Below are 71776 nucleotides of genomic sequence, written 5' to 3' on the forward strand. Positions count from 1 at the left end.
GGCTCGAGGAAACCCGACAGGGCACGCTGGAGCCCGACAGAGCCCGAGCAAACCCGACAGGGTCCGACAAGGTCCGACAGGGCCCGAGCAAACCTGACAGGACCTGACAAAGCCTGACAGGGCCCGACGGAGCCCGACAGGGCATGAGCAAACCCGAAAGAGACCGACGGAGCCTGACAGGGCTCGATAGAGTCCGACAGGGCCCGAGGAAACCCGACAGGGCCCGACGGAACCCGAGAGGGCCCGAGGGAATCCGACAGGGCCCGACGGAGCCTTATAGGGCTCGAGCAAACCCGACAGGGCCCGGCAGAGCCCGACAGGACCCGAGCAAACCCGACAGGGCTCGAGCAAACCCGACAGGGTTCGACAAAGCCTGACAGGGCTCGATGGAGCCCGACAGGGCCCGAGGAAACCCGACAGAGCCCGACGGAGCCTGACAGGGCCCGAGCAAACCCGACAGGGCCCGAGCAAACCTGACAGGGCACGCTGGAGCCCGACAGAGCCCCAGCAAACCCGAAAGGGCCCGACAAGGCCCGACAGGGCCCGAGCAAACCTGACAGGACCTGACAAAGCCTGACAGGGCCCGACGGAGCCCGACAGGGCCTGAGCAAACCCGAAAGAGCCCGACGGAGCCTGACAGGGCTCGATAGAGTCCGACAGGGCCCGAGGAAACCTGACAGGGCCGGACGGAACCCGAGAGGGCCCGAGGAAATCCGACAGGGCCCGACGGAGCCTGACAGGGCCCGAGCAAACCCGACAGGGCCCGACAGAGCCCGACAGGACCCGAGCAAACCCGACAGGGCCCGAGCAAACCCGACAGGGTTCGACAAAGCCTGGCAGGGCTCGATGGAGCCCGACAGGGCCCGAGGAAACCCAACAGGGCCGGACGGAACCCGAGAGGGCCCGACGGAACCCGAGAGGGCCCGAGGAAATCCGACAGGGCCCGACGGAGCCTGACAGGGCCCGAGCAAACCCGACAGGGCCCGAGCAAACCCGACAAGGCCCAACGGATCCCGACAGGGCCTGAGCAAACCTGACAGCGTCCGACGGAGCCCGACAGGGCACGAGCAAACCCGACAGGGCCTGACGGAGCCTGACAGGGCCCGAGCAAACCCGACAGGGCCCGAGCGAATCTGACAGGGCCCGACGGAGCCCGACAGGACGCGGGCAAACCCGACAGGTCCCGAGCAAACCCGACAGGGCCTGACAAGGCCCGACAGGGCCCGAGCAAACCTGACAGGGCCTGACGGAGCCCGACAGGGGTCGAGCAAACCCGATAGGGCCTGACGGAGCCTGACAGGGCCCGAGCAAACCTGACAGGGCCCGAGAGAACCTGACACGGCCCGACGGAGCCCGACAGGGCGCGAGCAAACCTGACAGGGGCTGACAAGGCCCGACAGGGCCTGAGCAAACCCGACAGGACCCGCCAAAGCCTGATAGGGTCCGATGGAGCCCGACAGGGCCCGAGCAAACCCGACAGGGCCCGAGCAAACCTGACAGGGCTCGATGGAGCCCGACAGGGCCCGAGCAAACCCGACAGGGACCGACGGAGCCTGACTGGGCCCGAGCAAACCCGACAGGGTTCGACGGAGCCCGACAGGGCCCGAGCAAACCCGACAGGGTCCGACGAAGCCTGACAGGGCTTCAGCAAACCCGACACGGCCCGAGTAAACCCGACAGGGCCCGACGGAGCCCGACAGGGCCCGAGGAAACCAGACAGGGCCCGACGGAGCCCGACAGGGCCCAAGCAAACCCGACAGGGCCCGAGCAAACCCGACAGGGTTCGACAAAGCCTGACAGGGCCCGACGGAGCCCGACAGGGCCCTAGCAAACCCGACAGGGCTTGACAAAGCCTGACAGGGCCCGAGCAAACCCGACAGGGCCCGAGCAAACCCGAGAGGGCCCGACGGAGCCCGACAGGGCCCGAGCAAACCCGAAAGGGCCCGACGGAGCCTGGCAGGGCTCGATGGAGCCCGATAGGGCCCGAGCAAACCCGACAGGGCCTGATGGAGCCCGACAGGGCCCGAGCAAACCCGAAAGGGCCCGACGAAGCCTGAAAGGGCTCGATGGAGCCCGACAGGGCCCGAGGAAACCCGACAGGGCCCGACGGAGCCCGATAGGGCCCGAGCAAACCCGACAGGACCCGATGGAGCCCGACAGGGCTCGAGCAAACCCGACAGCGCACGCTGGAGACCGATAGAGCCCCAGCAAACGCGACAGGGCCCGACAAGGCCCGACAGGGCCCGAGCAAACCTGACAGGACCTGACAAAGCCTGACAGGGCCCAACGGAGCCCGACAGGGCCTGAGCAAACCCGAAAGAGCCCGACGGAGCCTGACAGGGCTCGATAGAGTCCGACAGGGCCCGAGGAAACCCGACAGGGCCGGACGGAACCCGAGAGGGCCCGAGGAAATCCGACAGGGCCCGACGGAACCCGAGAGGGCCCGAGGAAATCCGACAGGGCCCGACGGAGCCCGAGAGGGCCTGAGCAAACCCGACAGGGCCCGAGTAAACCTACACAGGGCTTGTCAAAGCCTGACAGGGCCCGACGGAGCCCGACAGGGCCCGAGCAAACCCGACAGGGCCCGACGGAGCCCCACAGGGCCCGAGCAAACCTGACAGGGGTCGACGGAGCCTGACAGGGCCTGAGCAAACCCGACAGGACCCGACGAAGCCTGACAGGGTTCGATGGAGCCCGACAGGGCCCAAGAAAATCCGACAGGGCCCGAGCAAACCGGACAGGTCTCGACGGAGCCCGACAGGGCCCTAGGAAACCCGACAGGGCCCGACGGATCCTGACAGGGCCCGAGCAAACCCGACAGGGCCTGACGGAGCCCGACAGGGCCCGAGGAAACCCGACAGGGCCCGACGGAGCCCGAGAGGGCCTGAGCAAACCCGACAGGGCCCGAGTAAACCTACACAGGGCTTGTCAAAGCCTGACAGGGCCCGAGTAAAAACGACAGGGCCCGAGCAAACCCAACAAAGCTCGACAGAGCCCGACGGAGCCCGACAGGGCTCGATGGAGTCCGACAGGGCCCGAGGAAACCCGACAGGGCCCGACGGAACCCGACAGGGCCCGAGCAAACCCGACGGGGCCCGAGGAAATCCGACAGGGCCCGACGGAGCCTGACAGGGCCCGAACAAACCCGACAGGGCTCGACGGAGCCCGACAGGGCCCGAGCACACTCGACAGGGTCCGACGAAGCCTGACAGGGCTTCAGCAAACCCGACAGGGCCCGAGCAAATCCGACAGGGCCCGACGGAGCCCGACAGGGCCCGAGGAAACCAGACAGGGCCCGACAGAGCCCGACAGGGCCCGAGCAAACCCGACAGGGCCCGAGCAAACGCGACAGGGTTCGACAAAGCCTGACAGGGCTTGATGGAGCCTGACAGGGCCTGAGCAAACCCGACAGGGCCCGACGGATCCTGACAGGGCCCGAGCAAATCTGACAGGGCCCGACAGAGCCCGACAGGGCACGACGGAGCCCGACAGGGCCTGACGGAGCCTGAACAGGGCCCGAGCGAACCTGACAGGGCTTGACGGAGCCCGACAGGACGCGGGCAAACCCGACAGGGCCCGAGCAAACCCGACAGGGCCCGAGCAAACCTGACAGGGCTCGATGGAGCCCGACAGGGCCCGAGGAAACCCGAAAGAGCCCGACGGAGCCTGACAGGGCTCGATGGAGCCCGACAGGGCCCGAGGAAACCCGACAGGGCTCGACGGAGCCCGACAGGGCCCGAGCAAACCTGACAGGACCTGAGAAAGCCTGACAGGGCCCGACGGAGCCCGACAGGGCCCGAGCAAACCCGAAAGAGCCCGACAAAGCCTGACAGGGCCCGACGGAGCCCGACAGGGCCTGAGCAAACCCGAAAGAGCCCGACGGAGCCTGACAGGGCTCGATGGAGCCCGACAGGGCCCGAGGAAACCCGACAGGGCTCGACGGAGCCCGACAGGGCCCGAGCAAACCTGACAGGACCTGACAAAGCCTGACAGGGCCCGACGGAGCCCGACAGGGCCCGAGCAAACCCGAAAGAGCCCGACGGAGCCTGACAGGGCTCGATGGAGCCCGACAGGGCCCGAGGAAACCCGACAGGGCCTGACGGAGCCCGACAGGGCCCGAGCAAACCCGAAAGGGCCCGACGAAGCCTGACAGGGCTCGATGGAGCCCGACAGGGCCCGAGGAAACCCGACAGGGCCCCACGGAGCCCGACAGGGCTCGAGCAAACCCGACAGGGTCCGACGAAGCCTGACAGGGCTTCAGCAAACCCGACAGGGCCCGAGCAAACCCGACAGGGTTCGACGGAGCCCGACAGAGCCCGAGGAAACCAGACAGGGCCCGACGGAGCCCGACAGGGCCCGAGCAAACCCGAAAGGGCCCGACGAAGCCTGAAAGGGCTCGATGGAGCCCGACAGGGCCCGAGGAAACCCGACAGGGCCCGACGGAGCCCGATAAGGCCCGAGCAAACCCGACAGGAACCGATGGAGCCCGACAGGGCTCGAGCAAACCCGACAGGGCCTGAGCAAATCCGACAGGGCCCGACGGAGCCTGACAGGGCTCGATGGAGCCCGACAGGGCCCGAGGAAACCCGACAAGGCCCCACGGAGCCCGATAGGGCCCGAGCAAACCCGACAGGGCCTGATGGAGCCTGACAGGGCTCGAGGAAACCCGACAGGGCACGCTGGAGCCCGACAGAGCCCGAGCAAACCCGACAGGGTCCGACAAGGTCCGACAGGGCCCGAGCAAACCTGACAGGACCTGACAAAGCCTGACAGGGCCCGACGGAGCCCGACAGGGCATGAGCAAACCCGAAAGAGACCGACGGAGCCTGACAGGGCTCGATAGAGTCCGACAGGGCCCGAGGAAACCCGACAGGGCCCGACGGAACCCGAGAGGGCCCGAGGGAATCCGACAGGGCCCGACGGAGCCTTATAGGGCTCGAGCAAACCCGACAGGGCCCGGCAGAGCCCGACAGGACCCGAGCAAACCCGACAGGGCTCGAGCAAACCCGAAAGGGTTCGACAAAGCCTGACAGGGCTCGATGGAGCCCGACAGGGCCCGAGGAAACCCGACAGAGCCCGACGGAGCCTGACAGGGCCCGAGCAAACCCGACAGGGCCCGAGCAAACCTGACAGGGCACGCTGGAGCCCGACAGAGCCCCAGCAAACCCGAAAGGGCCCGACAAGGCCCGACAGGGCCCGAGCAAACCTGACAGGACCTGACAAAGCCTGACAGGGCCCGACGGAGCCCGACAGGGCCTGAGCAAACCCGAAAGAGCCCGACGGAGCCTGACAGGGCTCGATAGAGTCCGACAGGGCCCGAGCAAACCTGACAGGGCCGGACGGAACCCGAGAGGGCCCGAGGAAATCCGACAGGGCCCGACGGAGCCTGACAGGGCCCGAGCAAACCCGACAGGGCCCGACAGAGCCCGACAGGACCCGAGCAAACCCGACAGGGCCCGAGCAAACCCGACAGGGTTCGACAAAGCCTGGCAGGGCTCGATGGAGCCCGACAGGGCCCGAGGAAACCCAACAGGGCCGGACGGAACCCGAGAGGGCCCGACGGAACCCGAGAGGGCCCGAGGAAATCCGACAGGGCCCGACGGAGCCTGACAGGGCCCGAGCAAACCCGACAGGGCCCGAGCAAACCCGACAAGGCCCAACGGATCCCGACAGGGCCTGAGCAAACCTGACAGCGTCCGACGGAGCCCGACAGGGCACGAGCAAACCCGACAGGGCCTGACGGAGCCTGACAGGGCCCGAGCAAACCCGACAGGGCCCGAGCGAATCTGACAGGGCCCGACGGAGCCCGACAGGACGCGGGCAAACCCGACAGGTCCCGAGCAAACCCGACAGGGCCTGACAAGGCCCGACAGGGCCCGAGCAAACCTGACAGGGCCTGACGGAGCCCGACAGGGGTCGAGCAAACCCGATAGGGCCTGACGGAGCCTGACAGGGCCCGAGCAAACCTGACAGGGCCCGAGAGAACCTGACACGGCCCGACGGAGCCCGACAGGGCGCGAGCAAACCTGACAGGGGCTGACAAGGCCCGACAGGGCCTGAGCAAACCCGACAGGACCCGCCAAAGCCTGATAGGGTCCGATGGAGCCCGACAGGGCCCGAGCAAACCCGACAGGGCCCGAGCAAACCTGACAGGGCTCGATGGAGCCCGACAGGGCCCGAGCAAACCCGACAGGGACCGACGGAGCCTGACTGGGCCCGAGCAAACCCGACACGGCCCGAGTAAACCCGACAGGGCCCGACGGAGCCCGACAGGGCCCGAGGAAACCAGACAGGGCCCGACGGAGCCCGACAGGGCCCAAGCAAACCCGACAGGGCCCGAGCAAACCCGACAGGGTTCGACAAAGCCTGACAGGGCCCGACGGAGCCCGACAGGGCCCTAGCAAACCCGACAGGGCTTGACAAAGCCTGACAGGGCCCGAGCAAACCCGACAGGGCCCGAGCAAACCCGAGAGGGCCCGACGGAGCCCGACAGGGCCCGAGCAAACCCGAAAGGGCCCGACGGAGCCTGGCAGGGCTCGATGGAGCCCGATAGGGCCCGAGCAAACCCGACAGGGCCTGATGGAGCCCGACAGGGCCCGAGCAAACCCGAAAGGGCCCGACGAAGCCTGAAAGGGCTCGATGGAGCCCGACAGGGCCCGAGGAAACCCGACAGGGCCCGACGGAGCCCGATAGGGCCCGAGCAAACCCGACAGGACCCGATGGAGCCCGACAGGGCTCGAGCAAACCCGACAGCGCACGCTGGAGACCGATAGAGCCCCAGCAAACGCGACAGGGCCCGACAAGGCCCGACAGGGCCCGAGCAAACCTGACAGGACCTGACAAAGCCTGACAGGGCCCAACGGAGCCCGACAGGGCCTGAGCAAACCCGAAAGAGCCCGACGGAGCCTGACAGGGCTCGATAGAGTCCGACAGGGCCCGAGGAAACCCGACAGGGCCGGACGGAACCCGAGAGGGCCCGAGGAAATCCGACAGGGCCCGACGGAACCCGAGAGGGCCCGAGGAAATCCGACAGGGCCCGACGGAGCCCGAGAGGGCCTGAGCAAACCCGACAGGGCCCGAGTAAACCTACACAGGGCTTGTCAAAGCCTGACAGGGCCCGAGTAAAAACGACAGGGCCCGAGCAAACCCAACAAAGCTCGACAGAGCCCGACGGAGCCCGACAGGGCTCGATGGAGTCCGACAGGGCCCGAGGAAACCCGACAGGGCCCGACGGAACCCGACAGGGCCCGAGCAAACCCGACGGGGCCCGAGGAAATCCGACAGGGCCCGACGGAGCCTGACAGGGCCCGAACAAACCCGACAGGGCTCGACGGAGCCCGACAGGGCCCGAGCACACTCGACAGGGTCCGACGAAGCCTGACAGGGCTTCAGCAAACCCGACAGGGCCCGAGCAAATCCGACAGGGCCCGACGGAGCCCGACAGGGCCCGAGGAAACCAGACAGGGCCCGACAGAGCCCGACAGGGCCCGAGCAAACCCGACAGGGCCCGAGCAAACGCGACAGGGTTCGACAAAGCCTGACAGGGCTTGATGGAGCCTGACAGGGCCTGAGCAAACCCGACAGGGCCCGACGGATCCTGACAGGGCCCGAGCAAATCTGACAGGGCCCGACAGAGCCCGACAGGGCACGACGGAGCCCGACAGGGCCTGACGGAGCCTGAACAGGGCCCGAGCGAACCTGACAGGGCTTGACGGAGCCCGACAGGACGCGGGCAAACCCGACAGGGCCCGAGCAAACCCGACAGGGCCCGAGCAAACCTGACAGGGCTCGATGGAGCCCGACAGGGCCCGAGGAAACCCGAAAGAGCCCGACGGAGCCTGACAGGGCTCGATGGAGCCCGACAGGGCCCGAGGAAACCCGACAGGGCTCGACGGAGCCCGACAGGGCCCGAGCAAACCTGACAGGACCTGAGAAAGCCTGACAGGGCCCGACGGAGCCCGACAGGGCCCGAGCAAACCCGAAAGAGCCCGACAAAGCCTGACAGGGCCCGACGGAGCCCGACAGGGCCTGAGCAAACCCGAAAGAGCCCGACGGAGCCTGACAGGGCTCGATGGAGCCCGACAGGGCCCGAGGAAACCCGACAGGGCTCGACGGAGCCCGACAGGGCCCGAGCAAACCTGACAGGACCTGACAAAGCCTGACAGGGCCCGACGGAGCCCGACAGGGCCCGAGCAAACCCGAAAGAGCCCGACGGAGCCTGACAGGGCTCGATGGAGCCCGACAGGGCCCGAGGAAACCCGACAGGGCCTGACGGAGCCCGACAGGGCCCGAGCAAACCCGAAAGGGCCCGACGAAGCCTGACAGGGCTCGATGGAGCCCGACAGGGCCCGAGGAAACCCGACAGGGCCCCACGGAGCCCGACAGGGCTCGAGCAAACCCGACAGGGTCCGACGAAGCCTGACAGGGCTTCAGCAAACCCGACAGGGCCCGAGCAAACCCGACAGGGTTCGACGGAGCCCGACAGAGCCCGAGGAAACCAGACAGGGCCCGACGGAGCCCGACAGGGCCCGAGCAAACCCGAAAGGGCCCGACGAAGCCTGAAAGGGCTCGATGGAGCCCGACAGGGCCCGAGGAAACCCGACAGGGCCCGACGGAGCCCGATAAGGCCCGAGCAAACCCGACAGGAACCGATGGAGCCCGACAGGGCTCGAGCAAACCCGACAGGGCCTGAGCAAATCCGACAGGGCCCGACGGAGCCTGACAGGGCTCGATGGAGCCCGACAGGGCCCGAGGAAACCCGACAGGGCCCCACGGAGCCCGATAGGGCCCGAGCAAACCCGACAGGGCCTGATGGAGCCTGACAGGGCTCGAGGAAACCCGACAGGGCACGCTGGAGCCCGACAGAGCCCGAGCAAACCCGACAGGGTCCGACAAGGTCCGACAGGGCCCGAGCAAACCTGACAGGACCTGACAAAGCCTGACAGGGCCCGACGGAGCCCGACAGGGCATGAGCAAACCCGAAAGAGACCGACGGAGCCTGACAGGGCTCGATAGAGTCCGACAGGGCCCGAGGAAACCCGACAGGGCCCGACGGAACCCGAGAGGGCCCGAGGGAATCCGACAGGGCCCGACGGAGCCTTATAGGGCTCGAGCAAACCCGACAGGGCCCGGCAGAGCCCGACAGGACCCGAGCAAACCCGACAGGGCTCGAGCAAACCCGACAGGGTTCGACAAAGCCTGACAGGGCTCGATGGAGCCCGACAGGGCCCGAGGAAACCCGACAGAGCCCGACGGAGCCTGACAGGGCCCGAGCAAACCCGACAGGGCCCGAGCAAACCTGACAGGGCACGCTGGAGCCCGACAGAGCCCCAGCAAACCCGAAAGGGCCCGACAAGGCCCGACAGGGCCCGAGCAAACCTGACAGGACCTGACAAAGCCTGACAGGGCCCGACGGAGCCCGACAGGGCCTGAGCAAACCCGAAAGAGCCCGACGGAGCCTGACAGGGCTCGATAGAGTCCGACAGGGCCCGAGGAAACCTGACAGGGCCGGACGGAACCCGAGAGGGCCCGAGGAAATCCGACAGGGCCCGACGGAGCCTGACAGGGCCCGAGCAAACCCGACAGGGCCCGACAGAGCCCGACAGGACCCGAGCAAACCCGACAGGGCCCGAGCAAACCCGACAGGGTTCGACAAAGCCTGGCAGGGCTCGATGGAGCCCGACAGGGCCCGAGGAAACCCAACAGGGCCGGACGGAACCCGAGAGGGCCCGACGGAACCCGAGAGGGCCCGAGGAAATCCGACAGGGCCCGACGGAGCCTGACAGGGCCCGAGCAAACCCGACAGGGCCCGAGCAAACCCGACAAGGCCCAACGGATCCCGACAGGGCCTGAGCAAACCTGACAGCGTCCGACGGAGCCCGACAGGGCACGAGCAAACCCGACAGGGCCTGACGGAGCCTGACAGGGCCCGAGCAAACCCGACAGGGCCCGAGCGAATCTGACAGGGCCCGACGGAGCCCGACAGGACGCGGGCAAACCCGACAGGTCCCGAGCAAACCCGACAGGGCCTGACAAGGCCCGACAGGGCCCGAGCAAACCTGACAGGGCCTGACGGAGCCCGACAGGGGTCGAGCAAACCCGATAGGGCCTGACGGAGCCTGACAGGGCCCGAGCAAACCTGACAGGGCCCGAGAGAACCTGACACGGCCCGACGGAGCCCGACAGGGCGCGAGCAAACCTGACAGGGGCTGACAAGGCCCGACAGGGCCTGAGCAAACCCGACAGGACCCGCCAAAGCCTGATAGGGTCCGATGGAGCCCGACAGGGCCCGAGCAAACCCGACAGGGCCCGAGCAAACCTGACAGGGCTCGATGGAGCCCGACAGGGCCCGAGCAAACCCGACAGGGACCGACGGAGCCTGACTGGGCCCGAGCAAACCCGACAGGGTTCGACGGAGCCCGACAGGGCCCGAGCAAACCCGACAGGGTCCGACGAAGCCTGACAGGGCTTCAGCAAACCCGACACGGCCCGAGTAAACCCGACAGGGCCCGACGGAGCCCGACAGGGCCCGAGGAAACCAGACAGGGCCCGACGGAGCCCGACAGGGCCCAAGCAAACCCGACAGGGCCCGAGCAAACCCGACAGGGTTCGACAAAGCCTGACAGGGCCCGACGGAGCCCGACAGGGCCCTAGCAAACCCGACAGGGCTTGACAAAGCCTGACAGGGCCCGAGCAAACCCGACAGGGCCCGAGCAAACCCGAGAGGGCCCGACGGAGCCCGACAGGGCCCGAGCAAACCCGAAAGGGCCCGACGGAGCCTGGCAGGGCTCGATGGAGCCCGATAGGGCCCGAGCAAACCCGACAGGGCCTGATGGAGCCCGACAGGGCCCGAGCAAACCCGAAAGGGCCCGACGAAGCCTGAAAGGGCTCGATGGAGCCCGACAGGGCCCGAGGAAACCCGACAGGGCCCGACGGAGCCCGATAGGGCCCGAGCAAACCCGACAGGACCCGATGGAGCCCGACAGGGCTCGAGCAAACCCGACAGCGCACGCTGGAGACCGATAGAGCCCCAGCAAACGCGACAGGGCCCGACAAGGCCCGACAGGGCCCGAGCAAACCTGACAGGACCTGACAAAGCCTGACAGGGCCCAACGGAGCCCGACAGGGCCTGAGCAAACCCGAAAGAGCCCGACGGAGCCTGACAGGGCTCGATAGAGTCCGACAGGGCCCGAGGAAACCCGACAGGGCCGGACGGAACCCGAGAGGGCCCGAGGAAATCCGACAGGGCCCGACGGAACCCGAGAGGGCCCGAGGAAATCCGACAGGGCCCGACGGAGCCCGAGAGGGCCTGAGCAAACCCGACAGGGCCCGAGTAAACCTACACAGGGCTTGTCAAAGCCTGACAGGGCCCGACGGAGCCCGACAGGGCCCGAGCAAACCCGACAGGGCCCGACGGAGCCCCACAGGGCCCGAGCAAACCTGACAGGGGTCGACGGAGCCTGACAGGGCCTGAGCAAACCCGACAGGACCCGACGAAGCCTGACAGGGTTCGATGGAGCCCGACAGGGCCCAAGAAAATCCGACAGGGCCCGAGCAAACCGGACAGGTCTCGACGGAGCCCGACAGGGCCCTAGGAAACCCGACAGGGCCCGACGGATCCTGACAGGGCCCGAGCAAACCCGACAGGGCCTGACGGAGCCCGACAGGGCCCGAGGAAACCCGACAGGGCCCGACGGAGCCCGAGAGGGCCTGAGCAAACCCGACAGGGCCCGAGTAAACCTACACAGGGCTTGTCAAAGCCTGACAGGGCCCGAGTAAAAACGACAGGGCCCGAGCAAACCCAACAAAGCTCGACAGAGCCCGACGGAGCCCGACAGGGCTCGATGGAGTCCGACAGGGCCCGAGGAAACCCGACAGGGCCCGACGGAACCCGACAGGGCCCGAGCAAACCCGACGGGGCCCGAGGAAATCCGACAGGGCCCGACGGAGCCTGACAGGGCCCGAACAAACCCGACAGGGCTCGACGGAGCCCGACAGGGCCCGAGCACACTCGACAGGGTCCGACGAAGCCTGACAGGCCTTCAGCAAACCCGACAGGGCCCGAGCAAATCCGACAGGGCCCGACGGAGCCCGACAGGGCCCGAGGAAACCAGACAGGGCCCGACAGAGCCCGACAGGGCCCGAGCAAACCCGACAGGGCCCGAGCAAACGCGACAGGGTTCGACAAAGCCTGACAGGGCTTGATGGAGCCTGACAGGGCCTGAGCAAACCCGACAGGGCCCGACGGATCCTGACAGGGCCCGAGCAAATCTGACAGGGCCCGACAGAGCCCGACAGGGCACGACGGAGCCCGACAGGGCCTGACGGAGCCTGAACAGGGCCCGAGCGAACCTGACAGGGCTTGACGGAGCCCGACAGGACGCGGGCAAACCCGACAGGGCCCGAGCAAACCCGACAGGGCCCGAGCAAACCTGACAGGGCTCGATGGAGCCCGACAGGGCCCGAGGAAACCCGAAAGAGCCCGACGGAGCCGGACAGGGCTCGATGGAGCCCGACAGGGCCCGAGGAAACCCGACAGGGCTCGACGGAGCCCGACAGGGCCCGAGCAAACCTGACAGGACCTGAGAAAGCCTGACAGGGCCCGACGGAGCCCGACAGGGCCCGAGCAAACCCGAAAGAGCCCGACAAAGCCTGACAGGGCCCGACGGAGCCCGACAGGGCCTGAGCAAACCCGAAAGAGCCCGACGGAGCCTGACAGGGCTCGATGGAGCCCGACAGGGCCCGAGGAAACCCGACAGGGCTCGACGGAGCCCGACAGGGCCCGAGCAAACCTGACAGGACCTGACAAAGCCTGACAGGGCCCGACGGAGCCCGACAGGGCCCGAGCAAACCCGAAAGAGCCCGACGGAGCCTGACAGGGCTCGATGGAGCCCGACAGGGCCCGAGGAAACCCGACAGGGCCTGACGGAGCCCGACAGGGCCCGAGCAAACCCGAAAGGGCCCGACGAAGCCTGACAGGGCTCGATGGAGCCCGACAGGGCCCGAGGAAACCCGACAGGGCCCCACGGAGCCCGACAGGGCTCGAGCAAACCCGACAGGGTCCGACGAAGCCTGACAGGGCTTCAGCAAACCCGACAGGGCCCGAGCAAACCCGACAGGGTTCGACGGAGCCCGACAGAGCCCGAGGAAACCAGACAGGGCCCGACGGAGCCCGACAGGGCCCGAGCAAACCCGAAAGGGCCCGACGAAGCCTGAAAGGGCTCGATGGAGCCCGACAGGGCCCGAGGAAACCCGACAGGGCCCGACGGAGCCCGATAAGGCCCGAGCAAACCCGACAGGAACCGATGGAGCCCGACAGGGCTCGAGCAAACCCGACAGGGCCTGAGCAAATCCGACAGGGCCCGACGGAGCCTGACAGGGCTCGATGGAGCCCGACAGGGCCCGAGGAAACCCGACAAGGCCCCACGGAGCCCGATAGGGCCCGAGCAAACCCGACAGGGCCTGATGGAGCCTGACAGGGCTCGAGGAAACCCGACAGGGCACGCTGGAGCCCGACAGAGCCCGAGCAAACCCGACAGGGTCCGACAAGGTCCGACAGGGCCCGAGCAAACCTGACAGGACCTGACAAAGCCTGACAGGGCCCGACGGAGCCCGACAGGGCATGAGCAAACCCGAAAGAGACCGACGGAGCCTGACAGGGCTCGATAGAGTCCGACAGGGCCCGAGGAAACCCGACAGGGCCCGACGGAACCCGAGAGGGCCCGAGGGAATCCGACAGGGCCCGACGGAGCCTTATAGGGCTCGAGCAAACCCGACAGGGCCCGGCAGAGCCCGACAGGACCCGAGCAAACCCGACAGGGCTCGAGCAAACCCGAAAGGGTTCGACAAAGCCTGACAGGGCTCGATGGAGCCCGACAGGGCCCGAGGAAACCCGACAGAGCCCGACGGAGCCTGACAGGGCCCGAGCAAACCCGACAGGGCCCGAGCAAACCTGACAGGGCACGCTGGAGCCCGACAGAGCCCCAGCAAACCCGAAAGGGCCCGACAAGGCCCGACAGGGCCCGAGCAAACCTGACAGGACCTGACAAAGCCTGACAGGGCCCGACGGAGCCCGACAGGGCCTGAGCAAACCCGAAAGAGCCCGACGGAGCCTGACAGGGCTCGATAGAGTCCGACAGGGCCCGAGGAAACCTGACAGGGCCGGACGGAACCCGAGAGGGCCCGAGGAAATCCGACAGGGCCCGACGGAGCCTGACAGGGCCCGAGCAAACCCGACAGGGCCCGACAGAGCCCGACAGGACCCGAGCAAACCCGACAGGGCCCGAGCAAACCCGACAGGGTTCGACAAAGCCTGGCAGGGCTCGATGGAGCCCGACAGGGCCCGAGGAAACCCAACAGGGCCGGACGGAACCCGAGAGGGCCCGACGGAACCCGAGAGGGCCCGAGGAAATCCGACAGGGCCCGACGGAGCCTGACAGGGCCCGAGCAAACCCGACAGGGCCCGAGCAAACCCGACAAGGCCCAACGGATCCCGACAGGGCCTGAGCAAACCTGACAGCGTCCGACGGAGCCCGACAGGGCACGAGCAAACCCGACAGGGCCTGACGGAGCCTGACAGGGCCCGAGCAAACCCGACAGGGCCCGAGCGAATCTGACAGGGCCCGACGGAGCCCGACAGGACGCGGGCAAACCCGACAGGTCCCGAGCAAACCCGACAGGGCCTGACAAGGCCCGACAGGGCCCGAGCAAACCTGACAGGGCCTGACGGAGCCCGACAGGGGTCGAGCAAACCCGATAGGGCCTGACGGAGCCTGACAGGGCCCGAGCAAACCTGACAGGGCCCGAGAGAACCTGACACGGCCCGACGGAGCCCGACAGGGCGCGAGCAAACCTGACAGGGGCTGACAAGGCCCGACAGGGCCTGAGCAAACCCGACAGGACCCGCCAAAGCCTGATAGGGTCCGATGGAGCCCGACAGGGCCCGAGCAAACCCGACAGGGCCCGAGCAAACCTGACAGGGCTCGATGGAGCCCGACAGGGCCCGAGCAAACCCGACAGGGACCGACGGAGCCTGACTGGGCCCGAGCAAACCCGACACGGCCCGAGTAAACCCGACAGGGCCCGACGGAGCCCGACAGGGCCCGAGGAAACCAGACAGGGCCCGACGGAGCCCGACAGGGCCCAAGCAAACCCGACAGGGCCCGAGCAAACCCGACAGGGTTCGACAAAGCCTGACAGGGCCCGACGGAGCCCGACAGGGCCCTAGCAAACCCGACAGGGCTTGACAAAGCCTGACAGGGCCCGAGCAAACCCGACAGGGCCCGAGCAAACCCGAGAGGGCCCGACGGAGCCCGACAGGGCCCGAGCAAACCCGAAAGGGCCCGACGGAGCCTGGCAGGGCTCGATGGAGCCCGATAGGGCCCGAGCAAACCCGACAGGGCCTGATGGAGCCCGACAGGGCCCGAGCAAACCCGAAAGGGCCCGACGAAGCCTGAAAGGGCTCGATGGAGCCCGACAGGGCCCGAGAAAACCCGACAGGGCCCGACGGAGCCCGATAGGGCCCGAGCAAACCCGACAGGACCCGATGGAGCCCGACAGGGCTCGAGCAAACCCGACAGCGCACGCTGGAGACCGATAGAGCCCCAGCAAACGCGACAGGGCCCGACAAGGCCCGACAGGGCCCGAGCAAACCTGACAGGACCTGACAAAGCCTGACAGGGCCCAACGGAGCCCGACAGGGCCTGAGCAAACCCGAAAGAGCCCGACGGAGCCTGACAGGGCTCGATAGAGTCCGACAGGGCCCGAGGAAACCCGACAGGGCCGGACGGAACCCGAGAGGGCCCGAGGAAATCCGACAGGGCCCGACGGAACCCGAGAGGGCCCGAGGAAATCCGACAGGGCCCGACGGAGCCCGAGAGGGCCTGAGCAAACCCGACAGGGCCCGAGTAAACCTACACAGGGCTTGTCAAAGCCTGACAGGGCCCGAGTAAAAACGACAGGGCCCGAGCAAACCCAACAAAGCTCGACAGAGCCCGACGGAGCCCGACAGGGCTCGATGGAGTCCGACAGGGCCCGAGGAAACCCGACAGGGCCCGACGGAACCCGACAGGGCCCGAGCAAACCCGACGGGGCCCGAGGAAATCCGACAGGGCCCGACGGAGCCTGACAGGGCCCGAACAAACCCGACAGGGCTCGACGGAGCCCGACAGGGCCCGAGCACACTCGACAGGGTCCGACGAAGCCTGACAGGGCTTCAGCAAACCCGACAGGGCCCGAGCAAATCCGACAGGGCCCGACGGAGCCCGACAGGGCCCGAGGAAACCAGACAGGGCCCGACAGAGCCCGACAGGGCCCGAGCAAACCCGACAGGGCCCGAGCAAACGCGACAGGGTTCGACAAAGCCTGACAGGGCTTGATGGAGCCTGACAGGGCCTGAGCAAACCCGACAGGGCCCGACGGATCCTGACAGGGCCCGAGCAAATCTGACAGGGCCCGACAGAGCCCGACAGGGCACGACGGAGCCCGACAGGGCCTGACGGAGCCTGAACAGGGCCCGAGCGAACCTGACAGGGCTTGACGGAGCCCGACAGGACGCGGGCAAACCCGACAGGGCCCGAGCAAACCCGACAGGGCCCGAGCAAACCTGACAGGGCTCGATGGAGCCCGACAGGGCCCGAGGAAACCCGAAAGAGCCCGACGGAGCCTGACAGGGCTCGATGGAGCCCGACAGGGCCCGAGGAAACCCGACAGGGCTCGACGGAGCCCGACAGGGCCCGAGCAAACCTGACAGGACCTGAGAAAGCCTGACAGGGCCCGACGGAGCCCGACAGGGCCCGAGCAAACCCGAAAGAGCCCGACAAAGCCTGACAGGGCCCGACGGAGCCCGACAGGGCCTGAGCAAACCCGAAAGAGCCCGACGGAGCCTGACAGGGCTCGATGGAGCCCGACAGGGCCCGAGGAAACCCGACAGGGCTCGACGGAGCCCGACAGGGCCCGAGCAAACCTGACAGGACCTGACAAAGCCTGACAGGGCCCGACGGAGCCCGACAGGGCCCGAGCAAACCCGAAAGAGCCCGACGGAGCCTGACAGGGCTCGATGGAGCCCGACAGGGCCCGAGGAAACCCGACAGGGCCTGACGGAGCCCGACAGGGCCCGAGCAAACCCGAAAGGGCCCGACGAAGCCTGACAGGGCTCGATGGAGCCCGACAGGGCCCGAGGAAACCCGACAGGGCCCCACGGAGCCCGACAGGGCTCGAGCAAACCCGACAGGGTCCGACGAAGCCTGACAGGGCTTCAGCAAACCCGACAGGGCCCGAGCAAACCCGACAGGGTTCGACGGAGCCCGACAGAGCCCGAGGAAACCAGACAGGGCCCGACGGAGCCCGACAGGGCCCGAGCAAACCCGAAAGGGCCCGACGAAGCCTGAAAGGGCTCGATGGAGCCCGACAGGGCCCGAGGAAACCCGACAGGGCCCGACGGAGCCCGATAAGGCCCGAGCAAACCCGACAGGAACCGATGGAGCCCGACAGGGCTCGAGCAAACCCGACAGGGCCTGAGCAAATCCGACAGGGCCCGACGGAGCCTGACAGGGCTCGATGGAGCCCGACAGGGCCCGAGGAAACCCGACAGGGCCCCACGGAGCCCGATAGGGCCCGAGCAAACCCGACAGGGCCTGATGGAGCCTGACAGGGCTCGAGGAAACCCGACAGGGCACGCTGGAGCCCGACAGAGCCCGAGCAAACCCGACAGGGTCCGACAAGGTCCGACAGGGCCCGAGCAAACCTGACAGGACCTGACAAAGCCTGACAGGGCCCGACGGAGCCCGACAGGGCATGAGCAAACCCGAAAGAGACCGACGGAGCCTGACAGGGCTCGATAGAGTCCGACAGGGCCCGAGGAAACCCGACAGGGCCCGACGGAACCCGAGAGGGCCCGAGGGAATCCGACAGGGCCCGACGGAGCCTTATAGGGCTCGAGCAAACCCGACAGGGCCCGGCAGAGCCCGACAGGACCCGAGCAAACCCGACAGGGCTCGAGCAAACCCGACAGGGTTCGACAAAGCCTGACAGGGCTCGATGGAGCCCGACAGGGCCCGAGGAAACCCGACAGAGCCCGACGGAGCCTGACAGGGCCCGAGCAAACCCGACAGGGCCCGAGCAAACCTGACAGGGCACGCTGGAGCCCGACAGAGCCCCAGCAAACCCGAAAGGGCCCGACAAGGCCCGACAGGGCCCGAGCAAACCTGACAGGACCTGACAAAGCCTGACAGGGCCCGACGGAGCCCGACAGGGCCTGAGCAAACCCGAAAGAGCCCGACGGAGCCTGACAGGGCTCGATAGAGTCCGACAGGGCCCGAGGAAACCTGACAGGGCCGGACGGAACCCGAGAGGGCCCGAGGAAATCCGACAGGGCCCGACGGAGCCTGACAGGGCCCGAGCAAACCCGACAGGGCCCGACAGAGCCCGACAGGACCCGAGCAAACCCGACAGGGCCCGAGCAAACCCGACAGGGTTCGACAAAGCCTGGCAGGGCTCGATGGAGCCCGACAGGGCCCGAGGAAACCCAACAGGGCCGGACGGAACCCGAGAGGGCCCGACGGAACCCGAGAGGGCCCGAGGAAATCCGACAGGGCCCGACGGAGCCTGACAGGGCCCGAGCAAACCCGACAGGGCCCGAGCAAACCCGACAAGGCCCAACGGATCCCGACAGGGCCTGAGCAAACCTGACAGCGTCCGACGGAGCCCGACAGGGCACGAGCAAACCCGACAGGGCCTGACGGAGCCTGACAGGGCCCGAGCAAACCCGACAGGGCCCGAGCGAATCTGACAGGGCCCGACGGAGCCCGACAGGACGCGGGCAAACCCGACAGGTCCCGAGCAAACCCAACAGGGCCTGACAAGGCCCGACAGGGCCCGAGCAAACCTGACAGGGCCTGACGGAGCCCGACAGGGGTCGAGCAAACCCGATAGGGCCTGACGGAGCCTGACAGGGCCCGAGCAAACCTGACAGGGCCCGAGAGAACCTGACACGGCCCGACGGAGCCCGACAGGGCGCGAGCAAACCTGACAGGGGCTGACAAGGCCCGACAGGGCCTGAGCAAACCCGACAGGACCCGCCAAAGCCTGATAGGGTCCGATGGAGCCCGACAGGGCCCGAGCAAACCCGACAGGGCCCGAGCAAACCTGACAGGGCTTGATGGAGCCCGACAGGGCCCGAGCAAACCCGACAGGGACCGACGGAGCCTGACTGGGCCCGAGCAAACCCGACAGGGTTCGACGGAGCCCGACAGGGCCCGAGCAAACCCGACAGGGTCCGACGAAGCCTGACAGGGCTTCAGCAAACCCGACACGGCCCGAGTAAACCCGACAGGGCCCGACGGAGCCCGACAGGGCCCGAGGAAACCAGACAGGGCCCGACGGAGCCCGACAGGGCCCAAGCAAACCCGACAGGGCCCGAGCAAACCCGACAGGGTTCGACAAAGCCTGACAGGGCCCGACGGAGCCCGACAGGGCCCTAGCAAACCCGACAGGGCTTGACAAAGCCTGACAGGGCCCTAGCAAACCCGACAGGGCCCGAGCAAACCCGAGAGGGCCCGACGGAGCCCGACAGGGCCCGAGCAAACCCGAAAGGGCCCGACGGAGCCTGGCAGGGCTCGATGGAGCCCGATAGGGCCCGAGCAAACCCGACAGGGCCTGATGGAGCCCGACAGGGCCCGAGCAAACCCGAAAGGGCCCGACGAAGCCTGAAAGGGCTCGATGGAGCCCGACAGGGCCCGAGGAAACCCGACAGGGCCCGACAGAGCCCGATAGGGCCCGAGCAAACCCGACAGGACCCGATGGAGCCCGACAGGGCTCGAGCAAACCCGACAGCGCACGCTGGAGACCGATAGAGCCCCAGCAAACGCGACAGGGCCCGACAAGGCCCGACAGGGCCCGAGCAAACCTGACAGGACCTGACAAAGCCTGACAGGGCCCAACGGAGCCCGACAGGGCCTGAGCAAACCCGAAAGAGCCCGACGGAGCCTGACAGGGCTCGATAGAGTCCGACAGGGCCCGAGGAAACCCGACAGGGCCGGACGGAACCCGAGAGGGCCCGAGGAAATCCGACAGGGCCCGACGGAACCCGAGAGGGCCCGAGGAAATCCGACAGGGCCCGACGGAGCCTGACAGGGCCTGAGCAAACCCGACAGGGCCCGACAGAGCCCGACAAGACCCGAGCAAACCCGACAGGGCCCGAGCAAACCTGACAGGTTTCGACAAAGCCTTACAGGGCTCGATGGAGCCCGACAGGGCCCGAGGAAACCCGACAGGGCCCGACGGAGCCTGACAGGGATCGATGGAGCCCAACAGGGCCCGAGGAAACCCGACAGGGCCTGACGGAGCCCGACCGGGCCCGAGGAAACCCGAAAGGGCCCGACGAAGCCTGACAGGGCTCGATGGAGCCCGACAGGGCCCGAGGAAACCCGACAGGGCCCGACGGAGCCCGATAGGGCTCGATAGAGCCCGACAGGGCTCGAGCAAACCCGACAGGGTCCGACGAAGCCTGACAGGGCTTCAGCAAACCCGACATGGCCCGAGCAAACCCGACAGGGCCCGACGAAGGCCAACAGAGCCCGAGGAAACCAGACAGGGCCCGACGGAGCCCGACAGGGCCCGAGCAAACCCGACAGGGCCCGAGCAAACCCGACAGGGCCCGACGGAGCCTGACAAGGCCCGAGAAAACCTGACAGGGCTCGACGGAGCCCGACAGGGCCCAAGCACACTTGACAGGGTCCGACGAAGCCTGACAGGGCTTCAGAAAACCCGACAGGGCCCGAGCAAATCGACAGGGCCCAACAGAGCCCGACAGGGCCCGAGGAAACCCGACAGGGCCCGACGGAGCCCGATAGGGCCCGAGCAAAGCCGACAGGACCCGATGGAGCCCGACAGGGCCTGACTAAATCCGACAGGGCCCGACGGAGCCCGACAGGGCCCGAGCAAACCCGAAAGGGCCCGACGGAGCCTGACAGGGCTCGATGGAGCCCGACAGGGCCCGAGGAAATTCGACAGGGCCCCACGGAGCCCGATACGGCCCGAGCAAACCCGACAGGGCACGCTGGAGCCCGACAGAGCCCGAGCAAACCCGACAGGGCCCGACAAGGCCCGACAGGGCCCGAGCAAACCTGACAGGACCTGACAAAGCCTGACAGGGCCCGACGCAGCCCAACAGGGCCTGAGCAAACCCGAAAGAGCCCGATAGGGCCCGAGCCTGACAGGGCTGAATACAGTCCGACAGGGCCCGAGGAAACCCGACAGGGCCCGACGGAACCCGAGAGGGCCCGACGGAACCCGAGAGGGCCCGAGGGAATCCGACAGGGCCCGACGGAGCCTGACAGGGCCCGAGCAAACCCGACAGGGCCCGACAGAGCCCGACAGGACCCGAGCAAACCCGACAGGGCCCGAGCAAACCCGACAGGGTTCGACAAAGCCTGACAGGGCCCGACGGAGCCCGACAGGGCCCTAGCAAACCCGACAGGGCTTGACAAAGCCTGACAGGGCCCGAGCAAACCCGACAGGGCCCGAGCAAACCCAACAGGGCCCGACGGAGCCTGACAGGGCTCGATGGAGCCCGACAGGGCCCGAGGAAACCCGACAGGGCCTGATTGAGCCCGATAGGGCCCGAGCAAACCCGACAGGGCCTGACGGAGCCCGACAGGGCGCGAGCAAACCCGAAAGGGCCCGACGAAGCCTGACACGGCTCGATGGAGCCCGACAGGGCCCGAGGAAACCCGACAGGGCCCGACGGAGCCCGATAGGGCCCGAGCAAACCCGACAGGACCCGATGGAGCCCGACAGGGCTCGAGGAAACCCGACAGGGCCTGAGCAAATCCGACAGGGCCCGACGGAGCCCGACAGGGCCCGAGCAAACCCGAAAGGGCCCGACGGAGCCTGACAGGGCTCGATGGAGCCCGACAGGGCCCGAGGAAACCCGACAGGGCCCCACGGAGCCCGATAGGGCCCGAGCAAACCCGACAGGGCCTGATGGAGCCTGACAGGGCCCGGGCAAACCCGACAGGGCATGCTGGAGCCCGACAGAGCCCGAGCAAACCCGACAGGGTCCGACAAGGCCCGACAGGGCCCGAGCAAACCCGACAGGGCCCGACAGAGCCCGACAGGACCCGAGCAAACCCGACAGGGCCCGAGCAAACCCGACAGGGTTCGACAAAGCCTGACAGGGCTCGATGGAGCCCGACAGGGCCCGAGGAAACCCGACAGGGCCGGACGGAACCCGAGAGGGCCCGAGGAATTCCGACAGGGCCCGACGGAACCCGAGAGGGCCCGAGGAAATCCGACAGGGCCCGACGGAGCCTGACAGGGCCCGAGCAAACCCGACAGGGCCCGACAGAGCCCGACAAGACCCGAGCAAACCCGACAGGGCCCGAGCAAACCTGACAGGTTTCGACAAAGCCTGACAGGGCTCGATGGAGCCCGACAGGGCCCGAGAAAACCCGACAGAGCCCGACGGAGCCCGACAGGGCCCGAGCAAACCTGACAGGGCCTGACGGAGCCTGACAGGGCTCGAGCAAACCCGATAGGGCCTGACGGAGCCTGACAGGGCCCGAGCAAACCTGACAGGGCCTGAGAGAACGTGACAGGGCCCGACGGAGCCCGACAGGGCGCGAGCAAACCCGACAGGACCCACCAAAGCCTGATAGGGTCTGATGGAGCCCGACAGGGCCCGAGCAAACCTGACAGGGCTCGATGGAGCCCGACAGGGCCCGAGGAAACCCGACAGGGCCCGACGGAGCCTGACAGGGCTCGATGGAGCCCAACAGGGCCCGAGGAAACCCGACAGGGCCTGACGGAGCCCGACCGGGCCCGAGCAAACCCGAAAGGGCCCGACGAAGCCTGACAGGGCTCGATGGAGCCCGACAGGGCCCGAGGAAACCCGACAGGGCCCGACGGAGCCCGATAGGGCCCGAGCAAACCCGACAGGGCCCGATAGAGCCTGACAGGGCTCGAGCAAACCCGACAGGGTCTGACGAAGCCTGACAGGGCTTCAGCAAACCCGACATGGCCCGAGCAAACCCGACAGGGCCCGACGAAGGCCAACAGAGCCCGAGGAAACCAGACAGGGCCCGACGGAGCCCGACAGGGCCCGAGCAAACCCGACAGGGCCCGAGCAAACCCGACAGGGCCCGACGGAGCCTGACAAGGCCCGAGAAAACCTGACAGGGCTCGACGGAGCCCGACAGGGCCCAAGCACACTTGACAGGGTCCGACGAAGCCTGACAGGGCTTCAGAAAACCCGACAGGGCCCGAGCAAATCGACAGGGCCCGACAGAGCCCGACAGGGCCCGAGGAAACCCGACAGGGCCCGACGGAGCCCGATAGGGCCCGAGCAAAGCCGACAGGACCCGATGGAGCCCGACAGGGCCTGACTAAATCCGACAGGGCCCGACGGAGCCCGACAGGGCCCGAGCAAACCCGACAGGGCCCCACGGAGCCCGATAGGGCCCGAGCAAACTCGACAGGGCACGCTGGAGCCCGACAGGGCCCGAGCAAACCCGAAAGGGCCCGACGAAGCCTGAAAGGGCTCGATGGAGCCCGACAGGGCCCGAGGAAACCCGACAGGGCCCGACGGAGCCCGATAGGGCCCGAGCAAACCCGACAGGACCCGATGGAGCCCGACAGGGCTCGAGCAAACCCGACAGCGCACGCTGGAGACCGATAGAGCCCCAGCAAACGCGACAGGGCCCGACAAGGCCCGACAGGGCCCGAGCAAACCTGACAGGACCTGACAAAGCCTGACAGGGCCCAACGGAGCCCGACAGGGCCTGAGCAAACCCGAAAGAGCCCGACGGAGCCTGACAGGGCTCGATAGAGTCCGACAGGGCCCGAGGAAACCCGACAGGGCCGGACGGAACCCGAGAGGGCCCGAGGAAATCCGACAGGGCCCGACGGAACCCGAGAGGGCCCGAGGAAATCCGACAGGGCCCGACGGAGCCTGACAGGGCCCGAGCAAACCCGACAGGGCCCGACAGAGCCCGACAAGACCCGAGCAAACCCGACAGGGCCCGAGCAAACCTGACAGGTTTCGACAAAGCCTTACAGGGCTCGATGGAGCCCGACAGGGCCCGAGGAAACCCGACAGGGCCCGACGGAGCCTGACAGGGCTCGATGGAGCCCAACAGGGCCCGAGGAAACCCGACAGGGCCTGACGGAGCCCGACCGGGCCCGAGGAAACCCGAAAGGGCCCGACGAAGCCTGACAGGGCTCGATGGAGCCCGACAGGGCCCGAGGAAACCCGACAGGGCCCGACGGAGCCCGATAGGGCTCGATAGAGCCCGACAGGGCTCGAGCAAACCCGACAGGGTCCGACGAAGCCTGACAGGGCTTCAGCAAACCCGACATGGCCCGAGCAAACCCGACAGGGCCCGACGAAGGCCAACAGAGCCCGAGGAAACCAGACAGGGCCCGACGGAGCCCGACAGGGCCCGAGCAAACCCGACAGGGCCCGAGCAAACCCGACAGGGCCCGACGGAGCCTGACAAGGCCCGAGAAAACCTGACAGGGCTCGACGGAGCCCGACAGGGCCCAAGCACACTTGACAGGGTCCGACGAAGCCTGACAGGGCTTCAGAAAACCCGACAGGGCCCGAGCAAATCGACAGGGCCCAACAGAGCCCGACAGGGCCCGAGGAAACCCGACAGGGCCCGACGGAGCCCGATAGGGCCCGAGCAAAGCCGACAGGACCCAATGGAGCCCGACAGGGCCTGACTAAATCCGACAGGGCCCGACGGAGCCCGACAGGGCCCGAGCAAACCCGAAAGGGCCCGACGGAGCCTGACAGGGCTCGATGGAGCCCGACAGGGCCCGAGGAAACCCGACAGGGCCCCACGGAGCCCGATACGGCCCGAGCAAACCCGACAGGGCACGCTGGAGCCCGACAGAGCCCGAGCAAACCCGACAGGGCCCGACAAGGCCCGACAGGGCCCGAGCAAACCTGACAGGACCTGACAAAGCCTGACAGGGCCCGACGCAGCCCAACAGGGCCTGAGCAAACCCGAAAGAGCCCGATAGGGCCCGAGCCTGACAGGGCTGAATACAGTCCGACAGGGCCCGAGGAAACCCGACAGGGCCCGACGGAACCCGAGAGGGCCCGACGGAACCCGAGAGGGCCCGAGGGAATCCGACAGGGCCCGACGGAGCCTGACAGGGCCCGAGCAAACCCGATAGGGCCCGACAGAGCCCGACAGGACCCGAGCAAACCCGACAGGGCCCGAGCAAACCCGACAGGGTTCGACAAAGCCTGACAGGGCCCGACGGAGCCCGACAGGGCCCTAGCAAACCCGACAGGGCTTGACAAAGCCTGACAGGGCCCGAGCAAACCCGACAGGGCCCGAGCAAACCCAACAGGGCCCGACGGAGCCTGACAGGGCTCGATGGAGCCCGACAGGGCCCGAGGAAACCCGACAGGGCCTGATTGAGCCCGATAGGGCCCGAGCAAACCCGACAGGGCCTGACGGAGCCCGACAGGGCGCGAGCAAACCCGAAAGGGCCCGACGAAGCCTGACACGGCTCGATGGAGCCCGACAGGGCCCGAGGAAACCCGACAGGGCCCGACGGAGCCCGATAGGGCCCGAGCAAACCCGACAGGACCCGATGGAGCCCGACAGGGCTCGAGGAAACCCGACAGGGCCTGAGCAAATCCGACAGGGCCCGACGGAGCCCGACAGGGCCCGAGCAAACCCGAAAGGGCCCGACGGAGCCTGACAGGGCTCGATGGAGCCCGACAGGGCCCGAGGAAACCCGACAGGGCCCCACGGAGCCCGATAGGGCCCGAGCAAACCCGACAGGGCCTGATGGAGCCTGACAGGGCCCGGGCAAACCCGACAGGGCATGCTGGAGCCCGACAGAGCCCGAGCAAACCCGACAGGGTCCGACAAGGCCCGACAGGGCCCGAGCAAACCCGACAGGGCCCGACAGAGCCCGACAGGACCCGAGCAAACCCGACAGGGCCCGAGCAAACCCGACAGGGTTCGACAAAGCCTGACAGGGCTCGATGGAGCCCGACAGGGCCCGAGGAAACCCGACAGGGCCGGACGGAACCCGAGAGGGCCCGAGGAATTCCGACAGGGCCCGACGGAACCCGAGAGGGCCCGAGGAAATCCGACAGGGCCCGACGGAGCCTGACAGGGCCCGAGCAAACCCGACAGGGCCCGACAGAGCCCGACAAGACCCGAGCAAACCCGACAGGGCCCGAGCAAACCTGACAGGTTTCGACAAAGCCTGACAGGGCTCGATGGAGCCCGACAGGGCCCGAGAAAACCCGACAGAGCCCGACAGAGCCCGACAGGGCCCGAGCAAACCTGACAGGGCCTGACGGAGCCTGACAGGGCTCGAGCAAACCTGACAGGGCCTGACGGAGCCTGACAGGGCCCGAGCAAACCTGACAGGGCCTGAGAGAACGTGACAGGGCCCGACGGAGCCCGACAGGGCGCGAGCAAACCCGACAGGACCCACCAAAGCCTGATAGGGTCTGATGGAGCCCGACAGGGCCCGAGCAAACCTGACAGGGCTCGATGGAGCCCGACAGGGCCCGAGGAAACCCGACAGGGCCCGACGGAGCCTGACAGGGCTCGATGGAGCCCAACAGGGCCCAAGGAAACCCGACAGGGCCTGACGGAGCCCGACCGGGCCCGAGCAAACCCGAAAGGGCCCGACGAAGCCTGACAGGGCTCGATGGAGCCCGACAGGGCCCGAGGAAACCCGACAGGGCCCGACGGAGCCCGATAGGGCCCGAGCAAACCCGACAGGGCCCGATAGAGCCTGACAGGGCTCGAGCAAACCCGACAGGGTCCGACGAAGCCTGACAGGGCTTCAGCAAACCCGACATGGCCCGAGCAAACCCGACAGGGCCCGACGAAGGCCAACAGAGCCCGAGGAAACCAGACAGGGCCCGACGGAGCCCGACAGGGCCCGAGCAAACCCGACAGGGCCCGAGCAAACCCGACAGGGCCCGACGGAGCCTGACAAGGCCCGAGAAAACCTGACAGGGCTCGACGGAGCCCGACAGGGCCCAAGCACACTTGACAGGGTCCGACGAAGCCTGACAGGGCTTCAGAAAACCCGACAGGGCCCGAGCAAATCGACAGGGCCCGACAGAGCCCGACAGGGCCCGAGGAAACCCGACAGGGCCCGACGGAGCCCGATAGGGCCCGAGCAAAGCCGACAGGACCCGATGGAGCCCGACAGGGCCTGACTAAATCCGACAGGGCCCGACGGAGCCCGACAGGGCCCGAGCAAACCCGAAAGGGCCCCACGGAGCCCGATAGGGCCCGAGCAAACCCGACAGGGCACGCTGGAGCCCGACAGAGCCCGAGCAAACCCGACAGGGCCCGACAAGGCCCGACAGGGCCCGAGCAAACCTGACAGGACCTGACAAAGCCTGACAGGGCCCGACGCAGCCCAACAGGGCCTGAGCAAACCCGAAAGAGCCCGACGGAGCCTGACAGGGCTGAATACAGTCCGACAGGGCCCGAGGAAACCCGACAGGGCCCGACGGAACCCGAGAGGGCCCGACGGAACCCGAGAGGGCCCGAGGGAATCCGACAGGGCCCGACGGAGCCTGACAGGGCCCGAGCAAACCCGACAGGGCCCGACAGAGCCCGACAGGACCCGAGCAAACCCGACAGGGCCCGAGCAAACCCGACAGGGTTCGACAAAGCCTGACAGGGCCCGACGGAGCCCGACAGGGCCCTAGCAAACCCGACAGGGCTTGACAAAGCCTGACAGGGCCCGAGCAAACCCGACAGGGCCCGAGCAAACCCAACAGGGCCCGACGGAGCCTGACAGGGCTCGATGGAGCCCGACAGGGCCCGAGGAAACCCGACAGGGCCTGATTGAGCCCGATAGGGCCCGAGCAAACCCGACAGGGCCTGACGGAGCCCGACAGGGCGCGAGCAAACCCGAAAGGGCCCGACGAAGCCTGACAGGGCTCGATGGAGCCCGACAGGGCCCGAGGAAACCCGACAGGGCCCGACGGAGCCCGATAGGGCCCGAGCAAACCCGACAGGACCCGATGGAGCCCGACAGGGCTCGAGGAAACCCGACAGGGCCCGACAAGGCCCGACAGGGCCCGAGCAAACCTGACAGGACCTGACAAAGCCTGACAGGGCCCGACGCAGCCCAACAGGGCCTGAGCAAACCCGAAAGAGCCCGACGGAGCCTGACAGGGCTGAATACAGTCCGACAGGGCCCAAGGAAACCCGACAGGGCCCGACGGAACCCGAGAGGGCCCGACGGAACCCGAGAGGGCCCGAGGGAATCCGACAGGGCCCGACGGAGCCTGACAGGGCCCGAGCAAACCCGACAGGGCCCGACAGAGCCCGACAGGACCCGAGCAAACCCGACAGGGCCCGAGCAAACCCGACAGGGTTCGACAAAGCCTGACAGGGCCCGACGGAGCCCGACAGGGCCCTAGCAAACCCGACAGGGCTTGACAAAGCCTGACAGGGCCCGAGCAAACCCGACAGGGCCTGAGCAAACCCAACAGGGCCCGACGGAGCCTGACAGGGCTCGATGGAGCCCGACAGGGCCCGAGGAAACCCGACAGGGCCCGACGGAGCCCGATAGGGCCCGAGCAAACCCGACAGGACCCGATGGAGCCCGACAGGGCTCGAGGAAACCCGACAGGGCCCGACAGAGCCCGACAGGGCCCGAGCAAACCCGACAGGGCTCGATGGAGCCTGACAGGGCCCGAGGAAACCCGACAGGGCGCGACGGAGCCTGACAGGGCCCGAGCAAACCCGAAAGGGCCTGACGGAGCCCGACAGGGCCTGAGGAAACCAGACAGGGCCCGACGGAGCCCGACAGGGCCCTAGCAAACCCGACAGGGTCTGAGCAAACCCGACAGGGCCCGATGGAGCCCGACAGGGCCTGAGGAAACCAGACAGGGCCCGACGGAGCCCGACAGGGCCCGAGCAAAACCGACAGGGCTTGACAAAGCCTGACAGGGCCCGAGCAAACCCGACAGGGCCCGAGCAAACCCGACAGGGCCCGACGGAGCCCGACAGGGCCCGAGCAAACCCGTAAGGGCCCGACGGAGCCTAACAGGGCTCGATGGAGCCCGACAGGGCTTGAGGAAACCCGACAGGGCCCGACGGAGCCCGATAGGGCCCGAGCAAACCCGACAGGGCCCGACGGAGCCTGACAGGGCTTCAGCAAACCCGACAGGGCCCGAGGAAATCCGACAGGGCCCGACGGAGACCGACATGGCCCGAGGAAACCAGACAGGGCCCGACAGAGCTCGACAGGGCACGAGCAAACCCGACAGGGCCCGAGCAAACCCGACAGGGTTCGACAAAGCCTGACAGGGCCCGACGGAGCCCGACAGGGCCCTAGCAAACCCGACAGGGCTTGACAAAGCCTGACAGGGCACGAGCAAACCCGACAGGGCCCGAGCAAACCCGACAGGGTTCGACAAAGCCTGACAGGGCCCGACGGAGCCCGACAGGGCCCTAGCAAACCCGACAGGGCTTGACAAAGCCTGACAGGGCCCGAGCAAACCCGACAGGGCCCGAGCAAACCCGACAGGGCCAGACGGAGCCCGACAGGGCCCGAGCAAACCCGAAAGGGCCCGACGGAGCCTGACAGGGCTCGATGGAGCTCGACAGGGCCCGAGGAAACCCGACAGGGCGCGACGGAGCCTGAGAGGGCCCGAGCAAACCCGACAGGGTTCGACGGAGCCCAACAGGGCCCGAGCAAACCCGACAGGGTCCGATGAAGCCTGACAGGGCTTCAGCAAACCCGACAGGGCCCGAGCAAATCCGACAGGGCCCGACGGAGACCGACAGGGCCCGAGGAAACCAGACAGTGCCCGACAGAGCCCGACAGGGCACGAGCAAACCCGACAGGGCCCGAGCAAACCCGACAGGGTTCGACAAAGCCTGACAGGTCCCGACGGAGCCCGACAGGGCCCTAGCAAACCCGACAGGGCTTGACAAAGCCTGACAGGGTCCGAGCAAACCCGACAGGGCCCGAGCAAACCCGACAGGGCCCGACGGAGCCCGACAGGGCCCGAGCAAACCCGAAAGGGCCCGACGGAGCCTGACAGGGCTCGATGGAGCCCGACAGGGCCCGAGGAAACCCGACAGGGCCTGATCGAGCCCGATAGGGCCCGAGCAAACCCGACAGGGCCTGACGGAGCCCGACAGAGCCCGAGCACACCCGAAAAGGCCCGACGAAGCCTGACAGGGCTCGATGGAGCCCGACAGGGCCCGAGGAAACCCGACAGGGCCCGACGGAGCCCGATAGGGCCCGAGCAAACCCGACAGGACCCGATGGAGCCCGACAGGGCTCGAGCAAACCCGACAGGGCCTGAGCAAATCCGACAGGGCCCGACGGAGCCCGACAGGGCCCGAGCAAACCCGAAAGGGCCCGACGGAGCATGACAGGGCTGGATGGAGCCTGACAGGGCCCGAGCAAACCCGACAGGGCCCCACGGAGCCCGATAGGGCCCGAGCAAACCCGACAGGGCCTGATGGAGCCTGACAGGGCGCGGGCAAACCCGATAGGGCACGCTGGAGCCCGACAGAGCCCGAGCAAACCCGACAGGGTCCGACAAGGCCCGACAGGGCCCGAGCAAACCGACAGGACCTGACAAAGCCTGACAGGGCCCGACGGAGCCCGACAGGGCCTGAGCAAAATTGAAAGAGCCCGACGGAGCCTGACAGGGCTCGATAGAGTCCGACAGGGCCCGAGGAAACCCGACAGGGCCGGACGGAACCCGAGAGGGCCCGACGGAACCCGAGAGCGCCCGAGGAAATCCGACAGGGCCCGACCGAGCCTGACAGGGCCCGAGCAAACCCGACAGGGCCCGACAGAGCCCGACAAGACCCGAGCAAACCCGACAGGGCCCGAGCAAACCTGACAGGTTTCGACAAAGCCTTACAGGGCTCGATGGAGCCCGACAGGGCCCGAGGAAACCCGACAGGGCCCGACGGAGCCTGACAGGGCTCGATGGAGCCCAACAGGGCCCGAGGAAACCCGACAGGGCCTGACGGAGCCCGACCGGGCCCGAGGAAACCCGAAAGGGCCCGACGAAGCCTGACAGGGCTCGATGGAGCCCGACAGGGCCCGAGGAAACCCGACAGGGCCCGACGGAGCCCGATAGGGCTCGATAGAGCCCGACAGGGCTCGAGCAAACCCGACAGGGTCCGACGAAGCCTGACAGGGCTTCAGCAAACCCGACATGGCCCGAGCAAACCCGACAGGGCCCGACGAAGGCCAACAGAGCCCGAGGAAACCAGACAGGGCCCGACGGAGCCCGACAGGGCCCGAGCAAACCCGACAGGGCCCGAGCAAACCCGACAGGGCCCGACGGAGCCTGACAAGGCCCGAGAAAACCTGACAGGGCTCGACGGAGCCCGACAGGGCCCAAGCACACTTGACAGGGTCCGACGAAGCCTGACAGGGCTTCAGAAAACCCGACAGGGCCCGAGCAAATCGACAGGGCCCAACAGAGCCCGACAGGGCCCGAGGAAACCCGACAGGGCCCGACGGAGCCCGATAGGGCCCGAGCAAAGCCGACAGGACCCAATGGAGCCCGACAGGGCCTGACTAAATCCGACAGGGCCCGACGGAGCCCGACAGGGCCCGAGCAAACCCGAAAGGGCCCGACGGAGCCTGACAGGGCTCGATGGAGCCCGACAGGGCCCGAGGAAACCCGACAGGGCCCCACGGAGCCCGATACGGCCCGAGCAAACCCGACAGGGCACGCTGGAGCCCGACAGAGCCCGAGCAAACCCGACAGGGCCCGACAAGGCCCGACAGGGCCCGAGCAAACCTGACAGGACCTGACAAAGCCTGACAGGGCCCGACGCAGCCCAACAGGGCCTGAGCAAACCCGAAAGAGCCCGATAGGGCCCGAGCCTGACAGGGCTGAATACAGTCCGACAGGGCCCGAGGAAACCCGACAGGGCCCGACGGAACCCGAGAGGGCCCGACGGAACCCGAGAGGGCCCGAGGGAATCCGACAGGGCCCGACGGAGCCTGACAGGGCCCGAGCAAACCCGATAGGGCCCGACAGAGCCCGACAGGACCCGAGCAAACCCGACAGGGCCCGAGCAAACCCGACAGGGTTCGACAAAGCCTGACAGGGCCCGACGGAGCCCGACAGGGCCCTAGCAAACCCGACAGGGCTTGACAAAGCCTGACAGGGCCCGAGCAAACCCGACAGGGCCCGAGCAAACCCAACAGGGCCCGACGGAGCCTGACAGGGCTCGATGGAGCCCGACAGGGCCCGAGGAAACCCGACAGGGCCTGATTGAGCCCGATAGGGCCCGAGCAAACCCGACAGGGCCTGACGGAGCCCGACAGGGCGCGAGCAAACCCGAAAGGGCCCGACGAAGCCTGACACGGCTCGATGGAGCCCGACAGGGCCCGAGGAAACCCGACAGGGCCCGACGGAGCCCGATAGGGCCCGAGCAAACCCGACAGGACCCGATGGAGCCCGACAGGGCTCGAGGAAACCCGACAGGGCCTGAGCAAATCCGACAGGGCCCGACGGAGCCCGACAGGGCCCGAGCAAACCCGAAAGGGCCCGACGGAGCCTGACAGGGCTCGATGGAGCCCGACAGGGCCCGAGGAAACCCGACAGGGCCCCACGGAGCCCGATAGGGCCCGAGCAAACCCGACAGGGCCTGATGGAGCCTGACAGGGCCCGGGCAAACCCGACAGGGCATGCTGGAGCCCGACAGAGCCCGAGCAAACCCGACAGGGTCCGACAAGGCCCGACAGGGCCCGAGCAAACCCGACAGGGCCCGACAGAGCCCGACAGGACCCGAGCAAACCCGACAGGGCCCGAGCAAACCCGACAGGGTTCGACAAAGCCTGACAGGGCTCGATGGAGCCCGACAGGGCCCGAGGAAACCCGACAGGGCCGGACGGAACCCGAGAGGGCCCGAGGAATTCCGACAGGGCCCGACGGAACCCGAGAGGGCCCGAGGAAATCCGACAGGGCCCGACGGAGCCTGACAGGGCCCGAGCAAACCCGACAGGGCCCGACAGAGCCCGACAAGACCCGAGCAAACCCGACAGGGCCCGAGCAAACCTGACAGGTTTCGACAAAGCCTGACAGGGCTCGATGGAGCCCGACAGGGCCCGAGAAAACCCGACAGAGCCCGACAGAGCCCGACAGGGCCCGAGCAAACCTGACAGGGCCTGACGGAGCCTGACAGGGCTCGAGCAAACCTGACAGGGCCTGACGGAGCCTGACAGGGCCCGAGCAAACCTGACAGGGCCTGAGAGAACGTGACAGGGCCCGACGGAGCCCGACAGGGCGCGAGCAAACCCGACAGGACCCACCAAAGCCTGATAGGGTCTGATGGAGCCCGACAGGGCCCGAGCAAACCTGACAGGGCTCGATGGAGCCCGACAGGGCCCGAGGAAACCCGACAGGGCCCGACGGAGCCTGACAGGGCTCGATGGAGCCCAACAGGGCCCAAGGAAACCCGACAGGGCCTGACGGAGCCCGACCGGGCCCGAGCAAACCCGAAAGGGCCCGACGAAGCCTGACAGGGCTCGATGGAGCCCGACAGGGCCCGAGGAAACCCGACAGGGCCCGACGGAGCCCGATAGGGCCCGAGCAAACCCGACAGGGCCCGATAGAGCCTGACAGGGCTCGAGCAAACCCGACAGGGTCCGACGAAGCCTGACAGGGCTTCAGCAAACCCGACATGGCCCGAGCAAACCCGACAGGGCCCGACGAAGGCCAACAGAGCCCGAGGAAACCAGACAGGGCCCGACGGAGCCCGACAGGGCCCGAGCAAACCCGACAGGGCCCGAGCAAACCCGACAGGGCCCGACGGAGCCTGACAAGGCCCGAGAAAACCTGACAGGGCTCGACGGAGCCCGACAGGGCCCAAGCACACTTGACAGGGTCCGACGAAGCCTGACAGGGCTTCAGAAAACCCGACAGGGCCCGAGCAAATCGACAGGGCCCGACAGAGCCCGACAGGGCCCGAGGAAACCCGACAGGGCCCGACGGAGCCCGATAGGGCCCGAGCAAAGCCGACAGGACCCGATGGAGCCCGACAGGGCCTGACTAAATCCGACAGGGCCCGACGGAGCCCGACAGGGCCCGAGCAAACCCGAAAGGGCCCCACGGAGCCCGATAGGGCCCGAGCAAACCCGACAGGGCACGCTGGAGCCCGACAGAGCCCGAGCAAACCCGACAGGGCCCGACAAGGCCCGACAGGGCCCGAGCAAACCTGACAGGACCTGACAAAGCCTGACAGGGCCCGACGCAGCCCAACAGGGCCTGAGCAAACCCGAAAGAGCCCGACGGAGCCTGACAGGGCTGAATACAGTCCGACAGGGCCCGAGGAAACCCGACAGGGCCCGACGGAACCCGAGAGGGCCCGACGGAACCCGAGAGGGCCTGAGGGAATCCGACAGGGCCCGACGGAGCCTGACAGGGCCCGAGCAAACCCGACAGGGCCCGACAGAGCCCGACAGGACCCGAGCAAACCCGACAGGGCCCGAGCAAACCCGACAGGGTTCGACAAAGCCTGACAGGGCCCGACGGAGCCCGACAGGGCCCTAGCAAACCCGACAGGGCTTGACAAAGCCTGACAGGGCCCGAGCAAACCCGACAGGGCCCGAGCAAACCCAACAGGGCCCGACGGAGCCTGACAGGGCTCGATGGAGCCCGACAGGGCCCGAGGAAACCCGACAGGGCCTGATTGAGCCCGATAGGGCCCGAGCAAACCCGACAGGGCCTGACGGAGCCCGACAGGGCGCGAGCAAACCCGAAAGGGCCCGACGAAGCCTGACAGGGCTCGATGGAGCCCGACAGGGCCCGAGGAAACCCGACAGGGCCCGACGGAGCCCGATAGGGCCCGAGCAAACCCGACAGGACCCGATGGAGCCCGACAGGGCTCGAGGAAACCCGACAGGGCCCGACAAGGCCCGACAGGGCCCGAGCAAACCTGACAGGACCTGACAAAGCCTGACAGGGCCCGACGCAGCCCAACAGGGCCTGAGCAAACCCGAAAGAGCCCGACGGAGCCTGACAGGGCTGAATACAGTCCGACAGGGCCCAAGGAAACCCGACAGGGCCCGACGGAACCCGAGAGGGCCCGACGGAACCCGAGAGGGCCCGAGGGAATCCGACAGGGCCCGACGGAGCCTGACAGGGCCCGAGCAAACCCGACAGGGCCCGACAGAGCCCGACAGGACCCGAGCAAACCCGACAGGGCCCGAGCAAACCCGACAGGGTTCGACAAAGCCTGACAGGGCCCGACGGAGCCCGACAGGGCCCTAGCAAACCCGACAGGGCTTGACAAAGCCTGACAGGGCCCGAGCAAACCCGACAGGGCCTGAGCAAACCCAACAGGGCCCGACGGAGCCTGACAGGGCTCGATGGAGCCCGACAGGGCCCGAGGAAACCCGACAGGGCCTGATTGAGCCCGATAGGGCCCGAGCAAACCCGACAGGGCCTGACGGAGCCCGACAGGGCGCGAGCAAACCCGAAAGGGCCCGACGAAGCCTGACAGGGCTCGATGGAGCCCGACAGGGCCCGAGGAAACCCGACAGGGCCCGACGGAGCCCGATAGGGCCCGAGCAAACCCGACAGGACCCGATGGAGCCCGACAGGGCTCGAGGAAACCCGACAGGGCCCGACAGAGCCCGACAGGGCCCGAGCAAACCCGACAGGGCTCGATGGAGCCTGACAGGGCCCGAGGAAACCCGACAGGGCGCGACGGAGCCTGACAGGGCCCGAGCAAACCCGAAAGGGCCTGACGGAGCCCGACAGGGCCTGAGGAAACCAGACAGGGCCCGACGGAGCCCGACAGGGCCCTAGCAAACCCGACAGGGTCTGAGCAAACCCGACAGGGCCCGATGGAGCCCGACAGGGCCTGAGGAAACCAGACAGGGCCCGACGGAGCCCGACAGGGCCCGAGCAAAACCGACAGGGCTTGACAAAGCCTGACAGGGCCCGAGCAAACCCGACAGGGCCCGAGCAAACCCGACAGGGCCCGACGGAGCCCGACAGGGCCCGAGCAAACCCGTAAGGGCCCGACGGAGCCTAACAGGGCTCGATGGAGCCCGACAGGGCTTGAGGAAACCCGACAGGGCCCGACGGAGCCCGATAGGGCCCGAGCAAACCCGACAGGGCCCGACGGAGCCTGACAGGGCTTCAGCAAACCCGACAGGGCCCGAGGAAATCCGACAGGGCCCGACGGAGACCGACATGGCCCGAGGAAACCAGACAGGGCCCGACAGAGCTCGACAGGGCACGAGCAAACCCGACAGGGCCCGAGCAAACCCGACAGGGTTCGACAAAGCCTGACAGGGCCCGACGGAGCCCGACAGGGCCCTAGCAAACCCGACAGGGCTTGACAAAGCCTGACAGGGCACGAGCAAACCCGACAGGGCCCGAGCAAACCCGACAGGGTTCGACAAAGCCTGACAGGGCCCGACGGAGCCCGACAGGGCCCTAGCAAACCCGACAGGGCTTGACAAAGCCTGACAGGGCCCGAGCAAACCCGACAGGGCCCGAGCAAACCCGACAGGGCCAGACGGAGCCCGACAGGGCCCGAGCAAACCCGAAAGGGCCCGACGGAGCCTGACAGGGCTCGATGGAGCTCGACAGGGCCCGAGGAAACCCGACAGGGCGCGACGGAGCCTGAGAGGGCCCGAGCAAACCCGACAGGGTTCGACGGAGCCCAACAGGGCCCGAGCAAACCCGACAGGGTCCGATGAAGCCTGACAGGGCTTCAGCAAACCCGACAGGGCCCGAGCAAATCCGACAGGGCCCGACGGAGACCGACAGGGCCCGAGGAAACCAGACAGTGCCCGACAGAGCCCGACAGGGCACGAGCAAACCCGACAGGGCCCGAGCAAACCCGACAGGGTTCGACAAAGCCTGACAGGTCCCGACGGAGCCCGACAGGGCCCTAGCAAACCCGACAGGGCTTGACAAAGCCTGACAGGGTCCGAGCAAACCCGACAGGGCCCGAGCAAACCCGACAGGGCCCGACGGAGCCCGACAGGGCCCGAGCAAACCCGAAAGGGCCCGACGGAGCCTGACAGGGCTCGATGGAGCCCGACAGGGCCCGAGGAAACCCGACAGGGCCTGATCGAGCCCGATAGGGCCCGAGCAAACCCGACAGGGCCTGACGGAGCCCGACAGAGCCCGAGCACACCCGAAAAGGCCCGACGAAGCCTGACAGGGCTCGATGGAGCCCGACAGGGCCCGAGGAAACCCGACAGGGCCCGACGGAGCCCGATAGGGCCCGAGCAAACCCGACAGGACCCGATGGAGCCCGACAGGGCTCGAGCAAACCCGACAGGGCCTGAGCAAATCCGACAGGGCCCGACGGAGCCCGACAGGGCCCGAGCAAACCCGAAAGGGCCCGACGGAGCATGACAGGGCTGGATGGAGCCTGACAGGGCCCGAGCAAACCCGACAGGGCCCCACGGAGCCCGATAGGGCCCGAGCAAACCCGACAGGGCCTGATGGAGCCTGACAGGGCGCGGGCAAACCCGATAGGGCACGCTGGAGCCCGACAGAGCCCGAGCAAACCCGACAGGGTCCGACAAGGCCCGACAGGGCCCGAGCAAACCGACAGGACCTGACAAAGCCTGACAGGGCCCGACGGAGCCCGACAGGGCCTGAGCAAAATTGAAAGAGCCCGACGGAGCCTGACAGGGCTCGATAGAGTCCGACAGGGCCCGAGGAAACCCGACAGGGCCGGACGGAACCCGAGAGGGCCCGACGGAACCCGAGAGCGCCCGAGGAAATCCGACAGGGCCCGACCGAGCCTGACAGGGCCCGAGCAAACCCGACAGGGCCCGACAGAGCCCAACAGGACCCGAGCAAGCCCGACAGGGCCCGACCAAACCCGACAGGGTTCGACAAAGCCTGACAGGGCTCGATGGAGCTCGACAGGGCCCGAGGAAACCCGACAGAGCCCGACGGAGCCTGACAGGGCCCGAGCAAAACCGACAGGGCTTGAGCAAACCTGACAGGGCTCGACGGAGCCTGACAGGGCCCGAGCAAACCCGACAGGGCCCGAGCAAACCTGACAGGGCACGAAGGAGTCCGACAGGGCCCGAGCAAACCCGACAGGGCCCAACGGATCCCGATAGGGCCCGAGCAAACCTGACAGGGCCCGACGGAGCCTGACAGGGCCCGAGCAAACCCGACAGGGCCTGACGGAGCCTGACAGGGCCCGAGCAAACCCGACAGGGCCCGAGCGAATCTGACAGGGCCCGACGGAGCCCGACAGGGCCTGAGCAAACCCGACAGGGCCTGACAAGGCCCGACAGGGCCTGAGCAAACCCGACAGGACCCGACAAAGCCTGACGGGGTCCGATGGAGCCCGACAGGGCCCGAGCAAACCCGACAGGGCTCGATGGAGCCCGACAGGGCCCGAGCAAACCCGACAGGGTTCGACAAAGCCTGACAGGGCCCGACGGAGCCCGACAGGGCTCTAGCAAACCCGACAGGGCTTGACAAAGCCTGACAGGGCCCGAGCAAACCAGACAGGGCCCGAGCAAACCCGACAGGGCCCGACGGAGCCCGACAGGGCCCGAGCAAACCCGAAAGGGCCGGACGGAGCCTGACAGGGCTCGATGGAGCCCGACAGGGCCCGAGGAAACCCGACAGGGCTCGATGGAGCCCGATAGGGCCCGAGCAAACCCGACAGGGCCTGACGGAGCCCGACAGGGCCCGAGCAAACCCGAAAAAGCCCGACGAAGCCTGACAGGGCTCGATGGAGCCCGACAGGGCTCGAGGAAACCCGACAGGGCCCGACGGAGCCCGATAGGGCCCGAGCAAACCCGACAGGGCCTGACGGAGCCCGACAGGGCCCGAGCAAACCCGAAAGGGCCCGACGGAGCCTGACAGGGCTCGATGGAGCCCGACAGGGCCCGAGGAAACCCGACAGGGCGCGACGGAGCCTGACAGGGCCCGAGCAAACCCGACAGGGTTCGACGGAGCCCGACAGGGCCCGAGCAAACCCGACAGGGTCCGACGAAGCCTGACAGGGCTTCAGCAAACCCGACAGGGCCCGAGCAAATCCGACAGGGACTGACAAGGCCCGACAAGGCCCGACAGGGCCCGAGCAAACCTGACAGGGCCTGACGGAGCCCGACAGGGCTCGAGCAAACCCGATAGGGCCTGACGGAGCCTGACAGGGCCCGAGCAAACCTGACAGGGCCCGAGAGAACCTGACAGGGCCCGACGGAGCCCGACAGGGCGCAAGCAAACCTGACAGGGGCTGACAAGGCCCGACAGGGCCTGAGCAAACCCGACAGGACCCGCCAAAGCCTGATAGGGTTCGATGGAGCACGACAGGGCCCGAGGAAACCCGACAGGGCGCGACGGAGCCTGACAGGGCCCGAGCAAACCCGACAGGGCTCGACGGAGACCGACAGGGCCTGAGGAAACCAGACAGGGCCCGGCGGAGCCCGACAGGGCCCTAGCAAACCCGACAGGGCCTGAGCAAACGCGACAGGGCCCGACGGAGCCCGACAGGGCCTGAGGAAACCAGACAGGGCCCGACAGAGCCCAACAGGGCCCTAGCAAACCCGACAGGGCTTGACAAAGCCTGACAGGGCCCGAGCAAACCCGACAGGGCCCGAGCAAACCCGACAGGGCCCGACGGAGACCGACAGGGCCCGAGCAAACCCGAAAGGGCCCGACGGAGCCTGACAGGGCCCGAGCAAACCCGAAAGGGCCCGACGGAGCCTGACAGGGCTCGATGGAGCCCGACAGGGCCCGAGGAAACCCGACAGGGCTCGACGGAGCCCGATAGGGCCCGAGCATACCCGACAGGGCCTGACGGAGCCTGACAGGTCCTGAGCAAACCCGAAAGGGCCCGACGAAGCCTGACAGGGCTCGATGGAGCCCGACAGGGCCCGAGGAAACCCGACAGGGCCTGACAGAGCCCGATAGGGCCCGAGCAAACCCGACAGGACCCGGTGGAGCCCGACAGGGCTCGATGGAGCCCGACAGGGCCCGAGGAAACCCGACAGGGCCCCACGGAGCCCGATAGGTCCCGAGCAAACTCGACAGGGCCCGAGCAAACCCGAAAGGGCCCGACGGAGCCTGACAGGGCTCGATGGAGCCTGACAGGGCCCGAGGAAACCCGACAGGGCCCGACGGAGCCTGACAGGGCCCGAGCAAACCTGACAGGGCACGAAGGAGCCCGACAGGGCACGAGCAAACCTGACAGGGCACGAAGGAGCCCGACAGGGCACGAGCAAACCTGACAGGGCCTGACGGAGCCTGAAAGGGCCCGAGCAAACCTGACAGGGCCCGAGCGAATCTGACAGGGCCCGACGGAGCCCGACAGGACGCGGGCAAACCCGACAGGTCCCGAGCAAACCCGACAGGGCCCGACGGAGCCCGACAGGGCCCGAGCAAACCTGCCAGGGCCTGACGGAGCCCGACAGGGCTCGAGCAAACCCGATAGGGCCTGACGGAGCCTGACAGGGCCCGAGCAAACCTGACAGGGCCCGAGAGAACCTGACAGGGCCCGACACAGCCCGACAGGGCGCGAGCAAACCTGACAGGGGCTGACAAGGCCCGACAGGGCCTGAGCAAACCCGACAGGACCCGCCAAAGCCTGATAGGGTCCGATGGAGCCCGACAGGGCCCGAGCAAACCCGACAGGGCCCGAGCAAACCTGACAGGGCTCGATGGAGCCCGACAGGGCCCGAGGAAACCCGACAGGGCGCGACGGAGCCTGACAGGGCCCGAGCAAACCCGACAGGGTTCGACGGAGCCCGACCGGGCCCGAGCAAACCCGACAGGGTCCGACGAAGCCTGACAGGGCTTCAGCAAACCCGACAGGGCCCGAGCAAATCCGACAGGGCCCGACGGAGCCCGACAGGGCCCGAGGAAACCAGACAGGGCCCGACAGAGCCCGACAGGGCCCGAGCAAACCCGACAGGGCCCGAGCAAACCCGACAGGGTTCGACAAAGCCTGACAGGGCCCGACGGAGCCTGACAGGGCCCTAGCAAACCCGACAGGGCTTGACAAAGCCTGACAGGGCCCGAGCAAACCACACAGGGCCCGAGCAAACCCGACAGGGCCCGACGGAGCCCGACAGGGCCCGAGCAAACCCGAAAGGGCCCGACGGAGCCTGACAGGGCTCGATGGAGCCCGACAGGGCCCGAGGAAACCCGACAGGGCTTGACGGAGCCCGATAGGGCCCGAGCAAACCCGACAGGGCCTGACGGAGCCCAACAGGGCCCGAGCAAACCCGAAAGGGCCCGACGAAGCCTGACAGGGCTCGATGGAGCCCGTCAGGGCCCGAGGAAACCCGACAGGGACCGACGGAGCCCGATAGGGCCCGAGCAAACCCGACAGGGCCTGACGGAGCCCGACAGGGCCCGAGCAAACCCGAAAGGGCCCGACGGAGCCTGACAGGGCTCGATGGAGCCCGACAGGGCCCGAGGAAACCCGACAGGGCCCCACGGAGCCCGATAGGGCCCGAGCAAACTCGACAGGGCCTGATGGAGACTGACAGGGCCCGGGCAAACCCGACAGGGCACGCTGGAGCCCGACAGAGCTCGAGCAAACCCGACAGGGCCCGACAAGGCCCGACAGGGCCTGAGCAAACCTGACAGGACCTGACAAAGCCTGACAGGGCCCGACGGAGCCCGACAGGGCCTGAGCAAACCCGAAAGAGCCCGACGGAGCCTGACAGGGCTCGATAGAGCCCGACAGGGCCCGAGGAAACCCGACAGGGCCGGACGGAACCCGAGAGGGCCCGACGGAACCCGAGAGGGCCCGAGCAAACCCGACAAGGCCCGACAGAGCTTGACAGGACCCGAGCAAACATGACAGGGCCCGACAGAGCCCGACAGGACCCGAGCAATCCCGACAGGGCGCGACGGAGCCTGAAAGGGCCCGAGCAAACCTGACAGGGCCCGAGCGAATCTGACAGGGCCCGACGGAGCCCGACAGGACGCGGGCAAACCCGACAGGTCCCGAGCAAACCCGACAGGGCCCGACGGAGCCCGACAGGGCCCGAGCATACCTGCCAGGGCCTGACGGAGCCCGACAGGGCTCGAGCAAACCCGATAGGGCCTGACGGAGCCTGACAGGGCCCGAGCAAACCTGACAGGGCCCGAGAGAACCTGACAGGGCCCGACACAGCCCGACAGGGCGCGAGCAAACCTGACAGGGGCTGACAAGGCCCGACAGGGCCTGAGCAAACCCGACAGGACCCGCCAAAGCCTGATAGGGTCCGATGGAGCCCGACAGGGCCCGAGCAAACCCGACAGGGCCCGAGCAAACCTGACAGGGCTCGATGGAGCCCGACAGGGCCCGAGGAAACCCGACAGGGCGCGACGGAGCCTGACAGGGCCCGAGCAAACCCGACAGGGTTCGACGGAGCCCGACCGGGCCCGAGCAAACCCGACAGGGTCCGACGAAGCCTGACAGGGCTTCAGCAAACCCGACAGGGCCCGAGCAAATCCGACAGGGCCCGACGGAGCCCGACAGGGCCCGAGGAAACCAGACAGGGCCCGACAGAGCCCGACAGGGCCCGAGCAAACCCGACAGGGCCCGAGCAAACCCGACAGGGTTCGACAAAGCCTGACAGGGCCCGACGGAGCCTGACAGGGCCCTAGCAAACCCGACAGGGCTTGACAAAGCCTGACAGGGCCCGAGCAAACCACACAGGGCCCGAGCAAACCCGACAGGGCCCGACGGAGCCCGACAGGGCCCGAGCAAACCCGAAAGGGCCCGACGGAGCCTGACAGGGCTCGATGGAGCCCGACAGGGCCCGAGGAAACCCGACAGGGCTTGACGGAGCCCGATAGGGCCCGAGCAAACCCGACAGGGCCTGACGGAGCCCAACAGGGCCCGAGAAAACCCGAAAGGGCCCGACGAAGCCTGACAGGGCTGGATGGAGCCCGTCAGGGCCCGAGGAAACCCGACAGGGACCGACGGAGCCCGATAGGGCCCGAGCAAACCCGACAGGGCCTGACGGAGCCCGACAGGGCCCGAGCAAACCCGAAAGGGCCCGACGGAGCCTGACAGGGCTCGATGGAGCCCGACAGGGCCCGAGGAAACCCGACAGGGCCCCACGGAGCCCGATAGGGCCCGAGCAAACTCGACAGGGCCTGATGGAGACTGACAGGGCCCGGGCAAACCCGACAGGGCACGCTGGAGCCCGACAGAGCCCGAGCAAACCCGACAGGGCCCGACAAGGCCCGACAGGGCCTGAGCAAACCTGACAGGACCTGACAAAGCCTGACAGGGCCCGACGGAGCCCGACAGGGCCTGAGCAAACCCGAAAGAGCCCGACGGAGCCTGACAGGGCTCGATAGAGTCCGACAGGGCCCGAGGAAACCCGACAGGGCCGGACGGAACCCGAGAGGGCCCGACGGAACCCGAGAGGGCCCGAGCAAACCCGACAAGGCCCGACAGAGCTTGACAGGACCCGAGCAAACATGACAGGGCCCGACAGAGCCCGACAGGACCCGAGCAATCCCGACAGGGCGCGACGGAGCCTGAAAGGGCCCGAGCAAACCTGACAGGGCCCGAGCGAATCTGACAGGGCCCGACGGAGCCCGACAGGACGCGGGCAAACCTGCCAGGGCCTGACGGAGCCCGACAGGGCTCGAGCAAACCCAATAGGGCCTGACGGAGCCTGACAGGGCCCGAGCAAACCCGATAGGGCCTGACGGAGCCTGACAGGGCCCGAGCAAACCCGATAGGGCCTGACGGAGCCTGACAGGGCCCGAGCAAACCTGACAGGGCCCGAGAGAACCTGACAGGGCCCGACACAGCCCGACAGGGCGCGAGCAAACCTGACAGGGGCTGACAAGGCCCGACAGGGCCTGAGCAAACCCGACAGGACCCGCCAAAGCCTGATAGGGTCCGATGGAGCCCGACAGGGCCCGAGCAAACCCGACAGGGCCCGAGCAAACCTGACAGGGCTCGATGGAGCCCGACAGGGCCCGAGGAAACCCGACAGGGCGCGACGGAGCCTGACAGGGCCCGAGCAAACCCGACAGGGTTCGACGGAGCCCGACCGGGCCCGAGCAAACCCGACAGGGTCCGACGAAGCCTGACAGGGCTTCAGCAAACCCGACAGGGCCCGAGCAAACCTGACAGGGCACGAAGGAGTCCGACAGGGCCCGAGCAAACCCGACAGGGCCCAACGGATCCCGATAGGGCCCGAGCAAACCTGACAGGGCCCGACGGAGCCTGACAGGGCCCGAGCAAACCCGACAGGGCCTGACGGAGCCTGACAGGGCCCGAGCAAACCCGACAGGGCCCGAGCGAATCTGACAGGGCCCGACGGAGCCCGACAGGGCCTGAGCAAACCCGACAGGGCCTGACAAGGCCCGACAGGGCCTGAGCAAACCCGACAGGACCCGACAAAGCCTGACGGGGTCCGATGGAGCCCGACAGGGCCCGAGCAAACCCGACAGGGCTCGATGGAGCCCGACAGGGCCCGAGCAAACCCGACAGGGTTCGACAAAGCCTGACAGGGCCCGACGGAGCCCGACAGGGCCCTAGCAAACCCGACAGGGCTTGACAAAGCCTGACAGGGCCCGAGCAAACCAGACAGGGCCCGAGCAAACCCGACAGGGCCCGACGGAGCCCGACAGGGCCCGAGCAAACCCGAAAGGGCCGGACGGAGCCTGACAGGGCTCGATGGAGCCCGACAGGGCCCGAGGAAACCCGACAGGGCTCGATGGAGCCCGATAGGGCCCGAGCAAACCCGACAGGGCCTGACGGAGCCCGACAGGGCCCGAGCAAACCCGAAAAAGCCCGACGAAGCCTGACAGGGCTCGATGGAGCCCGACAGGGCCCGAGGAAACCCGACAGGGCCCGACGGAGCCCGATAGGGCCCGAGCAAACCCGACAGGGCCTGACGGAGCCCGACAGGGCCCGAGCAAACCCGAAAGGGCCCGACGGAGCCTGACAGGGCTCGATGGAGCCCGACAGGGCCCGAGGAAACCCGACAGGGCGCGACGGAGCCTGACAGGGCCCGAGCAAACCCGACAGGGTTCGACGGAGCCCGACAGGGCCCGAGCAAACCCGACAGGGTCCGACGAAGCCTGACAGGGCTTCAGCAAACCCGACAGGGCCCGAGCAAATCCGACAGGGACTGACAAGGCCCGACAAGGCCCGACAGGGCCCGAGCAAACCTGACAGGGCCTGACGGAGCCCGACAGGGTTCGAGCAAACCCGATAGGGCCTGACGGAGCCTGACAGGGCCCGAGCAAACCTGACAGGGCCCGAGAGAACCTGACAGGGCCCGACGGAGCCCGACAGGGCGCAAGCAAACCTGACAGGGGCTGACAAGGCCCGACAGGGCCTGAGCAAACCCGACAGGACCCGCCAAAGCCTGATAGGGTTCGATGGAGCACGACAGGGCCCGAGGAAACCCGACAGGGCGCGACGGAGCCTGACAGGGCCCGAGCAAACCCGACAGGGCTCGACGGAGACCGACAGGGCCTGAGGAAACCAGACAGGGCCCGGCGGAGCCCGACAGGGCCCTAGCAAACCCGACAGGGCCTGAGCAAACGCGACAGGGCCCGACGGAGCCCGACAGGGCCTGAGGAAACCAGACAGGGCCCGACAGAGCCCAACAGGGCCCTAGCAAACCCGACAGGGCTTGACAAAGCCTGACAGGGCCCGAGCAAACCCGACAGGGCCCGAGCAAACCCGACAGGGCCCGACGGAGACCGACAGGGCCCGAGCAAACCCGAAAGGGCCCGACGGAGCCTGACAGGGCCCGAGCAAACCCGAAAGGGCCCGACGGAGCCTGACAGGGCTCGATGGAGCCCGACAGGGCCCGAGGAAACCCGACAGGGCTCGACGGAGCCCGATAGGGCCCGAGCAAACCCGACAGGGCCTGACGGAGCCTGACAGGTCCTGAGCAAACCCGAAAGGGCCCGACGAAGCCTGACAGGGCTCGATGGAGCCCGACAGGGCCCGAGGAAACCCGACAGGGCCTGACAGAGCCCGATAGGGCCCGAGCAAACCCGACAGGACCCGGTGGAGCCCGACAGGGCTCGATGGAGCCCGACAGGGCCCGAGGAAACCCGACAGGGCCCCACGGAGCCCGATAGGTCCCGAGCAAACTCGACAGGGCCCGAGCAAACCCGAAAGGGCCCGACGGAGCCTGACAGGGCTCGATGGAGCCTGACAGGGCCCGAGGAAACCCGACAGGGCCCGACGGAGCCTGACAGGGCCCGAGCAAACCTGACAGGGCACGAAGGAGCCCGACAGGGCACGAGCAAACCTGACAGGGCACGAAGGAGCCCGACAGGGCACGAGCAAACCTGACAGGGCCTGACGGAGCCTGAAAGGGCCCGAGCAAACCTGACAGGGCCCGAGCGAATCTGACAGGGCCCGACGGAGCCCGACAGGACGCGGGCAAACCCGACAGGTCCCGAGCAAACCCGACAGGGCCCGACGGAGCCCGACAGGGCCCGAGCAAACCTGCCAGGGCCTGACGGAGCCCGACAGGGCTCGAGGAAACCCGATAGGGCCTGACGGAGCCTGACAGGGCCCGAGCAAACCTGACAGGGCCCGAGAGAACCTGACAGGGCCCGACACAGCCCGACAGGGCGCGAGCAAACCTGACAGGGGCTGACAAGGCCCGACAGGGCCTGAGCAAACCCGACAGGACCCGCCAAAGCCTGATAGGGTCCGATGGAGCCCGACAGGGCCCGAGCAAACCCGACAGGGCCCGAGCAAACCTGACAGGGCTCGATGGAGCCCGACAGGGCCCGAGGAAACCCGACAGGGCGCGACGGAGCCTGACAGGGCCCGAGCAAACCCGACAGGGTTCGACGGAGCCCGACCGGGCCCGAGCAAACCCGACAGGGTCCGACGAAGCCTGACAGGGCTTCAGCAAACCCGACAGGGCCCGAGCAAATCCGACAGGGCCCGACGGAGCCCGACAGGGCCCGAGGAAACCAGACAGGGCCCGACAGAGCCCGACAGGGCCCGAGCAAACCCGACAGGGCCCGAGCAAACCCGACAGGGTTCGACAAAGCCTGACAGGGCCCGACGGAGCCTGACAGGGCCCTAGCAAACCCGACAGGGCTTGACAAAGCCTGACAGGGCCCGAGCAAACCACACAGGGCCCGAGCAAACCCGACAGGGCCCGACGGAGCCCGACAGGGCCCGAGCAAACCCGAAAGGGCCCGACGGAGCCTGACAGGGCTCGATGGAGCCCGACAGGGCCCGAGGAAACCCGACAGGGCTTGACGGAGCCCGATAGGGCCCGAGCAAACCCGACAGGGCCTGACGGAGCCCAACAGGGCCCGAGCAAACCCGAAAGGGCCCGACGAAGCCTGACAGGGCTCGATGGAGCCCGTCAGGGCCCGAGGAAACCCGACAGGGACCGACGGAGCCCGATAGGGCCCGAGCAAACCCGACAGGGCCTGACGGAGCCCGACAGGGCCCGAGCAAACCCGAAAGGGCCCGACGGAGCCTGACAGGGCTCGATGGAGCCCGACAGGGCCCGAGGAAACCCGACAGGGCCCCACGGAGCCCGATAGGGCCCGAGCAAACTCGACAGGGCCTGATGGAGACTGACAGGGCCCGGGCAAACCCGACAGGGCACGCTGGAGCCCGACAGAGCCCGAGCAAACCCGACAGGGCCCGACAAGGCCCGACAGGGCCTGAGCAAACCTGACAGGACCTGACAAAGCCTGACAGGGCCCGACGGAGCCCGACAGGGCCTGAGCAAACCCGAAAGAGCCCGACGGAGCCTGACAGGGCTCGATAGAGCCCGACAGGGCCCGAGGAAACCCGACAGGGCCGGACGGAACCCGAGAGGGCCCGACGGAACCCGAGAGGGCCCGAGCAAACCCGACAAGGCCCGACAGAGCTTGACAGGACCCGAGCAAACATGACAGGGCCCGACAGAGCCCGACAGGACCCGAGCAATCCCGACAGGGCGCGACGGAGCCTGAAAGGGCCCGAGCAAACCTGACAGGGCCCGAGCGAATCTGACAGGGCCCGACGGAGCCCGACAGGACGCGGGCAAACCCGACAGGTCCCGAGCAAACCCGACAGGGCCCGACGGAGCCCGACAGGGCCCGAGCATACCTGCCAGGGCCTGACGGAGCCCGACAGGGCTCGAGCAAACCCGATAGGGCCTGACGGAGCCTGACAGGGCCCGAGCAAACCTGACAGGGCCCGAGAGAACCTGACAGGGCCCGACACAGCCCGACAGGGCGCGAGCAAACCTGACAGGGGCTGACAAGGCCCGACAGGGCCTGAGCAAACCCGACAGGACCCGCCAAAGCCTGATAGGGTCCGATGGAGCCCGACAGGGCCCGAGCAAACCCGACAGGGCCCGAGCAAACCTGACAGGGCTCGATGGAGCCCGACAGGGCCCGAGGAAACCCGACAGGGTGCGACGGAGCCTGACAGGGCCCGAGCAAACCCGACAGGGTTCGACGGAGCCCGACCGGGCCCGAGCAAACCCGACAGGGTCCGACGAAGCCTGACAGGGCTTCAGCAAACCCGACAGGGCCCGAGCAAATCCGACAGGGCCCGACGGAGCCCGACAGGGCCCGAGGAAACCAGACAGGGCCCGACAGAGCCCGACAGGGCCCGAGCAAACCCGACAGGGCCCGAGCAAACCCGACAGGGTTCGACAAAGCCTGACAGGGCCCGACGGAGCCTGACAGGGCCCTAGCAAACCCGACAGGGCTTGACAAAGCCTGACAGGGCCCGAGCAAACCACACAGGGCCCGAGCAAACCCGACAGGGCCCGACGGAGCCCGACAGGGCCCGAGCAAACCCGAAAGGGCCCGACGGAGCCTGACAGGGCTCGATGGAGCCCGACAGGGCCCGAGGAAACCCGACAGGGCTTGACGGAGCCCGATAGGGCCCGAGCAAACCCGACAGGGCCTGACGGAGCCCAACAGGGCCCGAGCAAACCCGAAAGGGCCCGACGAAGCCTGACAGGGCTGGATGGAGCCCGTCAGGGCCCGAGGAAACCCGACAGGGACCGACGGAGCCCGATAGGGCCCGAGCAAACCCGACAGGGCCTGACGGAGCCCGACAGGGCCCGAGCAAACCCGAAAGGGCCCGACGGAGCCTGACAGGGCTCGATGGAGCCCGACAGGGCCCGAGGAAACCCGACAGGGCCCCACGGAGCCCGATAGGGCCCGAGCAAACTCGACAGGGCCTGATGGAGACTGACAGGGCCCGGGCAAACCCGACAGGGCACGCTGGAGCCCGACAGAGCCCGAGCAAACCCGACAGGGCCCGACAAGGCCCGACAGGGCCTGAGCAAACCTGACAGGACCTGACAAAGCCTGACAGGGCCCGACGGAGCCCGACAGGGCCTGAGCAAACCCGAAAGAGCCCGACGGAGCCTGACAGGGCTCGATAGAGTCCGACAGGGCCCGAGGAAACCCGACAGGGCCGGACGGAACCCGAGAGGGCCCGACGGAACCCGAGAGGGCCCGAGCAAACCCGACAAGGCCCGACAGAGCTTGACAGGACCCGAGCAAACATGACAGGGCCCGACAGAGCCCGACAGGACCCGAGCAATCCCGACAGGGCGCGACGGAGCCTGAAAGGGCCCGAGCAAACCTGACAGGGCCCGAGCGAATCTGACAGGGCCCGACGGAGCCCGACAGGACGCGGGCAAACCCGACAGGTCCCGAGCAAACCCGACAGGGCCCGACGGAGCCCGACAGGGCCCGAGCAAACCTGCCAGGGCCTGACGGAGCCCGACAGGGCTCGAGCAAACCCGATAGGGCCTGACGGAGCCTGACAGGGCCCGAGCAAACCTGACAGGGCCCGAGAGAACCTGACAGGGCCCGACACAGCCCGACAGGGCGCGAGCAAATCTGACAGGGGCTGACAAGGCCCGACAGGGCCTGAGCAAACCCGACAGGACCCGCCAAAGCCTGATAGGGTCCGATGGAGCCCGACAGGGCCCGAGCAATCCCGACAGGGCCCGAGCAAACCTGACAGGGCTCGATGGAGCCCGACAGGGCCCGAGGAAACCCGACAGGGTCCGACGAAGCCTGACAGGGCTTCAGCAAACCCGACAGGGCCCGAGCAAATCCGACAGGGCCCGACGAAGCCCGACAGGGCCCGAGGAAACCAGGCAGGGCCCGACAGAGCCCGACAGGGACCGAGCAAACCCGACAGGGCCCGAGCAAACCCGACAGGGTTCGACAAAGCCTGACAGGGCCCGACGGAGCCTGACAGGGCCCTAGCAAACCCGACAGGGCTTGACAAAGCCTGACAGGGCCCGAGCAAACCAGACAGGGCTAGAGCAAACCCGACAGGGCCCGACGGAGCCCGACAGGGCCCGAGCAAACCCGAAAGGGCTCGACGGAGCCCGATAGGGCCCGAGCAAACCCGACAGGGCCTGACGGAGCCCAACAGGGTCCGAGCAAACCCGAAAGGGCCCGACGAAGCCTGACAGGGCTCGATGGAGCCCGACAGGGCCCGAGGAAACCCGACAGGGCCCGACGGAGCCCGATAGGGCCCGAGCAAACCCGACAGGGCCCGACGGAGCCAGACAGGGCCCGAGCAAACCCGAAAGGGCCCGACGGAGCCTGACAGGGCTCGATGGAGCCCGACAGGGCCCGAGGAAACCCGACAGGGCCCCACGGAGCCCGATAGGGCCCGAGCAAACCCGACAGGGCCTGATGGAGCCTGACAGGGCCCGGGCAAAGCCAACAGGGCATGCTGGAGCCCGACAGAGCCCGAGCAAACCCGACAGGGCCCGACAAGGCCCGACAGGGCCCGAGCAAACCTGACAGGACCTGACAAAGCCTGACAGGGCCCGACGGAGCCCGACAGGGCCTGAGCAAACCCGAAAGAGCCCGACGGAGCCTGACAGGGCTCGATAGAGTCCGACAGGGCCCGAGGAAACCCGACAGGGCCCGACGGAGCCAGACAGGGCCCGAGCAAACCCGAAAGGGCCCGACGGAGCCTGACAGGGCTCGATGGAGCCCGACAGGACCCGAGGAAACCCGACAGGGCCCCACGGAGCCCGATAGGGCCCGAGCAAACCCGACAGGGCCTGATGGAGCCTGACAGGGCCCGGGCAAACCCAACAGGGCACGCTGGAGCCCGACAGAGCCCGAGCAAACCCGACAGGGCCCGACCAGGCCCGACAGGGCCCGAGCAAACCTGACAGGACCTGACAAAGCCTGACAGGGCCCGACGGAGCCCGACAGGGCCTGAGCAAACCCGAAAGAGCCCGACGGAGCCTGACAGGGCTCGATAGAGTCCGACAGGGCCCGAGGAAACCCGACAGGGCCGGACGGAACCCGAGAGGGCCCGAGGAAATCCGACAGGGCCCGACAGAGCTTGACAGGGCCCGAGCAAACATGACAGGGCCCGACAGAGCCCGCCAGGACCCGAGCAATTTTGACAGGGCCTGAGCAAACCCGACAGGGTTCGACAAAGCCTGACAGGGCTCGATGGAGCCCGACAGGGCCCGAGGAAACCCGACAGGGCCCGACGGAGCCTGACAGGGCCCGAGCAAACCCGACAGGGCCCGAGCAAACCTGACAGGGCACGAAGGAGCCCGACAGGGCCCGAGCAAACCCGACAAGGCCCAACGGATCACGACAGGGCCTGAGCAAACCTGACAGGGCCTGACGGAGCCCGACAGGGCACGAGCAAACCCGACAGGGCCTGACGGAGCCTGACAGGGCCCGAGCAAACCCGACAGGGCCCGTGCGAATCTGACAGGGCCCGATGGAGCCCGACAGGACGCGGGCAAACCCGACAGGTCCCGAGCAAACCCGACAGGGACTGACAAGGCCCGACAAGGCCCGACAGGGCCCGAGCAAACCTGACAGGGCCTGACGGAGCCCGACAGGGCTCGAGCAAACCCGATAGGGCCTGACGGAGCCTGACAGGGCCCGAGCAAACCTGACAGGGCCCGAGAGAACCTGACAGGGCCCGACGGAGCCCGACAGGGCGCAAGCAAACCTGACAGGGGCTGACAAGGCCCGACAGGGCCTGAGCAAACCCGACAGGACCCGCCAAAGCCTGATAGGGTCCGATGGAGCAGGACAGGGCCCGAGGAAACCCGACAGGGCGCGACGGAGCCTGACAGGGCCCGAGCAAACCCGACAGGGCTCGACGGAGACCGACAGGGCCTGAGGAAACCAGACAGGGCCCGGCGGAGCCCGACAGGGCCCTAGCAAACCCGACAGGGCCTGAGCAAACCCGACAGGGCCCGACGGAGCCCGACAGGGCCTGAGGAAACCAGACAGGGCCCGACAGAGCCCAACAGGGCCCTAGCAAACCCGACAGGGCTTGACAAAGCCTGACAGGGCCTGAGCAAACCCGACAGGGCCCGAGCAAACCCGACAGGGCCCGACGGAGCCCGACAGGGCCCGAGCAAACCCGAAAGGGCCCGACGGAGCCTGACAGGGCTCGATGGATCTTGACAGGGCCCGAGGAAACCCGACAGGGCTCGACGGAGCCCGATAGGGCCCGAGCAAACCCGACAGGGCCTGACGGAGCCTGACAGGGCCTGAGCAAACCCGAAAGGGCCCGACGAAGCCTGACAGGGCTCGATGGAGCCCGATAGGGCCCGAGGAAACCCGACAGGGCCTGACAGAGCCCGATAGGGCCCGAGCAAACCCGACAGGACCCGGTGGAGCCCGACAGGGCTCGATGGAGCCCGACAGGGCCCGAGGAAACCCGACAGGGCCCCACGGAGCCCGATAGGGCCCGAGCAAACCCGACAGGTCCCGAGCAAACCCGAAAGGGTTCGACAAAGCCTGACAGGGCTCGATGGAGCCCGACAGGGCCCGAGGAAACCCGACAGGGCCCGACGGAGCCTGACAGGGCCCGAGCAAACCTGACAGGGCACGAAGGAGCCCGACAGGGCACGAGCAAACCTGACAGGGCACGAAGGAGCCCGACAGGGCACGAGCAAACCTGACAGTGCCTGACGGAGCCTGAAAGGGCCCGAGCAAACCTGACAGGGCCCGAGCGAATCTGACAGGGCCCGACGGAGCCCGACAGGAGGCGGGCAAACCCGACAGGTCCCGAGCAAACCCGACAGGGCCCGACGGAGCCCGACAGGGCCCGAGCAAACCTGCCAGGGCCTGACGGAGCCCGACAGGGCTCGAGCAAACCCGATAGGGCCTGACGGAGCCTGACAGGGCCCGAGCAAACCTGACAGGGCCCGAGAGAACCTGACAGGGCCCGACGGAGCCCGACAGGGCGCGAGCAAACCTGACAGGGGCTGACAAGGCCCGACAGGGCCTGAGCAAACCCGACAGGACCCGCCAAAGCCTGATAGGGTCCGATGGAGCCCGACAGGGCCCGAGCAAACCCGACAGGGCCCGAGCAAACCTGACAGGGCTCGATGGAGCCCGACAGGGCCCGAGGAAACCCGACAGGGCGCGACGGAGCCTGACAGGGCTCGAGCAAACCCGACAGGGTTCGACGGAGCCCGACCGGGCCCGAGCAAACCCGACAGGGTCCGACGAAGCCTGACAGGGCTTCAGCAAACCCGACAGGGCCCGAGCAAATCCGACAGGGCCCGACGGAGCCCGACAGGGCCCGAGGAAACCAGACAGGGCCCGACAGAGCCCGTCAGGGCCCGAGCAAACCCGACAGGGCCCGAGCAAACCCGACAGGGTTCGACAAAGCCCGACAGGGCCCGACGGAGCCTGACAGGGCCCTAGCAAACCCGACAGGGCTTGACAAAGCCTGACAGGGCCCGAGCAAACCACACAGGGCCCGAGCAAACCCGACAGGGCCCGACGGAGCCCGACAGGGCCCGAGCAAACCCGAAAGGGCCCGACGGAGCCTGACAGGGCTCGATGGAGCCCGACAGGGCCCGAGGAAACCCGACAGGGCTTGACGGAGCCCGATAGGGCCCGAGCAAACCCAACAGGGCCTGACGGAGCTTAACAGGGCCCGAGCAAACCCGAAAGGGCCCGACGAAGCCTGACAGGGCTCGATGGAGCCCGTCAGGGCCCGAGGAAACCCGACAGGGACCGACGGAGCCCGATAGGGCCCGAGCAAACCCGACAGGGCCTGACGGAGCCCGACAGGGCCCGAGCAAACCCGAAAGGGCCCGACGGAGCCTGACAGGTCTCGATGGAGCCCGACGGGGCCCGAGGAAACCCGACAGGGCCCCACGGAGCCCGATAGGGCCCGAGCAAACTCGACAGGGCCTGATGGAGACTGACAGGGCCCGGGCAAACCCGACAGGGCACGCTGGAGCCCGACAGAGCCCGAGCAAACCCGACAGGGCCCGACAAGGCCCGACAGGGCCTGAGCAAACCTGACAGGACCTGACAAAGCCTGACAGGGCCCGACGGAGCCCGACAGGGCCTGAGCAAACCCGAAAGAGCCCGACGGAGCCTGACAGGGCTCGATAGAGTCCGACAGGGCCCGAGGAAACCCGACAGGGCCGGACGGAACCCGAGAGGGCCCGACGGAACCCGAGAGGGCCCGAGCAAACCCGACAAGGCCCGACAGAGCTTGACAGGGCCCGAGCAAACATGACAGGGCCCGACAGAGCCCAACAGGACCCGAGCAATCCCGACAGGGCGCGACGGAGCCTGAAAGGGCCCGAGCAAACCTGACAGGGCCCGAGCGAATCTGACAGGGCCCGACGGAGCCTGACAGGACGCGGGCAAACCCGACAGGTCCCGAGCAAACCCGACAGGGCCCGACGGAGCGCGACAGGGCCCGAGCAAACCTGCCAGGGCCTGACGGAGCCCGACAGGGCTCGAGCAAACCCGATAGGGCCTGACGGAGCCTGACAGGGCACGAGCAAACCTGACAGGGCCCGAGAGAACCTGACAGGGCCCGACGGAGCCCGACAGGGCGCGAGCAAACCTGACAGGGGCTGACAAGGCCCGACAGGGCCTGAGCAAACCCGACAGGACCCGCCAAAGCCTGATAGGGTCCGATGGAGCCCGACAGGGCCTGAGCAAACCCGACAGGGCCCGAGCAAACCTGACAGGGCTCGATGGAGCCCGACAGGGCCCGAGGAAACCCGACAGGGTCCGACGAAGCCTGACAGGGCTTCAGCAAACCCGACAGGGCCCGAGCAAATCCGACAGGGCCCGACGGAGCCCGACAGGGCCCGAGGAAACCAGACAGGGCCCGACAGAGCCCGACAGGGACCGAGCAAACCCGACAGGGCCCGAGCAAATCCGACAGGGTTCGACAAAGCCTGACAGGGCCCGACGGAGCCTGACAGGGCCCTAGCAAACCCGACAGGGCTTGACAAAGCCTGACAGGGCCCGAGCAAACCAGACAGGGCTAGAGCAAACCCGACAGGGCCCGACGGAGCCCGACAGGGCCCGAGCAAACCCGAAAGGGCTCGACGGAGCCCGATAGGGCCCGAGCAAACCCGACAGGGCCTGACGGAGCCCAACAGGGTCCGAGCAAACCCGAAAGGGCCCGACGAAGCCTGACAGGGCTCGATGGAGCCCGACAGGGCCCGAGGAAACCCGACAGGGCCCGACGGAGCCCGATAGGGCCCGAGCAAACCCGACAGGGCCTGATGGAGCCTGACAGGGCCCGGGCAAAGCCAACAGGGCACGCTGGGGCCCGACAGAGCCCGAGCAAACCCGACAGGGCCCGACAAGGCCCGACAGGGCCCGAGCAAACCTGACAGGACCTGACAAAGCCTGACAGGGCCCGACGGAGCCCGACAGGGCCTGAGCAAACCCGAAAGAGCCCGACGGAGCCTGACAGGGCTCGATAGAGTCCGACAGGGCCCGAGGAAACCCGACAGGGCCCGACGGAGCCAGACAGGGCCCGAGCAAACCCGAAAGGGCCCGACGGAGCCTGACAGGGCTCGATGGAGCCCGACAGGACCCGAGGAAACCCGACAGGGCCCCACGGAGCCCGATAGGGCCCGAGCAAACCCGACAGGGCCTGATGGAGCCTGACAGGGCCCGGGCAAACCCAACAGGGCACGCTGGAACCCGACAGAGCCCGAGCAAACCCGACAGGGCCCGACCAGGCCCGACAGGGCCCGAGCAAACCTGACAGGACCTGAAAAAGCCTGACAGGGCCCGACGGAGCCCGACAGGGCCTGAGCAAACCCGAAAGAGCCCGCCGGAGCCTGACAGGGCTCGATAGAGTCCGACAGGGCCCGAGGAAACCCGACAGGGCCGGACGGAACCCGAGAGGGCCCGAGGAAATCCGACAGGGCCCGACAGAGCTTGACAGGGCCCGAGCAAACATGACAGGGCCCGACAGAGCCCGCCAGGACCCGAGCAATTTTGACAGGGCCTGAGCAAACCCGACAGGGTTCGACAAAGCCTGACAGGGCTCGATGGAGCCCGACAGGGCCCGAGGAAACCCGACAGGGCCCGACGGAGCCTGACAGGGCCCGAGCAAACCCGACAGGGCCCGAGCAAACCTGACAGGGCACGAAGGAGCCCGACAGGGCCCGAGCAAACCCGACAAGGCCCAACGGATCACGACAGGGCCTGAGCAAACCTGACAGGGCCCGACGGAGCCCGACAGGGCACGAGCAAACCCGACAGGGCCTGACGGAGCCTGACAGGGCCCGAGCAAACCCGACAGGGCCCGAGCGAATCTGACAGGGCCCGATGGAGCCCGACAGGACGCGGGCAAACCCGACAGGTCCCGAGCAAACCCGACAGGGACTGACAAGGCCCGACAAGGCCCGACAAGGCCCGAGCAAACCTGACAGGGCCTGACAGAGCCTGACAGGGCCCGAGCAAACCTGACAGGGCCCGAGAGAACCTGACAGGGCCCGACGGAGCCCGACAGGGCGCAAGCAAACCTGACAGGGGCTGACAAGGCCCGACAGGGCCTGAGCAAACCCGACAGGACCCGCCAAAGCCTGATAGGGTCCGATGGAGCACGACAGGGCCCGAGGAAACCCGACAGGGCGCGACGGAGCCTGACAGGGCCCGAGCAAACCCGACAGGGCTCGACGGAGACCGACAGGGCCTGAGGAAACCAGACAGGGCCCGGCGGAGCCCGACAGGGCCCTAGCAAACCCGACAGGGCCTGAGCAAACCCGACAGGGCCCGACGGAGCCCGACAGGGCCTGAGGAAACCAGACAGGGCCCGACAGAGCCCAACAGGGCCCTAGCAAACCCGACAGGGCTTGACAAAGCCTGACAGGGCCCGAGCAAACCCGACAGGGCCCGAGCAAACTTGACAGGGCCCGACGGAGCCCGACAGGGCCCGAGCAAACCCGAAAGGGCCCGACGGAGCCTGACAGGGCCCGAGCAAACCCGAAAGGGCCCGACGGAGCCTGACAGGGCTCGATGGATCCCGACAGGGCCCGAGGAAACCCGACAGGGCTCGACGGAGCCCGATAGGGCCCGAGCAAACCCGACAGGGCCTGACGGAGCCTGACAGGGCCTGAGCAAACCCGAAAGGGCCCGACGAAGCCTGACAGGGCTCGATGGAGCCCGACAGGGCCCGAGGAAACCCGACAGGGCCTGACAGAGCCCGATAGGGCCCGAGCAAACCCGACAGGACCCGGTGGAGCCCGACAGGGCTCAAGCAAACGCGACAGGGCCTGAGCAAATCCGACAGGGCCCGACGGAGCCCGACAGGGCCCGAGCAAACCCGAAAGGGCCCGACGGAGCCTGACAGGGCTCGATGGAGCCCGACAGGGCCCGAGGAAACCCGACAGGGCCCCACGGAGCCCGATAGGGCCCCAGCAAACCCGACAGGGCCTGATGGAGCCTGACAGGGCCCGGGCAAACCCGACAGGGCATGCTGGAGCCCGACAGAGCCCGAGCAAACCCGACAGGGCCCGACAAGGCACGACAGGGCCCGAGCAATCCTGACAGGACCTGACAAAGCCTGACAGGGCCCGACGGAGCCCGACAGGGCCTGAGCAAACCCGAAAGAGCCCGACGGAGCCTGACAGGGCTCGGTAGAGTCCGACAGGGCCTGAGGAAACCCGACAGGGCCGGACGGAACCCAAGAGGGCCTGACGGAACCCGAGAGGGCCCGAGGAAATCCGACAGGGCCCGACAGAGCTTGACAGGGCCCGAGCAAACATGACAGGGCCCGACAGAGCCCGACAGGACCCGAGCAATCCCGACAGGGCCCGAGCAAACCCGACAGGGTTCGACAAAGCCTGACAGGGCTCGATGGAGCCCGACAGGGCCCGAGGAAACCCGACAGGGCCCGACGGAGCCTGACAGGGCCCGAGCAAAGCCGACAGGGCCCGAGCAAACCTGACAAGGCACGAAGGAGCCCGACAGGGCCCGAGCAAACCTGACAGGGCCCGAGCGAATCTGACAGGGCCCGACGGAGCCCGACAGGACGCGGGCAAACCCGACAGGTCCCGAGCAAACCCGACAGGGCCCGACGGAGCCCGACAGGGCCCGAGCAAACCTGCCAGGGCCTGACGGAGCCCGACAGGGCTCGAGCAAACCCGATAGGGCCTGACGGAGCCTGACAGGGCCCGAGCAAACCTGACAGGGCCCGAGAGAACCTGACAGGGCCCGACACAGCCCGACAGGGCGCGAGCAAACCTGACAGGGGCTGACAAGGCCCGACAGGGCCTGAGCAAACCCGACAGGACCCGCCAAAGCCTGATAGGGTCCGATGGAGCCCGACAGGGCCCGAGCAAACCCGACAGGGCCCGAGCAAACCTGACAGGGCTCGATGGAGCCCGACAGGGCCCGAGGAAACACGACAGGGCGCGACGGAGCCTGACAGGGCCCGAGCAAACCCGACAGGGTTCGACGGAGCCCGACAGGGCCCGAGCAAACCCGACAGGGTCCGACGAAGCCTGACAGGGCTTCAGCAAACCCGACAGGGCCCGAGCAAATCCGACAGGGCCCGACGGAGCCCGACAGGGCCCGAGGAAACCAGACAGGGCCCGACAGAGCCCGACAGGGCCCGAGCAAACCCGACAGGGCCCGACAAGGCACGACAGGGCCCGAGCAATCCTGACAGGACCTGACAAAGCCTGACAGGGCCCGACGGAGCCCGACAGGGCCTGAGCAAACCCGAAAGAGCCCGACGGAGCCTGACAGGGCTCGGTAGAGTCCGACAGGGCCTGAGGAAACCCGACAGGGCCGGACGGAACCCAAGACGGCCTGACGGAACCCGAGAGGGCCCGAGGAAATCCGACAGGGCCCGACAGAGCTTGACAGGGCCCGAGCAAACATGACAGGGCCCGACAGAGCCCGACAGGACCCGAGCAATCCCGACAGGGCCCGAGCAAACCCGACAGGGTTCGACAAAGCCTGACAGGGCTCGATGGAGCCCGACAGGGCCCGAGGAAACCCGACAGGGCCCGACGGAGCCTGACAGGGCCCGAGCAAAGCCGACAGGGCCCGAGCAAACCTGACAAGGCACGAAGGAGCCCGACAGGGCCCGAGCAAACCTGACAGGGCCCGAGCGAATCTGACAGGGCCCGACGGAGCCCGACAGGACGCGGGCAAACCCGACAGGTCCCGAGCAAACCCGACAGGGCCCGACGGAGCCCGACAGGGCCCGAGCAAACCTGCCAGGGCCTGACGGAGCCCGACAGGGCTCGAGCAAACCCGATAGGGCCTGACGGAGCCTGACAGGGCCCGAGCAAACCTGACAGGGCCCGAGAGAACCTGACAGGGCCCGACACAGCCCGACAGGGCGCGAGCAAACCTGACAGGGGCTGACAAGGCCCGACAGGGCCTGAGCAAACCCGACAGGACCCGCCAAAGCCTGATAGGGTCCGATGGAGCCCGACAGGGCCCGAGCAAACCCGACAGGGCCCGAGCAAACCTGACAGGGCTCGATGGAGCCCGACAGGGCCCGAGGAAACCCGACAGGGCGCGACGGAGCCTGACAGGGCCCGAGCAAACCCGACAGGGTTCGACGGAGCCCGACAGGGCCCGAGCAAACCCGACAGGGTCCGACGAAGCCTGACAGGGCTTCAGCAAACCCGACAGGGCCCGAGCAAATCCGACAGGGCCCGACGGAGCCCGACAGGGCCCGAGGAAACCAGACAGGGCCCGACAGAGCCCGACAGGGCCCGAGCAAACCCGACAGGGTTCGACAAAGCCTGACAGGGCCCGACGGAGCCTGACAGGGCCCTAGCAAACCCGACAGGGCTTGACAAAGCCTGACAGGGCCCGAGCAAACCACACAGGGCCCGAGCAAACCCGATAGGGCCCGACGGAGCCCGACAGGGCCCGAGCAAACCCGAAAGGGCCCGGCGGAGCCTGACAGGGCTCGATGGAGCCCGACAGGGCCCGAGGAAACCCGACAGGGCTCGACGGAGCCCGATAAGGCCCGAGCAAACCCGACAGGGCCTGACGGAGCCCGACAGGGCCCGAGCAAACACGAAAGGGCCCGACGGAGCCTGACAGGGCTCGATGGAGCCCGACAGGGCCCGAGGAAACCCGACAGGGCCCCACGGAGCCCGATAGGGCCCGAGCAAACTCGACAGGGCCTGATGGAGACTGACAGGGCCCGGGCAAACCCGACAGGGCACGCTGGAGCCCGACAGAGCCCGAGCAAACCCGACAGGGCCCGACAAGGCCCGACAGGGCCCGAGCAAACCTGACAGGACCTGACAAAGCCTGACAGGGCCCGACGGAGCCCGACAGGGCCTGAGCAAACCCGAAAGAGCCCGACGGAGCCTGACAGGGCTCGATAGAGTCCGACAGGGCCCGAGGAAACCCGACAGGGCCGGACGGAACTCGAGAGGGCCCGACGGAACCCGAGAGGGCCCGAGGAAATCCGACAGGGCCCGACAGAGCTTGACAGGGCCCGAGCAAACATGACAGGGCCCGACAGAGCCCGACAGGACGCGAGCAATCCCGACAGGGCGCGACGGAGCCCGAAAGGGCCCGAGCAAACCTGACAGGGCCCGAGCGAATCTGACAGGGCCCGACGGAGCCCGACAGGACGCGGGCAAACCCGACAGGTCCCGAGCAAACCCGACAGGGCCTGACGGAGCCCGACAGGGCCCGAGCAAACCTGCCAGGGCCTGACGGAGCCCGACAGGGCTCGAGCAAACCCGATAGGGCCTGACGGAGCCTGACAGGGCCCGAGCAAACCTGACAGGGCCCGAGAGAACCTGACAGGGCCCGACGGAGCCCGACAGGGCGCGAGCAAACCTGACAGGGGCTGACAAGGCCCGACAGGGCCTGAGCAAACCCGACAGGACCCGCCAAAGCCTGATAGGGTCCGATGGAGCCCGACAGGGCCCGAGCAAACCCGACAGGGCCCGAGCAAACCTGACAGGGCTCGATGGAGCCCGACAGGGCCTGAGGAAACCCGACAGGGCGCGACGGAGCCTGACAGGGCCCGAGCAAACCCGACAGGGTTCGACGGAGCCCGACAGGGCCCGAGCAAACCCGACAGGGTCCGACGAAGCCTGACAGGGCTTCAGCAAACCCGACAGGGCCCGAGCAAATCCGACAGGGCCCGACGGAGCCCGACAGGGCCCGAGGAAACCAGACAGGGCCCGACAGAGCCCGACAGGGCCCGAGCAAACCCGACAGGGCCCGAGCAAACCCGACAGGGTTCGACAAAGCCTGACAGGGCCCGACGGAGCCTGAGAGGGCCCTAGCAAACCCGACAGGGCTTGACAAAGCCTGACAGGGCCCGAGCAAACCAGACAGGGCCCGAGCAAACCCGACAGGGCCCGACGGAGCCCGACAGGGCCCGAGCAAACCCGAAAGGGCCCGACGGAGCCTGACAGGGCTCGATGGAGCCCGACAGGGCCCGAGGAAACCCGACAGGGCTCGACGGAGCCCGATAGCGCCCGAGCAAACCCGACAGGGCCTGATGGAGACTGACAGGGCCCGGGCAAACCCGACAGGGCACGCTGGAGCCCGACAGAGCCCGAGCAAACCCGACAGGGCCCGACAAGGCCCGACAGGGCCCGAGCAAACCTGAGAGGACCTGACAAAGCCTGACAGGGCCCGACGGAGCCCGACAGGGCCTGAGCAAACCCGAAAGAGCCCGACGGAGCCTGACAGGGCTCGATAGAGTCCGACAGGGCCCGAGGAAACCCGACAGGGCCGGACGGAACCCGAGAGGGCCCGACGGAACCCGAGAGGGCCCGAGGAAATCCGACAGGGCCCGACAGAGCTTGACAGGGCCCGAGCAAACATGACAGGGCCCGACAGAGCCCGACAGGACCCGAGCAATCCCGACAGGGCGCGACGGAGCCTGAAAAGGCCCTAGCAAACCTGACAGGGCCTGAGCGAATCTGACAGGGCCCGACGGAGCCCGACAGGACGCGGGCAAACCCGACAGGTCCCGAGCAAACCCGACAGGGCCCGACGGAGCCCGACAGGGCCCGAGCAAACCTGCCAGGGCCTGACGGAGCCCGACAGGGCTCGAGCAAACCCGATAGGGCCTGACGGAGCCTGACAGGGCCCGAGCAAACCTGACAGGGCCCGAGAGAACCTGACAGGGCCCGACGGAGCCCGACAGGGCGCGAGCAAACCTGACAGGGGCTGACAAGGCCCGACAGGGCCTGAGCAAACCCGACAGGACCCGCCAAAGCCTGATAGGGTCCGATGGAGCCCGACAGGGCCCGAGCAAACCCGACAGGGCCCGAGCAAACCTGACAGGGCTCGATGGAGCCCGACAGGGCCCGAGGAAACCCGACAGGGCGCGTCGGAGCCTGACAAGGCCCGTGCAAACCCGACAGGGTTCGACGGAGCCCGACAGGGCCCGAGCAAACCCGACAGGGTCCGACGAAGCCTGACAGGGCTTCAGCAAACCCGACAGGGCCCGAGCAAATCTGACAGGGCCCGACGGAGCCCGACAGGGCCCGAGGAAACCAGACAGGGCCCGACAGAGCCCGACAGGGCCCGAGCAAACCCGACAGGGCCCGAGCAAACCCGACAGGGTTCGACAAAGCCTGACAGGGCCCGACGGAGCCTGAGAGGGCCCTAGCAAACCCGACAGGGCTTGACAAAGCCTGACAGGGCCCGAGCAAACCAGACAGGGCCCGAGCAAACCCGACAGGGCCCGACGGAGCCCGACAGGGCCCGAGCAAACCCGAAAGGGCCCGACGGAGCCTGACAGGGCTCGATGGAGCCCGACAGGGCCCGAGGAAACCCAACAGGGCTCGACGGAGCCCGATAGGGCCCGAGCAAACCCGAAAGGGCCTGACGGAGCCCGACAGGGCCCGAGCAAACCCGAAAGGGCCCGTCGAAGCCTGACAGGGCTCGATGGAGCCCGACAGGGCCCGAGGAAACCCGACAGGGCCCGACGGAGCCCGATAGGGCCCGAGCAAACCCGACAGGGCCCGACGGAACCAGACAGGGCCCGAGCAAACCCGAAAGGGCCCGACGGAGCCTGACAGGGCTCGATGGAGCCCGACAGGGCCCGAGGAAACCCGACAGGGCCCCACGGAGCCCGATAGGGCCCGAGCAAACCCGACAGGGCCTGATGGAGACTGACAGGGCCCGGGCAAACCCGACAGGGCATGCTGGAGCCCGACAGAGCCCGAGCAAACCCGACAGGGCCCGACAAGGCCCGACAGGGCCTGAGCAAACCTGACAGGACCTGACAAAGCCTGACAGGGCCCGACGGAGCCCGACAGGGCCTGAGCAAACCCGAAAGAGCCCGACGGAGCCTGACAGGGCTCGATAGAGTCCGACAGGGCCCGAGGAAACCCGACAGGGCCGGACGGAACCCGAGAGGGCCCGACGGAACCCGAGAGGGCCCGAGGAAATCCGACAGGGCCCGACAGAGCTTGACAGGGCCCGAGCAAACATGACAGGGCCCGACAGAGCCCGACAGGACCCGAGCAATTTTGACAGGGCCCGAGCAAACCTGACAGGGTTCGACAAAGCCTGACAGGGCTCGATGGAGCCCGACAGGGCCCGAGGAAACCCGACAGGGCCCGACGGAGCCTGACAGGGCCCGAGCAAACCCGACAGGGCCCGAGCAAACCTGACAGGGCACGAAGGAGCCCGACAGGGCCCGAGCAAACCCAACAAGGCCCAACGGATCCCGACAGGGCCTGAGCAAACCTGACAGGGCCTGACGGAGCCCGACAGGGCACGAGCAAACCCGACAGAGCCTGACGGAGCCTGAAAGGGCCCGAGCAAACCCGACAGGGCCCGAGCGAATCTGACAGGGCCCGACGGAGCCCGACAGGACGCGGGCAATCCCGACAGGTCCCGAGCAAACCCGACAGGGCCTGACAAGGCCCGACAGGGCCCGAGCAAACCTGACAGGGCCTGACGGAGCCCGACAGGGCTCGAGCAAACCCGATAGGGCCTGACGGAGCCTGACAGGGCCCGAGCAAACCTGACAGGGCCCGAGAGAACCTGACAGGGCCCGACGGAGCCCGACAGGGCGCGAGCAAACCTGACAGGGGCTGACAAGGCCCGACAGGGCCTGAGCAAACCCGACAGGACCCGCCAAAGCCTGATAGGGTCCGATGGAGCCCGACAGGGCCCGAGCAAACCCGACAGGGCCCGAGCAAACCTGACAGGGCTCGATGGAGCCCGACAGGGCCCGAGGAAACCCGACAGGGCGCGACGGAGCCTGACAGGGCCCGAGCAAACCCGACAGGGTTCGACGGAGCCCGACAAAGCCCGAGCAAAACCGACAGGGTCCGACGAAGCCTGACAGGGCTTCAGCAAACCCGACAGGGCCCGAGCAAATCCGACAGGGCCCGACGGAGCCCGACAGGGCCCGAGGAAACCAGACAGGGCCCGACAGAGCCCGACAGGGCCCGAGCAAACCCGACAGGGCCCGAGCAAACCCGACAGGGTTCGACAAAGCCTGACAGGGCCCGACGGAGCCTGAGAGGGCCCTAGCAAACCCGACAGGGCTTGACAAAGCCTGACAGGGCCCGAGCAAACCAGACAGGGCCCGAGCAAACCAGACAGGGCCCGACGGAGCCCGACAGGGCCCGAGCAAACCCGAAAGGGCCCGACGGAGCCTGACAGGGCTCGATGGAGCCCGACAGGGCCCGAGGAAACCCGACAGGGCTCGACGGAGCCCGATAGGGCCCGAGCAAACCCGACAAGGCCTGACGGAGCCCGACAGGGCCCGAGCAAACCCGAAAGGGCCCGTCGAAGCCTGACAGGGCTCGATGGAGCCCGACAGGGCCCGAGGAAACCCGACAGGGCCCGACGGAGCCCGATAGGGCCCGAGCAAACCCGACAGGGCCCGACGGAGCCAGACAGGGCCCGAGCAAACCCGAAAGGGCCCGACGGAGCCTGACAGGGCTCGATGGAGCCCGACAGGGCCCGAGGAAACCCGACAGGGCCCCACGGAGCCCGATAGGGCCCGAGCAAACCCGACAGGGCCTGATGGAGACTGACAGGGCCCGGGCAAACCCGACAGGGCACGCTGGAGCCCGACAGAGCCCGAGGAAACCCGACAGGGCCCGACAAGGCCCGACAGGGCCTGAGCAAACCTGACAGGACCTGACAAAGCCTGACAGGGCCCGACGGAGCCCGACAGGGCCTGAGCAAACCCGAAAGAGCCCGACGGAGCCTGACAGGGCTCGATAGAGTCCGACAGGGCCCGAGGAAACCCGACAAGGCCGGACGGAACCCGAGAGGGCCCGACGGAACCCGAGAGGGCCCGAGGAAATCCGACAGGGCCCGACAGAGCTTGACAGGGCCCGAGCAAACATGACAGGGCCCGACAGAGCCCGACAGGACCCGAGCAATTTTGACAGGGCCCGAGCAAACCTGACAGGGTTCGACAAAGCCTGACAGGGCTCGATGGAGCCCGACAGGGCCCGAGGAAACCCGACAGGGCCCGACGGAGCCTGACAGGGCCCGAGCAAACCCGACAGGGCCCGAGCAAACCTGACAGGGCACGAAGGAGCCCGACAGGGCCCGAGCAAACCCAACAAGGCCCAACGGATCCCGACAGGGCCTGAGCAAACCTGACAGGGCCTGACGGAGCCCGACAGGGCACGAGCAAACCCGACAGAGCCTGACGGAGCCTGAAAGGGCCCGAGCAAACCCGACAGGGCCCGAGCGAATCTGACAGGGCCCGACGGAGCCCGACAGGACGCGGGCAATCCCGACAGGTCCCGAGCAAACCCGACAGGGCCTGACAAGGCCCGACAGGGCCCGAGCAAACCTGACAGGGCCTGACGGAGCCCGACAGGGCTCGAGCAAACCCGATAGGGCCTGACGGAGCCTGACAGGGCACGAGCAAAACTGACAGGGCCCGAGAGAACCTGACAGGGCCCGACGGAGCCCGACAAGGCGCGAGCAAACCTGACAGGGGCTGACAAGGCCCGACAGGGCCTGAGCAAACCCGACAGGACCCGCCAAAGCCTGATAGGCTCCGATGGAGCCCGACAGGGCCCGAGGAAACCCGACAGGGCGCGACGGAGCCTGACAGGGCCCGAGCAAACCCGACAGGGCTCGACGGAGACCGACAGGGCCTGAGGAAACCAGACAGGGCCCGGCGGAGCCCGACAGGGCCCTAGCAAACCCGACAGGGCCTGAGCAAACCCGACAGGGCCCGACGGAGCCCGACAGGGCCATAGCAAACCCGACAGGGCTTGACAAAGCCTGACAGGGCCCGAGCAAACCCGAAAGGGCCCGACGGAGCCCGACAGGGCCCGAGCAAACCCGAAAGGGCCCGACGGAGCCTGACAGGGCTCGATGGAGCCCGACAAAGCCCGAGGAAACCCGACAGGGCCCCACGGAGCCCGATAGGGCCTGAGCAAACCCGACAGGGCCTGATGGAGCCTGACAGGGCCCGGTCAAACCCGACAGGGCACGCTGGAGCCCGACAGAGCCCGAGCAAACCCGACAGGGCCGGACAAGGCCCGACAGGGCCCGAGCAAACCTGACAGGACCTGACAAAGCCTGACAGGGCCCGACGGAGCCCGACAGGGCCTGAGCAAACCCGAAAGAGCCCGACGGAGCCTGACAGGGCTCGATAGAGTCCGACAGGGCCCGAGGAAACCCGACAGGGCCGGACGGAACCCGAGAGGGCCCGACGGAACCCGAGAGGGCCCGAGGAAATCCAACAGGGCCCGACAGAGCTTGACAGGGCCCGAGCAAACATGACAGGGCCCGACAGAGCCCGACAGGACCCGAGCAATCCCGACAGGGCCCGAGCAAACCCGACAGGGTTCGACAAAACCTGACAGGGCTCGATGGAGCCCGACAGGGCCCGAGGAAACCCGACAGGGCCCGACGGAGCCTGACAGGGCCCGAGCAAACTTGACAGGGCCCGAGCAAACCCGACAAGGCCCAACGGATCCCGACAGGGCCTGAGCAAACCTGACAGGGCCCAACGGAGCCCGACAGGGCACGAGCAAACCCGACAGGGCCTGACGGAGCCTGAAAGGGCCTGAGCAAACCCGACAGGGCCCGAGCGAATCTGACAGGGCCCGACGGAGCCCGACAGGACGCGGGCAAACCCGACAGGTCCCGAGCAAACCCGACAGGGCCTGACGGAGCCCGACAGGGCTCGAGCAAACCCGATAGGGCCTGACGGAGCCTGACAGGGCCCGAGCAAACCTGACAGGGCCCGAGAGAACCTGACAGGGCCCGACGGAGCCCGACAGGGCGCGAGCAAACCTGACAGGGGCTGACAAGGCCCGACAGGGCCTGAGTAAACCCGACAGGACCCGCCAAAGCCTGATAGGGTCCGATGGAGCCCGACAGGGCCCGAGGAAACCCGACAGGGCGCGACGGAGCCTGACAGGGCCCGAGCAAACCCGACAGGGCTCGACGGAGACCGACAGGGCCTGAGGAAACGAGACAGGGCCCGGCGGAGCCCGACAGGGCCCTAGCAAACCCGACAGGGCCTGAGCAAACCCGACAGGGCCCGACGGAGCCCGACAGGGCCTGAGGAAACCAGACAGGGCCCGACGGAGCCCGACAGGGCCCTAGCAAACCCGACAGGGCTTGACAAAGCCTGACAGGGCCCGAGCAAACCCGACAGGGCCCGAGCAAACCCGACAGGGCCCGACGGAGCCCGACAGGCCCCGAGCAAACCCGAAAGGGCCCGACGGAGCCTGACAGGGCTCGATGGAGCCCGACAGGGCCCGAGGAAACCCGACAGGGCTCGACGGAGCCAGATAGGGCCCGAGCAAACCCGACAGGGCCTGACGGAGCCCGACAGGGCCCAAGCAAACCCGAAAGGGCCCGACGAAGCCTGACAGGGCTCGATGGAGCCCGACAGGGCCCGAGGAAACCCGACAGGGCCCGACGGAGCCCGATAGGGCCCGAGCAAACCCGACAGGACCCGATGGAGCCCGACAGGGCTCAAGCAAACCCGACAGGGCCTGAGCAAATCCGACAGGGCCCAACGGAGCCCGACAGGGCTCGATGGAACCCGACAAAGCCCGAGGAAACCCGACAGGGCCCCACGGAGCCCGATAGGGCCCGAGCAAACCCGACAGGGCCTGATGGAGCCTGACAGGGCCCGGGCAAACCCGACAGGGCACGCTGGAGCCCGACAGAGCCCGAGCAAACCCGACAGGGCCCGACAAGGCCCGACAGGGCCCGAGCAAACCTGACAGGACCTGACAAAGCCTGACAGGGCCCGACGGAGCCCGACAGGGCTCAAGCAAACCCGACAGGGCCTGAGCAAACCCGAAAGGGCCCGACGGAGCCTGACAGGGCTCGATGGAGCCCGACAAAGCCCGAGGAAACCCGACAGGGCCCCACGGAGCCCGATAGGGCCCGAGCAAACCCGACAGGGCCTGATGGAGCCTGACAGGGCCCGGGCAAACCCGACAGGGCACGCTGGAGCCCGACAGAGCCCGAGCAAACCCGACAGGGCCCGACAAGGCCCGACAGGGCCCGAGCAAACCTGACAGGACCTGACAAAGCCTGACAGGGCCCGACGGAGCCCGACAGGGCCTGAGCAAACCCGAAAGAGCCTGACGGAGCCTGACAGGGCTCGATAGAGTCCGACAGGGCCCGAGGAAACCCGACAGGGCCGGACGGAACCCGAGAGGGCCCGACGGAACCCAAGAGGGCCCGAGGAAATCCAACAGGGCCCGACAGAGCTTGACAGGGCACGAGCAAACATGACAGGGCCCGACAGAGCCCGACAGGACCCGAGCAATCCCGACAGGGCCCGAGCAAACCCGACAGGGTTCGACAAAGCCTGACAGGGCTCGATGGAGCCCGACAGGGCTCGAGGAAACCCGACAGGGCCCGACGGAGCCTGACAGGGCCCGAGCAAACTTGACAGGGCCCGAGCAAACCCGACAAGGCCCAACGGATCCCGACAGGGACTGAGCAAACCTGACACGGCCCAACGGAGCCCGACAGGGCACGAGCAAACCCGACAGGGCCTGACGGAGCCTGAAAGGGCCCGAGCAAACCCGACAGGGCCCGAGCGAATCTGACAGGGCCCGACGGAGCCCGACAGGACGCGGGCAAACCCGACAGGTCCCGAGCAAACCCGACAGGGCCTGACAAGGCCCGACAGGGCCCGAGCAAACCTGACAGGGCCTGACGGAGCCCGACAGGGCTCGAGCAAACCCGATAGGGCCTGAAGGAGCCTGACAGGGCCCGAGCAAACCTGACAGGGCCCGAGAGAACCTGACAGGGCCCGACACAGCCCGACAGGGCGCGAGCAAACCTGACAGGGGCTGACAAGGCCCGACAGGGCCTGAGCAAACCCGACAGGACCCGCCAAAGCCTGATAGGGTCCGATGGAGCCCGACAGGGACCGAGCAAACCCGACAGGGCCCGAGCAAACCTGACAGGGCTCAATGGAGCCCGACAGGGCCCGAGGAAACCCGACCGGGCGCGACGGAGCCTGACAGGGCCCGAGCAAATCCGACAGGGTTCGACGGAGCCCGACAGGGCCCGAGCAAACCCGACAGGGCCCGAGCAAACCTGACAGGGCTCAATGGAGCCCGACAGGGCCCGAGGAAACCCGACAGGGCGCGACGGAGCCTGACAGGGCCCGAGCAAACCCGACAGGGTTCGACGGAGCCCGACAGGGCTCGAGCAAACCCGACAGGGTCCGACGAAGCCTGACAGGGCTTCAGCAAACCCGACAGGGCCCGAGCAAATTTGACAGGGCCCGACGGAGCCCGACAGGGCCCGAGGAAACCAGACAGGGCCCGACATAGCCCGACAGGGCCCGAGCAAACCCGACAGGGCCCGAGCAAACCCGACAGGGTTCGACAAAGCCTGACAGGGCCCGACGGAGCCCGACAGGGCCCTAGCAAACCCGACAGGGCTTGACAAAGCCTGACAGGGCCCGAGCAAACCCGACAGGGCCCGACGGAGCCCGACAGGGCCCGAGCAAACCCGAAAGGGCCCGACGGAGCCTGACAGGGCTCGATGGAGCCCGACAGGGCCCGAGGAAACCCGACAGGGCTCGACGGAGCCCGATAGGGCCCGAGCAAACCCGACAGGGCCTGACGGAGCCCGACAGGGCCCGAGCAAACCCGAAAGGGCCCGACGAAGCCTGACAGGGCTCGATGGAGCCCGACAGGGCCCGAGGAAACCCGACAGGGCCCGACGGAGCCCGATAGGGCCCGAGTAAACCCGACAGGACCCGATGGAGCCCGACAAAGCTCGAGCAAACCCGACAGGGCCTGAACAAATCCGACAGGGCCCGACGGAGCCCGACAGGGCCCGAGCAAACCCGAAAGGGCCCGACGGAGCCTGACAGGGCTCGATGGAGCCCGACAGGGCCCGAGCAAACCCGACAGAGACCGACAAAGCCCGAGAGGGCCCGAGCAAACCCGACAGGGCCCGAGCAAACCTGACAGGGCTTGTCGGAGCCTGACAGGGCCTGAGTAAAACCGAAAGGGCCCGAACAAACCCGACAAAGCTCGACGGAGCCCGACAGGGCCCGAGCAAACCCGACAGGGCCCGACAAAGCCTGACAGGGCCCGACGGAGCCCGACAGGGCCCGAGCAAACCCGACAAAGCCTCACAGAGCCTGACAGGGCTCGATGGAGCCCGACAGGGCCCGAGCAAACCCGACAGGGCCCGACGGAGCCCGACAGGGCCCCAGCAAACCCGACAGGGCCCGAGCAAACCCGACAGGGCCCGAGCAAACCTGATAGGGCCCGACGGAGCCCGACAGGGCCCGAGCAAACCTGACAGGGGTCGACGGAGCCTGACAGGGCCTGAGCAAACCCGACAGTGCCCGAGCATACCTGACAGGGGTCGACGGAGTCTGACAGGGCCTGAGCAATCCCGACAGGACCCAACAAAGCCTGACAGGGTTCGATGGAGCCCGATAGGGCCCTAGCAAACCCGATATGGCTCAACGGAGCCCGACAGGGCCCGAGCAAACCTGACAGGGGTCGACGGAGTCTGACAAGGCCTGAGCAAACCCGACAGTGCCCGAGCAAACCCGACAGGGCCCAACGGAGCCCGACAGAGCCCGAGCAAACCCGACAGGGCCCGACAAGGCCCGACAGGGCCAGAACAAACCTGACAGGACCTGACAAAGCCTGACAGGGCCCGACGGAGCCCGACAGGGCCCGAGCAAACCCAAAAAGGCCCGACGGAGCCTGACAGGGCTCGATGGAACCCGACAGGACCCGAGGAAACCCGACATGGCCCGACGGAGCCCGACAGGGCCCTAGCAAACCCGAAAGGGCCCGACGGAGCCTGACAGGGCTCGATGGAGCCCGACAGGGCCCGAGGAAACCCGACAGGGCCCGACGGAGCCCGACAGGGCCCAAGCAAACCCGACAGGGCCTGAGCAAACCCGACAGTGCCTGAGCAAACCCGACAGGGCCCGAGCAAACCCGACAGAGCCCGTCGGAGCCTGACAGGGCTCGATGGAGACCGACAGAGCCCGAGGAAACCCGACAGGGCCCGACGGAGCTCGATAGGGCCCGAGCAAACCCGACAGGGCCTGACGGAGCCTGACAGGGCTCGATGGAGACCGACAGAGCCCGAGGAAACCCG

The sequence above is a fragment of the Patagioenas fasciata genome, unplaced genomic scaffold (assembly GCF_037038585.1).
Source record: "Patagioenas fasciata isolate bPatFas1 unplaced genomic scaffold, bPatFas1.hap1 Unplaced_1, whole genome shotgun sequence".
Classification (NCBI taxonomy): domain Eukaryota; kingdom Metazoa; phylum Chordata; class Aves; order Columbiformes; family Columbidae; genus Patagioenas; species Patagioenas fasciata.